Source organism: Diadema antillarum, unplaced genomic scaffold (assembly GCF_040938485.1).
Source record: "Diadema antillarum isolate AM-2024a unplaced genomic scaffold, OU_Dant_1.0 seq00000946_RagTag, whole genome shotgun sequence".
Lineage (NCBI taxonomy): Eukaryota > Metazoa > Echinodermata > Echinoidea > Diadematoida > Diadematidae > Diadema > Diadema antillarum.
The window spans coordinates 521730-593818 of NW_027271795.1; the positions used below are offsets into that span (position 1 = coordinate 521730).

Consider the following 72089-nt stretch of genomic DNA (forward strand, 5'->3'; position numbering starts at 1 on the left):
ATAAAACGGAAACTGTAGACAATTTAGTCAGGAAGCATTTTTATTATAGGCCTAACTATTGATCACATGTGTATTTAACAATACTTAACATCGATTTTACCGTTTCCGATTTTTACATTGTTGTTTCTATCCCTAACTCACTTTTTAGAACTATTTTAAAGTACTAAAAATGGGTTTTTGTTTCATCTGCAAATGGTAAATTATGCCTTTAACGACATAAAAACCAAATAAATGCTACGTGCATTTTGAAGCAGAGTAGTGGCAGATCGAAGGCTAATTGCATTTTATTATTGATAGACGTACGTGCCATTTCAAGCACGAATATTTACACGAGGACGAAATGATAATTCATGCGTAGCTCACACATCAGATCACCAACTTACCATGGCTTGACTCATATTTCGCTGCTCTCTTGAAGTCGATGGTTCTTGAGTGTTGTTTTACTGCCATCCTCAAGTTGGTGATTCTCGTATTTGTTGATAGGTAAACGCCCAGGAGCATGGTCGTCAGCGAGCACGCACAGAGAGCGAGGTACCAAAGACGGTTAGCCATCTTTGCGCAGATCGTGTCTTGCACTCTCCACGTTCCTGCAAAATGGCGCGATGAATACGGCCTGTCCTTTTTCAAAGGTGCCTTTGTCCCTGACAGTTATGATGATAATGTACCATAAATCAACCGATTCACCTCACCTCACTCACCTTATTCTCTGTACATGCGTACTGCGTGTCTTTGTTGAAAAACATTAAAGAGATTCGACTGGTGCGTGAACAAATTCTCCCTGATGTGTTCGCACTATCAAAAGTGAAACACACGTAAATGAAAACAGTGATGATACTAATGGTTATGATCTCATTCGCAAAGACAGAGACAGAAATGGAGGAGTTGCTGCATAATAAGTCGAGCGTTGATTATCAATTATGTTAAGATTTAACAGATGAAAGGTTGGAGATATCACCGATTGAAATGAAGTTTACATACGTGAAAAATATCCTTGTGTTGGTGTGGTACCGACCGCCAAACTGTGGTGTAGATATATTTCAGAATTTTTAGGCACTTTTTCAAGAATTGACGATATCAACATGGACGTGGTTATTATTGGTGATACTAGGTGTTTCAAAAAACATTTCCCACTTTTGATTCTTAATAATTTATAAACTATATATCAGATAACACTGTCATTGATATGAGTAATAGCTGAATAGTGTACAATTTGGTTGAAGGTGGTTTGAATATGAAAACATAAATCAGTTTCATGAAATCCATGATTAATTTCACAGTTAAGTTCCAGATTTTGCTCTATTTTCAACCCTCTGTACAAAATTTCACTTTGCACAGGGGTCAATGGGTGTATATGGGAGTGTGTGGTTAACACCCTGACAATGGTCCTAAACAATGGTTAGGGTTTGAATGCTTCATTATTTATTCATGAGAAATTCCACTATCACAACTAGTCTTTATTCAGCCTCTGGCAGTATCCGTGTAAAGTCAAACGCCTGCCGATACTGTCGTTGGGTCTCGACAGTGCTCTCCCTACTTTTGAAAAATGAAATTACAATGAATACCTTCTGTTCTATCGTAAACATGGTGACAGGAAGCAAAGAAAATCAATTAGAGTATACACTTGTGTAAATGCAGCCTTAAATAAATCTAGTGTGAAACTTATCGCCCCAATGATAAATGCAGCTGAACTCTTAACCAAAAATGATTTCTTTTTCGTCAGACTATTTAATTAGTAGACAGTTGTATTAAAATGAGGAACTTTAGATCATTTATGCTTATTTACATCCAAAATTTAGTGATATGTGAAGCAAAAATTGAAAATGATTGCCAGCTGGAATGGAATGTGGTGTTTGCAAGCACATGGAAACGTGTGCTTCCTCTTTCCATGTGCATGCAGTTTACCCTTTACCGTGCATGAATCCAGACTAGCAGTGCCCAGGGCAATCCACATGAATTATTGATTAAGCTTTCATGTGCCTGGGAGCACGAGACTGACGCCTAGTCAACAGGTTGTTCAGGCATTTCTATTGTTCAGGGCCATTGTCAGCACACACTCACATACACATCATTGCTTCCTATGCAAAGTTCATTTTTGTACAGAGGGTTAAAAATTGACCAAAATCTGAAACCTTACTTCAAAATCAATTTTAGATTTAATGAAACTGATTTATGCTTTCACATTCAAATTACCTCCAACCAAATTGTACACTATTCAGCTATCATTTATATCAATGACAGTTTTATCGGATGAATAGTTTTTGAGCTATCAATGATCAAAAGTGGAAAATGTTTTTTGAAACACCTAGTATGAACTGTTATGGCAGTCGAAAGTTTTTTTTTTTATTAGACATTTGATAACTTTGATTTGAAGCAAGTCGTTACTGAACCAACTATAGGGTAATGTGACTTCAACATTTCTGGATCTCATTATTACAAATAATCCTGATAAAATAAGACAGAGTGGAGTTATTCATGTAGGTCTCAATGATCATTATTAAGTCCATTCTACGTGGGGATCGGAACCCCCTTAACCAGCGCAAGTATATCAGGGTACATAACGTAAAGCGTATAGGTATGGAAGCATATTACGTTCGAGAAATTTCTGACATGGATTGGCACGAATTGGTAACCAAATATGATGTAAATGATGTATATGGTTATTTTGAAAATACGTTAGCGGTTATTGTTGACAAATATGCTCCCATTAAAAAACATAGAGTGAGAAAAAAATCCCCGTGGATGGCAAGACTAATATTAGAGTTGATTCATGTAAGAAATACACAAAAGAAAAAAAAAGCAAATAGAACGAAGAAATATAGATATTGGAGTGAGTATAGAATATTAACAAAGAAGGTTACTACAGAAATAACAAAATGCTAAATCTGAGTATATCACTAAAACTGTTGAAACAAATGACAGAAATTCTCATGAGGTATGGAAATCACTGACGCATGTTATGCCATCGAAAAAGAAATGTCAAGATCCAGTATATTTGCAAGGTGAAGATGGTGCGTTGATGAGTTCAGAAGAGGGTTCAGATCGATTTAATGTTTATTTCAGTGAAGTTGGTCAAATCATACAGAGGAGCGTCACGCACGATAGTAATTTTGGCTACAGGAAGTATGTACCAGTCAATCAACGAAAACAAAATATGAAAACAGTAATTACTCCTAGATCAAAATGTTTCAAAATATATATGATCTCTACTATATTTTTACCATATTTTCTATTCCTATTCAGTTCCATACTTTCATTCTCTCCATCTCTTTTCATTCATTACTTTTCCACTCAATATTCCTAAAATATAATAATATGATATATTACTACGTCTACATAACAACGCCAACTTTTAGCTTTCATCTAATTTGTCTTAAGTGGTTGTCCCTGTCTTTCCTGTCCTTCGTGTTGCTAGCCGAGTCCTGTTCTGCGTGGGCGACCTGAGAATGTCATGCAGATTGAAGCTGCAGTTACATGTTCCTTCTTTCAAGGGGAGAAGTTGGTATGGTTTCCTTGCCTCCATCCCTCCCCCTGCCTCTTCCAGATTACCCTTATTCCTCTTTCCCATCTGGCGTCTTGATTTTTTTCTATGCTTTTGTCATTTTTATTTTTACTATTTTCGTCCCCTAAATAGCTCGACAGCGGGGCCGGTTCCCGGGCGGTTGCCGCTCGGACACCAAGCGTACTTTTCGGCAGCGAGTGAAAACTGATCCGTCGCCGCTGAAATTTTAACTCCGCGGTAAAACTTCAGCGGCGACCGACCGATGCTCTAAAAGTCAGTGGCGCCCGGTCTGTCACTGGTCGGTCACCGGTCGCGACAGACCGAAATTCGACTGGTCCCCGAGAAGGCTGATTTTGAGGGTTGTGACCTGTGTTAGGTTCTTGTTACCGAGCGAGTTGGTCTGGCGCCTGCAGCTGAGCTCCGCGCTCTAATTCTGCTAATTCCGTACAAGCGCCCCCTCTTGTCAAAGCTAAAGGTGGTGTCACATTTTTCCGGGCAAGCTACGCGGGCTTGTGGCGAGGAGGTATTTTTCAGCACGCAGGAGATTTCCGCGAGCGAACAAGAATGTTTGCAAGTTTCGCTCTTGTTTCTTACCTACTAGACGCGTGCTACTTAGCTTCTACTTGCCTGCATTCCGTGTGCCCTGCGTGAGAGCTTTGAAACCGATCCGTTTTCTGTTACGAGCGACTTATGGGTTCTGAGAAGTACAGTACCTGCATTGCAGTTGCATGCGAGGTGCTGCCGGTAAGGGTCTCCTGCTGTTCTGCGTGTACCTCTGCGAGCGAACCCCCACGACTCACTCGGAACAAGTTTTGAGCATGCTCAAGGCCTTGTCATACTGTATCTGGGGAAGTTTGCGGCTTGACTTGAGGGGAAACAAATTTGCTACCCGGAGCTCTCCGAAGTTGGTCCGCAACTGACAGTACCTATAGCGCGTGTCTCTCCCACGCAGGTACTTCGCAGTCCCCGCATGCAGCCAAGATAATGATATTCCGTGGGACTTCTGCCATTCCTTCAGAGGAATTCCTTCACTGAGTTATCAGCCCTCCCCCCCCCCCCCCCGGGCAGGTACACAGGTCACACAGTATACCCGCAAGTAGAATTTAAGTAGAACGCGTTCAGCAAGTAAGACGCATGCACTGACTCGCGCCCAAATCTTTGTCCGCCCTCAGAAATTGTCCGGTATGCTGGAAAAATCCCTACAGCAACAAGCCCGCGGAGCTAGCCCGGAAAGGTGTGACAGGGCCTGAACATAGTTGCGGGAAAAAAGATTTGCGTGCACCTTACGGATGAGATACAGCACGTGCTGGGTACCGTCATGTACGGCTCATCTACGGGGACCTTCGGGTAGTGAAAAATGTTCTTTGCAAGTCGCACGCAAGGCTTGCCCGGAAATGTGTGACACGGCCTTTAAATGACCATGGTTATTGATTAATGTAGTGTTTCCAGTCAGCTAAAATTGCTTTGATATGTATATTTTGCTCTTTTTTTCCCGCAAATATTCATGAAGGCGGTGCAAAGATTACAGGTACCTGTCAATAGTCCAGTACTCATTATGGTTATGCAGAATGTTTTGGAAATTACCTAAATGATTATCTCCTTTTTATAAGTGGTCATGTTTACAGCTATATTTAACGATATAATCCAAATTCATGAAAATACGAGGCTAGTGTGAACATCTCCAATAAAAGGTAGCACAACACTAACCAAAACAGGATAATATTGTGGGATCCATCTTGGTTGCCATTTGATATGTATATATATATATATATATATATATATATATATATGTGTGTGTGTGTGTGTGTGTGTATGTGTGTGTGTGTGTGTGTGTATGTGTCATATATATCTATATCTAAGTATATATATAATAATGTATATAGGCGTACCTGTGTTTTGGTACCTTGTCTGCTACCGGCGGTTTCACGCTGTCGCGATCCTCGGGCAGACTGACAAAGTGGTGTGTTTCTGTGCTCATGTGGCGCGGTGGATCGGTTTGACGCAACAAACTACATATTCCCGACGGATATATACCAAACGGATAATAATGTATATATATATATATATATATATATATATATATATATATATATATATAGTCGAGACAATGTAATGATGACAAAAGATGTCGCATGAAGCCGGCTGGTGGGAAGCTTTCGACCTTGGTCTTCTACACCTTTATTATCTGTATATAACCTTCGCGTAATGACAGTAGTATAGTAGGAATAGTAAAAGTATTGTCACCGTAGAGGAATGCATTATATGACAGTTACCTTTGTTTTTATTCAACTATTACTATATATATATATATATATATATATATATATATATATATATATATATAATCTCGTGTTTGTGTCCGTAAGTGTCAGACTATCATATATATATATTTTTTGCGATACGCATGAGTCATGATAAGAGTAAGCTTAACATTTTCGCGGCCATTTGGATACCACTTTAGCTTATCTGCGTGTTTCAGTCTTGTGTATATTGATTTTGATTGGTGTGAATAGTGGGCAGCATATACTCCAAAAAATCAGCATTTTTTAACGAATTGTGCATTTGTATCCCAATCCGGCAGTCCTTTTTTGCTTTAAATCTGTTGGAAAATGATTCTTATTTTTCGGTTTGTTGATGGTGTCTCTTTTACAGTATCCCATGTACAGAAAAATGCATTGTTTTTACACAGGACTTCGATGTAAAACAGCTTTTAGCTGATCGTTTTTTATCCTTTTGTATAAATATGTTTCAATAAATAAACAAATAAATGATAGCTGATATAACGACTTTGCTCCACTGAAATGTAAAAAGAAATAAGAATTATTGATTTCACACTGGGCTCAATCAGCCATATCACTTAAGAGCACAATTTTCCGACCATTCATAAGGAATTGTATAGAAATGTTGGCGGTTGTTTTGGCGGTCATTTCGGATGTCTCAAAATCCTGTAGGATGCAAGAATTGCGTCGTCCATATTCGGATTCAGCTACCTCAAAACAGGGTAAAATGGTAAACAAATAAACGGACAAACAAACATTGGACGGACAGTAAAACAAGGTTCAGACACCAAGTCAATAGTGAAAATAAATGACAATTTAATGTACACCGTGTTTCATTGGACATCGGTCTCTATATAGTTTACATGATAACTCACATTTATTTATGTTTTCTATTAATTAACATATTCATAGCTGCTTTTCACAAATATTTATGGCTGTTATAGCAATCATGGGGGACACCTTTCAGTGGATAATTATTGTGCCATCAATGATTGAAAATGTTACCAGTCATGCGTTTGATTCAGATTATTTCTTGACAATTTTATTGAAACACTTGTGGTTGACGTTAGTATCTTATTCCATTCTATTTCCAATGGAAGCGCAAATTCCCATTACTAATTACCTTTTTTATTCGTGGTTCCATATTCCACGTATCGGTTATATAATTTTAAATTCCATTTCATTTGAATAGAGCAGTTTAATGCAAAAGTTTGAGATGGAAATAAAACGAATAAATAAGCAAATATGCATAACGTCTTAATGAGGAATCTACTAGATGCAGAAACTACTTAAATTGTTCACAATGCCTTCTGGAAGACCATTGTGAAGTCCTGGCCTGTTTCTAGAAAAACGAAAGAGTCTATTTGAATTTTGTTTGTTTCTTAGTTGTCTTTACAAAGTTGATTTCTGATTAGAATTGCGTAATTCATAGTCTTGATTGATATCGAAGAACAGTTGGAAATGACAAATGTCCAATAACAAACCATGGTCAGATGGTAGGAGTCTAACATTGGCCACGCACCTTTCTAAAGATATCATAACAATACAATTTATTTTCAATATCATGACTATACATTAGTTATATTTTTTCTTCATCTGAGAGGATTGCTAGATATCCCATATTCAACTGCACTATAACTGGTCTGTCACCGGGTCATGTTGGATGTGAGATGGGACCACTTCACTGGGTTATGCACCCTGCTCTTTCATGTGCATGAGTTGTGACTCTTTCACACACGGGACCTCCATTTAATGTCCTAACCGAGGGACAGAGTGTTTTTCCTCGTACCAGAGGAGACAGTATGATTACACACATCATTGCTCAGTTAAACTCGGGTATCGAACCCGGGTCCTTTGGATCGATAGGCAGATGCGCTACCGACTGAGCCAAATCACCGCACTAAATAAATGAAAGCTCCTTTACCATGCCTGAAATTGCAGCTAAACCTTCAAGTCGTTTGATGTTGTATCTTTTAACAAGTGTTTCTTTGCAGAAAAAGAAATGTTCTGCCTCATGTGAGCCCTAGCTCTGCTGTACATACAACTATATTATTGCTTGTTTAGGTAGTAAACTTTTCAAAAGCTTCTATAATGAATATCTTAATAATGGTTGTGTTTAGAATTTAGATTAGAATTATACTTAGATGATTACAGCTCCTGTAAACCTCGAAAATCTCCAAATGTTGCAATTGTGAAAGTGATTTCAGGCAGAATTTACATCGTTAGTGTATCTGACTAGTGTCATCTGATATTTTTCCAATGACAGATAGGCAGTGAAATGCAGAGAAGCCAAATGATGGTAAGATGAGAAATAAATGGCACAATGAATGGTGACCACGAATGCCAACCTTACATTTTATATTCAGTCCACTTATCTTCAGTCGATTGACTAAGTAAATTGTGATTCAACACGTATATATACATATATATATATATATATATATATATATATTTCAGGAACAGACAAAAAGTACGAATATATACTAGAACACGTATATATAATGGGTAATAAATAATATTCATTATCTTGAAATAATGGACACACCTGGTAATCATTCGTGTGTATGCGTGTGCGTGTGTATGTGTGTGTGTGTGTATCACAATTTTATCGTCAACATGGACCTGATATCATGAAACAAAAAAGTGTGTATCTTTGTGAAGTCATGTGTCTAGCTGGCTATGGTAGTCATGCTTGTCCCACCTTCTCGCACAATCGTTGATGACCCGCAAGTACCCGTCTTTTTCGAGCGACTGCCACACATCGAACTCTTTGTTGAATGAGTGGGGAGTCTTCGAGTAGTTCTTGGGCGTGTCGTCGTAATAGTGATAGCGAAGGGTTCGATTTGTGGGGTCGACGTAGCGAGGATAGAATCCGAACAACGTGATTCGTCGACAAAATTTGTGAGCTGCGAGATATATTACCGCACCAGTCGTTGCAACTCGTACTCTCAGCCATCTAAGAATGAAGAGGGGAGATAGAAGAACAATAACTTTGTCGGTAATATATTTATTAGTAGTACTACTATTGAGAATGCCCTTACCAAGTTATATGATATATTTTGTTCTGTCGTTATTAAACAAAAAAAAGTTAAGTGGGGCGTTCATTATGTTTCACTGGAAGCAAAGTAAAAGAGTTTGTTTTACCAGTTATTTAGGTATATCTCCTCATTTCGCTGTATATTTGCATAGAACTTCTTAAGCTTAAGATATCTCCGTGTCGATCAATATTCCAAAAACAATCAAACAAACAACAAAATCGCTACTGTATGAAGGGGAACTTACCTTAATCTTGGAAAATGCAACTTTCATTGTCATGAGGGTCATTGTTTATGAAGTAGGCTCCCTAATGCACTTTGCTAAAATTTTTGCGTCTCCTCCCAAAATCATCAAGTAAATTGCCGTGTAGAGTTTACTCAGAGCCATTAGTTTTAGAATGGGGCGAGAAAGAAATATCCAAATACAAAGTCAACGGTATAATGAACAAAGGAAACAAACCTTTGTGTTGGTCGTAATACACCTGCAGGACTGTAAGCAAATAAAACTTGCAGGTTGTAATACTCCTTGTAAAAATCTAGTCCCTTCTTGATGAGGTCTACCACCCCATGGGCCTTGAAATACCAAATGACAGTGTTATTAAGACGAAGCATGAGTTTCATCAAACTTTGGCATTTGTCCGGTATGTCTTCAAGTGACTTGTTGGTGTACTCTGCCTTGGCGCACGACGACATAGTTTTGCTCAGCTCAAAGTTGATCGTAGTTAGCTTCGTCTTCGATCCAACGTCACGTGAATATTCCCCGCCAGCAGGCGCGAGGTTCATCCGTACGACTAGATCGCCTTGGTCGATGACGTCGCCACAGTTGCTTTCAAGCAGAACGCCACTATTTCCGACAATGGAGCAGGAGTTCACCAGTGGGACAGACCGAGTTTGTTTGCTCTTGGCCACGTCCTTTGCAGACGAGAGTATCTTCCATTTCTCTGGCGGTATTCCAGGTAGAAATATCTGGATGGTCTCTTCACGAGTGATGCCCGATGCAACTTTATCCCTTAAAAAAGAACCGGAACGAATGACGAATTAAAGACACAATTTTACCATTTGCAGATGAAACAAAAACCCAGCATTAGTGCTTTAGAATAGTTTTAAAATGTGAGTTAGGGATAGATACAACCACTGTAAAAAAAAAAAAAATTGAATCCGTATAATCTATGCTGAGTAGGCCTATTGTTAAATGCACAAAATGTGAACAATAGTTAGGATTAAATGTTTCCACACTAAACCGTCTGCAGTTATGGTTTATTGAGAAAAATACCGATATCTCCTTATATTTCAGGATTTATTGCGAAAATTTTATATGATAGGCTGTTTTGTGATACAACAGACGTACACATATGAATCAAGTATTAATGTGATATCTTGAAAAAATTTTAAATCACTGCTCCCAAAGGTAATGGGGACCTTTACGGCACAAGTTATTTGCTAACATTATATCATCAACTGTCACTTATACGTAGCAGTTAAAATTCCCCTCATATTCAACAGTTATTACCTTAAAGCTAAATATTTTTTACACGTGTTCCCAGTGGTATGTTATCGTGGGTTTGGAATCCTGATACGGAATTATGTCTCAGGTACCTGCAGAATATTCGTTCGAATTAGCAAATTCCTACCCACAACACGTATTTGTGTGTGTGTGTGTGTGTGTGTGTGTGTGTGTGCGTGTGTGTGTGTGTATGTGTGTCTGTGTCTGTGTGGGTGTGGTTGTGTGTATGCATATAGTTAATATGTTTAAAATCCTTTTTATTGAGTGTGTCTGTTATCAAAAGTTTGTCTGTTATCTCTGACATAGTCACATTCATGGGCAGAATGTTCATAGTGAGTGCACAAAGTGCAAGGTTAATCTGACAACAGTGTGTACTGGGTGGGTTTAATTTCCTTTTTATTCCACACAATAAAGGGTGACAAAGTGCACTTCTACAGACCACTCTGTAGAGGAAACTAAAAACATTTTTTATCAGTCCAATTCCTTATTGCTACAGACCTTCTGTAAAGGGAACTAAAAACAGTTTTTGTCAGTCCAATTCCTTACTGCTGCATTCAATTTAGCAGAATTTAGCGTAGATGGCATGTTCGGCATTTCAATTTTATGATCTCTTCATACAAATTCATTTTGGAGCATTCAAACTACCTTTAACCTCATTCTAATTAACACTTATTCAATTGAACTTCGTAAACCAAGCACCATTTCGTTAATCGTTCATTCAATTTAGAATGATATAGTCACGCGATCCGTACATGCTGCGCTCGTTCATTCGAATTCATTTTTGGGCATCGAATTTAACATCTTTTGCAGTCAATTAAGCACACAATGTTTATGCTTTAGTTCTTTCTTCACTTTTTTTTTGCAACATAGTTATTGTTTTTATAAGCATCATTACATTCATATTTTCTCATTAATTTTAGAGATTTTGGCAACATTTTTTTCTATGTGTTTTTTGAGTCTCCCAGTCCGAAGATAGTGCATGTGGCCACAACTTATCTGGCCGTTGAGCGCTTTATTCCGAGTGTGTTGTTCCTATAATTCTTTCTCTGTCTTCTTGAGCCTTAATGGCTGTAAGAAGATGAAGTTAATATGAAGTATGAGTACTTGTACGCTACATTGTATGAAAGAAAAGGGGCGTCACAGAACAACAAGCATCGAGTTATATGGGGCCAAAATATACTTTCACTGCTTTACAGTGTGTTGATAAAACAAAGAACACATAGAAATGCACATGTCTAAATGTTCTCACCTTTTCAAAAAAGAAAGAACATGAGTTATTTTGAATGAAAATGTTTGGAATTTGACTGCCCATTCGCGAAATTGAATGACTCAAATACCCTTTCCGGCGAGTGGTGGCGAATTTGAATAAACGTAGAGTACCAGCCAATTTGAATGCCCATTCTACGGATTCGAAAGCCACATGTGCAAATTTCATTGTTCGAAATGCTAACTTTAACGCACAAATTTCAATTCTGAAAGACAGATAAACGAATAAATATGGGCATTCCAGCCGTTTTCGAACTGTATTTTTTTATATGTTTTAACTGAAATGAATACCTATACCTGCCCTCACAACTTGCCATATAGCTTGTACATAATATTTTGAAATTTCCAGTTTTTCATTCAAACGTAGTTATGCCCGAGGCTCAAATCCTGGTACATCTAACTGATCACTATTCTAAAGTTTTTCAAGCAGGAATAACACCATGTATCAGACTTCAATGACAATAACATTGAATTTTCATCATTTCTTTATTTTTTTTGACACAATCATTGAAAAATTGTGAGGTTATGACTTGGTTTGCTCATTCATTTTCATGTTCATATCCACTGTACAAGAACTGTTTTGTTGAAATTAGCAAAATTTCAAAATGTCATAAGTTCCTTATTTTTTCATCCAATCTCAATCAAAACTTAACCTTTGAACTCGTATGATTTATATCTTGACTCGATTTTCCAATTAAACTCAATCCACACTTATATTTGGACTTTGGTTTCCTGACTGTTAAATACTGTTTTCTCTGACGTAATATTCTTGCGTGATTATGTTTTTATCACTAACAATTGAGTTGGTTAGAGACGTTAAGACTTGATTTGATTGTCAGACTCCAAAGATAAGAATATTCTTTTTCTTCTTTCTCTCTCTCTCTCTCTCTCTGTCGCTCTCATTTATTTATTTATTTATTTATCTATTTTATTTATTTATTATTTATTTTTTTTTGGCGGGGGGGGGGGGGTTATTGTGATGCATGGTACTGTTAATATCAATAAACTCCATGGAAGAATTTACCTTGCTGCAATGAACTTATTCCGTTTGGTTGATTTTTTTGGCCTCGGTACTTTAGCTGACGCAATGAACTTTTTCACCTTGGTTGAGTTTTTTGGCCTCGGTACTTGCGCTGAAGCATTATGACTGACATCCGACGCATTGTGACGAACATCTGGACCAATAAATGACAGAAAACGCTTTTTAACAAAGACTAATCGATGTAGTTTATACACTGACTGTATGTTTTCGAGGTGGATAGAATACCACTGGAGAAGTTTTGGTGTATGTTCTCACCCTATCAAAGAATTATGAGATTTCCAGCTGTTGTAGTAAAACGGATACATAGGCCTCTTGTAAAAAAATATGCAGGTAATCATGCAGACAATATTACCTTCTTGGATGGTATTATTATCATTAAGAACAAATGATCGCACCTAAATTCGTTATGTTGAACGATGCCATACAACTATAGACAGCCATTGAATATCATACATCATGTCTCTTATAACAAGTAAAAGTTGTGTTTCAGAGAAATAATGTTGAGAGAAAAGAAAACACAATTGTTATTCCGGGAGAAAGACGTGGAATACGGCACATCCAAGTGTCAGCTGAGGGCCCACATGAAATCAATTATATGAGGGTTAATTTGTGTGCGTGTGTTTGTGTATTTGTGTGTATAATAATTTGTGCATATGTGTCTTACTAGTGGTTGGTATACTGGATTATTTTAGTGTTATTCTATCACCAGCTATTTAGCAAACTGAGTTTGGATATCATTGTTTACTGCCAAAGTACTCAGAAACAGGAAATGGAAAAATAAAATGGCAATGAAAAGGTTACTTTTTGTAACTATGGTAATGTGTTTGGTTTGAAGTGGAAATTTAGTAAATCTCGTTTAAAGAACAAAAAAGTGATTTGCTGGTGGTTTTTTAGATTCTTTTTACAATTATCTTAAATATGTTCCGTTAAGAGTTATATGCCAAAATATTGGGCTTTGGATATTACTATTTCCAGCATTACTGTAAGGTCTTATATAGGAAGAGAAACATGTGTCATTGAAAAGCTTCTTTTTTTCTCCGTTGTAGATAGGAAGATAGGACACCTATTGCTGATAAAGAAGCACGTATAATCTATGAATTTAATTTTAACAATTGTGTAACATTAAACATGTTGTAAAGTTTTTATTTTGTTCGTGGAAGCAGAAAGATTTGACAGCTTCATATGCCTATAAAAGTTAAGTATGTTTCCTTACCTAAAGTTGTTCCAATGTGGGTATGTTTCTGCATATTGTACTTTTCGTTAAGTTAAACCATTCAAATCGATTGTGTAAATGTAATTCTTTAACATGAAATCAGAAATAAACATAACTGGAAGAAAATGTGCACTTCAGCACACACCGAATGTCATTTCTGTTTGCTTGGGTTATTTGTTAAAACTATATCATAAGGTGATTAAAATTTTGATGACAGTTTTGAGGATACTTCTGAAAGCTTATCTTTGGATTAAAAAAAAATTAAAAAGTTTTTTTTTTATAAGCAGTAATACCCCTTTCCTGGCTTTTGAGGTTTGAAAGCAACTGGATTGTGAAGTGGTGCTACAATTTTATCTGCAAACTTGAATACTGAAGTTAACTTATATCGTAAAAACTTTATTTGTCGTCTGTGTATAATAACCTAGAGATATGAACACATAATATGTTACAGTTTCATTAAGCATTGTTAAGAGTGGAGTATATGCCGATTACGAATTTGCACGTCCCTCTCTTTACCATGTAGCATGGCATCCGTAATTACTGATTTGTAATGGAAATTAAAGTAATATGATTTCTCAAAAAATAAGAAATCTCAGGAAGGACAGAATTTTCATTCTCGTGCAATTTTCATTCTCAAAAATATTGGAATGATCTCCCAACAGAAGTTAAAAGCTATTTGTCATTATCATCCTTTAAGCGTAAACTCAGACAGCATGTATTGAATAGCTACAACACACAAGTGCACTAACATTCCTTTTTATCATGCTCATAGCTGTTCTGTTATACTACTCGGTTGTTGACATGTGAACAGACTTATGCATATCACATTTCGTTGCATGCTCTCTCAAATTCCTGCCCATCGGTGTTTTTCCTTCCACTCCCAGTAAGACCTTCGGTCGTGTCGCATAGCGTCATAGTTTCACCCCTCTTTCTTTCTTTCCTTCTTTTCATGCGGCATTGCTGCTGGCTGGTATATCACATATAGGAATTGCAATTGATTCATGTTTTCCATTTTTCGAATCTTTCCCCGTGTCTATGGTAGCCGGAATGTTTTAACCCTAAAATTATGTCGTATTCACATTGTCACTATCATGTCAAAATTGCTATTAGAACAACTGCAATAGTGTGCAGCATGTGGTAACTTGTTCTCATTTTATCACACACATAAATATATGTGAGAAGAATCTTCTGTACTCCCGAGTATATAATAGTCATTTTCTGTTGTTTATCCTTATTTTTGGTCTTTAATTGTACCAGTGCTCCTCATCCTGTTCTCCACACTAGGCTTTTGTTGGGACCTACACTCAACAAGCTTTGCTTTTTATTAGGTTCCATCGTATTTCTCTTTGCATCCTTTACTTGGATTGAAATTGACACATCGACCGCTGTAGGCCCTATTATGTTTGTATTCCTATTTCTTTATGTATACATATCCCAGCTGGACATTCTGTTTTATTGTATTTTGTTTTATATCATGTATTTTCCATCGAGAAATACGAAAATAAAATTGAAATTGAAAAATTGAAAATTAACATGAATTTTTTTTTAACAACCCTGACTACAGCGCCATCATTCGCTGCTTTAAAAAATCACCCGGTATTTGCATGCCCATTTACAAAATTGACATTGAAGATCCTTGAAGCTAAAGACAAATTAGAATCATTTTGTTGGCACTATTTGATTTGTTAAAACATGTAATCCAATACTTCTTCGGTTGCACACGGTAGCAATAACTCCTCCACTACATTTACCATTACGTGTATTGGTCTCTATAGCTGTCGGGACATTTTCGAATAGCAAATCTCCTGATTAATCTCTTCTTTTACCCCCCCCCCCCCCCCCTCCCCGAAAAAAAAAATTATGTAGTCATGTTGTGCTCATCAGTTACCTGTGAAACATAACTCCAAAGTTGGTACATGCCTCGTTCACATTCATGGAATTTGGCACCAGTACAAAGTCTGTATCCACGTCAATTATTAACTTACGTAGTAACAATATAACTTCATTCCAACATTTCCGCACGTAATCCCAAGCATGTGGGTTTTTTTTTTTGAAAATTCAAATTAACAAATCAGTAGATTGGTTATTTATTCAAGTAGAGTTCATGTAAAGGCCGTGTCACACCATTCCGGGCAAGCTACGTGGGCTTGTGGCGAGGAGGTAGTTTCCAGCACGTAGAAAATTTTCAGCGGGCGAACAAGAATGTTTGCAATTTTCATTCGTGCCTTGTCATACCGTACGGGGGAACTTCTGCGGCTTGACTTGCGGGGAAACAAATTTACTCCCCGGAGCTCTCCGCAGTTGGTCCGCACCCGACAGTATCTAGCGCGTAGTTGCCCGGCAGTGCTCATACACGCAAGTCCGATTTAACCGCAGCCAAGTTTTGAGCATGACCAAAACTTTTTTCGGGTGAGTCGCGGGAATGCCCGTAGAGGTCCACGCAGAACGCTAGTAGGAGACCCTTAGCGGCAGTACTTCCCAGGCAATTCCCACGCAGGTACTTCGCAGTCCCGTATGCAGCCAAGATAATGAAATTCTGTGAGATTTCAGCCATTCCATTAGAGGAATTCCTTCACTGAGTTGTCAGCCCCCACGCGACTGATACAAAGGTCACACAGTATACTCGCAAGTATAACGCGTCCAGCAAGTAAGACACATGCGCTGACTCGCACAAATCCTTTTCCGCCCTCAGGAATGTCCGGTATGCTAGAAAATCCCTACACGTAACAAGCCCGAGTAGCTTGCCCGGAAAGGTGTGACAGGGCCTAAACACGGTTGCGGGTAAAAAAAAAAAAAAAAAAAATATTCGTGCGCACCTCCGGGCGACTACTTTTGAGATACATGCTAGGTACTGTCATGTGCGGATCATCTACGGGGACCTCCGGGTACTCAAAATTGTTCTTTGCAAGTCGCACGCAAGGCTGGTGTGACACGGCCTTTATGGTTTTATGCGATCATCTCCGGATCTTCTCTTCTCATACATCTTTAGTACTGTTTATATTCAATAAGATTGACGGAGTGTGATGAATGAACCTTTTAGTAGATATACATTTACGATATACTGAATGCAAGGTTGTTTAAATGTGTACATGTATACAGGTTGATCAGATTAGTGGAGAACTTTCTATTTGGCATAGCTATAGTGCATGCCTGTGAAAGGAAATGCATTATAGCTCACCCAATCTATGTAATATGAAATGAAATGAAATGAAATGACATGAAATGAAATGAAATGAGATTTTTATTTACCAAACAAACAAACAAACAAACAAACAAACAAACAAACATTGTCAACAAAGTCACAACAATTAATAGTTAAGATATAGTTTGGCAAAAAAAGAACTGGCAATAGCGTGCAGGCTAGTCGAGGCCAGTCCTTTCAATGATATAGATTATAATATAATGTATTTACAATATTCACAGAAGAATTGTTATAATGTACATAATTATTTACATGTTTTCATAGGGGATCATTGTTATAATGTACATAATTATTTACATGTTTTCATAGGGGATCATTATTATATTGATAACAGATACTTTCGCAATGATATCCGAAAAACATTACGGGTGTTTATCTTTTTGACATAATGAGGAAATTATCTCCAAATTATACTACCTGCATATGACAAGGCGTGTTTACCTGTTTCAGATCTGATTCTTATTAATTTATAATTCATATCATTTTTAAACTTGTATCATAATCATGGTCAATTTCAAAACAATAATCAGAGATATCGTGCGGTAAAGTATGATGGATTAGGTCAAACATTACAGTTCCAATTACAAATTGGTATAGTATGTAAACATCTAGCATTTGTAAACGATGAAATAAAGGGCCAGTATGTTCCCTAGGTCCTTTGAAACAGATTGCACGCACTGATTTCTTTTGTAACAAAAATATAGATTGAAGATATGAGTGGTATGTACATCCCTAAACTTCTAGTCCATAAGATATACGCGGAAGGATAAGGGTGTTATATAATATTTGTAAGATTTGTCTAGGCACAAGTTGTCTAATTCTAAATATGATTCCAATTGTTTTCCTCATTGAGGAAGAGACACACTCAATATGTTTTCGCCATGATAAGTTTTCGTCTATATTAACTCCTAGAAACAAAGTCGAATGTACCTGCTCTATAATGTCTGTGCGTACCATAATATTTCCATTTACCTCCATATGTCTACGTTTACTTTAAAAAACTATATACTTTGTTTTGGATTGTTGATTTATTAGCATTACACCATTTCATAACGTCTAAGAAATTATGTTCAACTTCCTTTAAGTCAATATTCTTAGTTCCAGATGGAAAAGAATGAAATAAACTCAAATCATCCGCAAATAATCGAAAATTGAAATAATCTGTGGATTGTGGTAAATCGTTGATATAAATCAAGAACAGAGTGGGTCCCAAAACAGATCCTTGTGGTATCATGTAATCGGTAGTTGTGCAGACTTTTCATTTCCATAACATACAAATTGAAATCGATTTAATAAATAGCAGCGCATCCACTCTAACGGTAACCCACGTATACCATAGTGTTGTAATTTATATATCAAAATGTCATGATTTATTGTATCGAAAGCTTTTGCAAAGTCTAGAAATAATCCAACAGTAACCTTGCCCTCGTCTATTTGTTTGGTTAATTCATCACTTAGATTGATCAGCGATAGTTTTGTACTGCGCCCTTGTCTAAAACCATACTGGTGTTTGTATAATTTGTTTGTTTGTTTGTTTGATTGATTTATTTTTCTTCCAACACAATTTCATACATAAATCAAGATTATTTTCAGTAATATCACATGGAATATCAGTAAGCAGATTACAAGTACATGATTCAAAGAAGGAAAATCGATGTGTAAATTAATTTCATTAACAAAATATAAATCGTATTACCAAATTTCCAAATAATTATCTGAGAAATTATGCGGAAGAAGGACTGCCACTATAAGCAAAAGCTTGAGCACGTGGCAGCCCAGGGACCTATCTACATAATACACAAAAAATATATTGTTTGCGGAATGGAGAAATACTACACAATATAAAACACTGTAAATACATTATGTTTTTATATTCCTAGTGCATAGATACGAATAAGATTAACGCGAAATATGATGATGATGATGTATGATGATGTTGACAGGGTAATGATGAGGAAAAATGTGATAATGAAGGTGAAAGTGATGGTGGTGATGCTGAAGATAATGGGAATGAAATGAAATGATAGACACAGAAACATTACGTATATTTATTGTAGTTTTAAATCCAATTTACAGGAAAAGAAATGTGATCAAACAAAACAAATATATTCAAATGCTATATTCATAGATTTTAATCTGACAGTCATGTAGTTTTCAATCTAGCCTTGAAAGAATATAAAGTTTTACATGATTTATCATAATCTGGGAGTGTATTCCAAAGATTTGGTCCATTATGACTTATCGATTTTTGTGCAATTAATAATCTGGGATTTACTAAATGAAAATTTTGCGAATTACGAGTGGGATATGAATGAACGGTATAATTCAGTTTAAAGAAATCGTGAAAATGTTTGGAAGTAAGTTGTTCAAATACTCAAACATAAAAAGCAAAGAATCAAATGCATTTATATCAAATATATTCAGTGTTTTTAACCGATAAAAAAAGTGAACTGGTGTGGGCTAAGTATTGTGATCCAGTACAGATGCGAATGGCTTTCTTTTGTAGTAAATAAATAGGGTTGAGTTAAGTTTTTGAACTTGTAGCCCACACTAGATTACAATACATAATATATGGTAGGATTAAAGAATTGTAAAGCATAAAAAGAGTATGTTCAGGAAGATAACTTTTCATCTTTGAAAGAACACCTATATTTCTAGAAAATACAGGTTGTAACATAACGTATATGATCATTCCAGGTTACGTTTTCATCAATAGAAATGCTAAAAACTTAATAGAACTTTTACGTTCAAGAAATTACATTAGCAATCCTAATATTATTTATAAGATCATCTGTGTGAGTTTTCATATGCTTAAAATAAATACAGTGATAATTTATTATTCTTAAACCAGTTTGATACATTTGGTAACTCTGCATTAAGTGTAGATACCAACGTTTCTATATTATCGTGGGAATAAAAAAAATATTCGTGTCGTCGGCATATAATATAAATGATAATATAGACGACGAATTAACAATATCATCGATATATAAAAAAAAAAAGAGAAGGGGACCTAATATTGAGCCCTGGGGCACACCACATTTTATCGGTAAAAAAAATTTGACGACATGTCATTATGTATAACATATTGCTGTCTACATGATAAATAATCCCTAAACCACAAGAGTGCAACACCGCGAACACCATAAAACTGTAACTTTTTAAGTGAAATATCATGTTGTAAACGTATCAAACGCCTTAGATAAATCCATAAAAAACTCCTATAACATGTTTTCTATTTGCCATTGCGTTTGTAATTTGATCATACAACTGGACCAAAGCCAAATCTGTAGAATAATTCTTTCGGAAACCATATTGATGTAAATTCAAAACTGCATGATTCCGCAAAAAGATTATAAAACCTATCATATATCATTTTTTCAAGAATTTTGGAAATACTAGGAAGAATAGAAATTGGTCTATAATTACTACTTTGACAAGGATCGTCTTTCTTAAACACTGGGTTTACCTTAGCAATTTTTAAAGAATTGGGACATTTTCCAGACAATATGGAAAGGTTGAATATGTGAGTAAGTGGATCAGCAATTTGATATATATGATTTGTTTGAGTACTAATGTGCGTATTCTATCACATCCACTTGTCATGCTAGAATTCAACTTTTTCGTAATATTAATAATTTCTGTGGGATTTGTAGGGTTTAAAAAAAATAACGATGAGGAAATAGGTTCTGGCAAAAATTTCAAAAAATCTTCATTTGCATCATCAAGTGTATTTGCCAGATTAGGACCAACATTAAAAAAAAGAATTAAATGCATCTGATACATTTCCTGATCAATAATACAATCGTTTAATTTAAAAGTCAGTTTTTGGTAATTGTTGTTCTTTCTTCCCAACCAAATCATTTATAGTTTTCCATGTGGCCTTCATATCTGATATAACTTGGTTCAACTTAGCAGAATAATATACTTTTCGTGAATTTCTTGTCACAGTCGTTAATCTATTTCGATATATCTTATATTTTCTCAAACTAAAATCAGTAGGATCATTTATATAAATCTTATAAAGCCTATTTCTTGTATATATTGAACGTAATATCGATTCTGTTATTCAAGGCTCTTCCCATATTTATCATTCATTTTAAACTTTATCAATGGACACATTTTATCATAATAATATTGTATTTTTATATCAAAATTATCATAGGTGTTCACATCAAACTCACTGTAAACATCAAACCACTGTTCAGATGCCAAATCTGCTTTAAATGATTCAATATTTTGAGGCGTTTCCTTTCTATACATTACAAGTTTGGATGAATTTTCAACAAAAGACTCATCATAACATATAACAAATATGGGAAGATGATCAGATATATCAAAATATAATAAACCGCTAACAGTTTCTTTATCAGAAATATTAGAAAAAATATTATCTATCAAAGTGGATGAAATATTATTAATTCTTGTTGGCTTGTTTTTATATGTGGATAACATCCATTTGAATACATCAATTGAAGGAACTTTTCAGAGTTTCTGTCATTGTCATAATCACATATCAAATTAACATTAAGATCACCCATTAAATATATCTGCTTATTTTCACAACGCTGCAAAGCATTTTTTTTTCAAATCTTCCAAAAATAATTCATTATGAGTATTCGGGGGTCTATAAATCAAAGCGACGATCGTATTTTTATTTCTGGAACGTTCTATTTCTACAAATAATACTTCACATTCTTCAAAACAAATGTCAGCTCTTACTTTATATCGCAGGTTTTCAGGAATGTAAAATGCTACGCCTCCACCTCTTCTTCCTTCACGGTCTGCTCTAACCATATGATAATTTGTTAAAATAAATAGATTTGCTGAAGTAGAATGCAGCCAATTTTCTGTGAAACCAATAACTGAAAAATTAAAATCATCTACAGTATGAAGAAAGGCTTCAAAAGAATCAAAGTTCTTATTCAAACTCCTAGAGTTAACATGTAACAAACTAAAATTCTTCGAATTTCTGAAATTTTCAACGAATTCCGTAGTTGTATAATAAATTACTGTCAGAAGTTGAAGTGTTGAACTCAAAGCATGATTGCTGTCTTAAATCCATTTACACAGTACGTAGCTGTATTTTGAAATCTTTTCAATTTGAATTCAATTCAATATGACGTTACACAAGAGGTTTCTGTGCGTGAAGGATGAATGAAAAGAGAAGTGAGTGACCATGATGAAGATGATAATGATGATGGGGATGAGAAAAGAAAAACACGTATGGGATGATGAAAATGAGAAAAGAGAGAGAAATAACAAATTCGTCACTATACACGTCCACGAGCATATTAAACTTCTCGACCACTTAATGACAAAATAAGGAACCAGTTATTGTTGTATTTTTTTTTGGTAGTCGGATCGCCTATCCAAAATAACTAATTCTTATACCATTGGGATTTATAATCAGTACGAACAATTATATCAAAGTAATGCAAAAACACATACACACAAAAAAATGCAATTCAATTGTTATTGTTAAAATTTTCATCAAACTGTTATGCAAATACAAACAAAATTGCCCAAAATACGAGTACACAATAATAGGCGTTTTCACATCAACACGATAAAAATCCAAGCTCGAGTTATTTTCCAATTTCCCAAGTCAGAAAATAGCGCGCTATTTCGAAACATCGGGCTGATGTGAAAACGCATAATGTGTAAATATATACAATAATAAATAGCCCAATCTGTCTCACGGAGTGAGTACCCTAGATAGAAGAGCGAGGGAGGGAGAGAGAGAGAGAGAGAGAGAGAGAGAGAAAGAAAGAAAGAAAGAAAGAAGTGAGTGAGAGGGGGAATGAAAAGAGAATCTAGACAACAAACCTTGACGAACTGAACAGAACGGCTATTAACTTATAACATTCGTGGGTATACATGTGTCCTACAGGTGTGTGTGTGCAAAAGAAGGCAAAAAGCAAAGCCGAGAATAGAGGAAAAAATAAAGGCGAGTTGTCACCTGGGAAAAATATTTGTACAATTATTACCTCATTACACTCTTGCATACAAATAACGTTCTGACAACAGAACGCCTTCCAATCTCCAGTTATTTTAAATATGTTATCGCTTTGAATTTTAAATAACTAATACATTAAGACAACCAACGGCAGTCAAGGGGCCAACATCACCTGATGTGATACAATAAATTGCCATAACTATCCATGAGTATAAACAGCACCTATAAACAGGCCCAAGTAGTACAGCAACGAAGGTGATCCGTGCCCCCCCCCCCCCCAGCTACCGCAAAGTTCATAATAACAACATTCCAGAAATATAGCAAATTTTATCAAACATTCATTAGTGTTAAACGGATGCCTATTTTCCGGCGGTGTACAAGTAACAAACACAACATAAGATAAACTGAGGCAGCTTCGTGCAGCAGAGCTATAAATCAATCTTATCATATTACATTATAAACAAACATTTTATCTTTGTTAAGTACAATTATATACAAAAATGATTACATGAGTTAACTTTCCCCAGAACTGTTACCAAAAACAAAACATAAAATGATAATTCTGATTACCGAGAAACTATTACAAATACAAGCATGTATTTAAACCTGGTTGGTACCGGAAAAAGGGGGCTCATACAACAAATACCATTATATATCTTAATTTATTATCAACTTTATCATACATTACACAAACAAATAACTGGGGTTTATGTGGATCATTTTTCTATTTTCTTTCTTCCTTGTCATCTGATTATTTTTTTTTTCAATACTAGGTTTGAACTGAAGGTCATACCTAATAATCAGCATTCCACACGAAAAATAAAGAACTTTGATGTCAACAATATTTTATTTTCCTCAAAAAATTTCATCAGACGACTGTTTACCAGTTTTTCAATTATCTTACTAATCATCTTACTGATTATCTTACTAGTTATCTTACTAATTATCTTACTAATATTCTAGAATATTGCTCACATATATGGCTGAGTTATGCAATATACACTCTGTACCTGTAACACAATGTGATTGGTAGTCATAGACAGAAAGTCAGAGTTCTGGAAAGCTCTTGAAGTCACAAGTATGTACAAGTAGGTAGGAGTATGTAGCCCTTGGTTGGAGCAAATTACAGAATATTCAAGAAAGGGTGAATGGACCTTTATAAGCCACAGAAATACTGTGAAGTAGGCAGAGTACCCAACACCCCTGCTCTGAGAGTTACGTCACTTCTGGCTGTGAAGCGACTTGTTACCCATAGTCAGTCCTGTGTTACCTGCTGACCTGCTATATTTGTGGAGATAAGGCTGTAGAGAATTGATTCGCCTACATTGGAGACACACTCCTTTTTTTTTTCTTTTTTTTGTTAATGGACATTGCTACATCAAATCTGTGACGGGTTGGATTCCTATATAATATTATCTGGATTATCATTCACGCATTGACTGGACGCGGTCGTTATAACGTCTGGATTCTAGACGTGTCGCTGTGGATTTATATTGTGGATTTTACCTTGGATTACCGTAACCTGCGCCTTTTGATTTACGTCGAAGGAATCATTCATCGTTGCATCAAGGATCACTCATCTGCGCATTGAACTTCATCTTCATTTCCAGGGACTTATACGGACCTTGTGATCTCGCATTTGATTGCTACACACAAGACCGACGGAGCGTTTTCAAAAGTAGGGGGCACTTCCGGGTTTCTTCAGCTGACAAGCAAAATATATACATATATATAGAAATAAAAGACCGTGTCATACCTTTCCGGGCAAGCTTTGCGTGCGACTTGTGAAGAATAATTTTACTACCCGGAGGTCCCCGCAGATGACCCGCACATGACAGTACCTAGCACGTATCTCACTCGTAGTCGCCCGGAGGCGCGCACGCAAATCTCTTTTTACCCGCAACCATGTTTAGGCCCTGTCACACCTTTCCGGGCATGCTACGCGGGCTTGTTGTGTGTGGGGATTTTCGAGCATACCGGACAATTTCTGAGGGCGGACAAGGATTTGGGCGAGTCAGAGTATGTGTCTTACTTGCTGGACGCGTTCTACTTAAATTCTACTGGCGGGTATACTGTGTGACATGTGTACCAGTCGCGTGGGTGCTGACAACTCAGTGAAGGAGTTCCTCTGAAGGAATGGCAGAAGTCCAACAGAATGACATTATCTTGGCTGCATACGTTGACTGCGAAGTACCTGAGTGTGAGTTGCCTGCGAGGTACTGCCGCTAAGGGCCTCCTACTGGCGTTCTGCGTGGACCTCTCCGGCCATCCCCGCGACTCACTCGGAAAAAGTTTTGGTTATGCTCAAAACTTGGCTGCGGGTAAATCGGACTTGCATGCGCACCTCCGGGCAACTACAGGCGAGATACGCGCTAGGTACTGTCAGGTGCGGACCAACTGCGGAGAGCTCCGGGTAGCAAATTTGTTTCCCCGCAAGTCAAGCCGCAAAACTTTTCCAGATACGGTATGACAAGGCCTTGAGCATGCTCAAAACTTGTTCGTGAGTCGTGGGGGTTCGCTCACAGAGGTACACGCAGAACACCAGTAGGAGACCCTTACCGGCAGCACCTATCAGGCAACTCCAACGCAGGTACTTCTCAGTACCTGTAAGTCGCTCGTAACAGAAAACGGATCGGTTTCAAAGCTCTCAGGCAGGTCACACGAAATACACGCAAGTAGAAGATAAGTAGCACGCGTCTAGTAGGCAAGAAACAAGTGCGAAACTCGCAAACATTCTTGTCCGCCCGAGCAAATTCTCCTGCGTGCTGGAAAATCCCTCCTCGCGACAAGCCCGAGTAGCTTGCCCGGAAAGGTGTGACACGGCCTTAAAAAAGGGCTTCAGTGCAAAAAAAAAAAAATAACCTTACCGCGCTCACACTTCAAGGTCTGTATCTATTTCTTTCTAGTGCCACTTACGCAAAAAAAAAGAAAAAAAAGTGATTGTGTGTGTGTGTGGGGGGGGGGGGGGGGGCAAAGTGGTGACAAATCATATTACGCGTCTGTACCGGCAATATTACAGTTTATTAAACTGCCTGAAGATCAAATTTAATGTCCTTTGTATTGTATAGGCCTATTTTCATTGTCTTTGAAAATACGTGATATTGTCTTTGTTGTTGTTTTAACTGTTTCCACACTTTGTGTGTGTGTAGAGTTCAGATGGCGCCCTCAATGATAACATCACAATTTAAAACATCAATGAAATATCCTTTGAAAATCAGTTGAATAATGCCACTGCTTGGAGTTTGATATAAGGAATAAGATAGTTGTGTTTGTGAACATGCTCGCGACAAGCCTACAACGCGGGAACTGTTTTCAAAAATGCAGGAGTGGTTTATAAAACACTCCTTGCAACACCAGTTCGTCCAAATTTCTGTAATTTTATCAACTTGATCATCACCACCAGCAATCAGATTTGAATATCTGAGCGAAATCGGCTTGCCGTGTTCAGTCGATAGCACGTATTTGCTTATTGTTTCATGCACAATGCACCTTATTACACTTTAAATATTCCTAATTCATGTTCCTGCATTTCTATCATTGGCAAGCTATCAGTTTCCAGGTAATTACAAACCGTAATATCCGTGTGCAATCAAAACTTCCGAATGTGCTCATCTGTGTTATGATAAGTGCCCGTTATATCCAGTTATTTGTAAAAAGAAAATAATACTTGCTTGACATCAATTGAAACTGAATTTCCCGACCATGTTATTTCCCTTCATCAAAATCAGTTCGAAGAGGTTAAAATTGTTAAAGATCCAAATACTTCGTACCATGATGGGCTGTAATAGGCCTACTGGTGATTCCTTGTAGAGTTATAATTCTCTGTGTTGACATTATTCACCGGTATAATTTTGTTTTCCTGTAATCATGATTTCCCTGTGAAGCTCGAATGCCATTATTTTCCGCCTGCACTGTTTGATATACGATTCACGTACCAGTTATGATTTGACTGAGCAACAGAACTCCGTCTCTATAAGACCCGCCACTATATACTGATCAAGGAGGGAAAAAGGTTTGAAGCAATTGAAGTTTCTTTGCTGAAAGGCACAGAAGTTAACGACACAAAAACCAAACTGATGCATACGTGCATTTTGAAGCATTGATAGTGTCAGAAGGTTCAATTGCAATTTCCCTTTGAATAGACGTACGTGATATTTCAAACACCACAATTTACTAGGGGACGAATGAATAATTTCATGTGTAGCTCACACATCAGATCACCGACTTACCATGGCTGAAGTCATATTTTGCTGCTCTTTTGAAGTCGATGGTTCGTGAGTGATGTTTTACTGTCATCCTCAAGTTGGTGATTCTCGTATTTGTTGATAGGTAAACGCTCAGGAGCATGGTGGTCAGCGAGCACGCACAGAGAGCGAGGTACCAAAGACGGTTAGCCATCTTTGCGCAGATCGTTTCTTGCACTCTCCACGTTCCTGCAAAGTGGCGTCGATGGATAGGGCCTATCCTTGTTCAAAGGTCCCTATCCGTCCGTCCCTGACAGTGTGGTTATGATAATGATATGTACTATAGATAAGCTGCTTCACCTGACCTCACTCACCTCTTTCTCTGTTCATATAGTGTCTATACAATTTTTGTTGTCGCAATGTGATGCCAAAATGACTCTGTTTTTTCCTTTTCTTTTGTTTTTGATATAAGTATACATGATGGACATGCTCACCCCTCTCTTTTAAGGCTGTCGTATCTTCAAGCTATATGCTTATTGATTTTGACGACAGTCTTCTGCATTCACACTCCCAATACATGCGCCACAGTTCAGTCAGATCATTTGATTCACTATATCCCGAGTGGTTCCCGCAGTCGACGTGTTCTCTTATTCTTTTCTTTAATCTGTACATGTATATCTCAGTTATGTTCGGATGTACCCACTGTATGTTTTATTGTCTTGAAAACAAAAGAAATGACTGTATTTGATTTGTAATATATTTTCACTGCAGAAAATTTCCAATAAACTAATTTGAATTTGAATTTGAATTTGACTTTGCTTCGAACATAGCGCTCTGCTGATTCCCTGTTATCATCGCCACCTGAGGCTGGGAGCAAAATTCGTTTAACTCAAGGGCTCGCTTCTCTTGCAGTTACAACAGTGAAAATAATAGGCCTACCCCTTAGTTGGGGATTCATTGGGAATACTGGAATATGGCAATTAGAAAATCAGTGGAAAGGTCAAAACTCATGGAACATAATGAAATATTGTTCCAGCACTTCCCAGTGCGTGCCATTCAGGAAAGCCGCCGGTTTCAAGCATGGGTGGTTCAACATCTTCAATGTGACGTGACAAACGGGTTTGTGAAATCTTCTCGGTAAATTAGTGCATATTTCACTGTTCTTTATATGTCAATTTGTTAGCTGCATATTTAGGAACCTGATAAACACAACATCAAAAAAAATATATTTTTACAAGCGCACCACAATGTATGCGCAGTCCTAATGAACGCGGATGGATCGCTGTCGGCTGTGCTGCAATGGCAAGTTTCAGGGGCGGATCCAGGAATTCCGTGATGATCAGTGATGCGATCCGTGAAAGTGTAGAAATTGACTTTTAGAGGGGCTTTAGAAGACCGTCTTTACCGTTATTGACTGCAGTTAACCGTTAACGTGACGGTCGTATTTGATATTAGTACGACAAACAGTCCATGACGGTCTCGTATGGCCAATACATGTGTATGACGGTGACTACACCGTCCATGACGGTTAGATTTGGGCCGTGACGGGTTTTTTCGTATGAATGATACTACTTTCAGCGGTCATGATACGGTTTGTTGTGGTCCGTGACGGTCCAGCTTCGATCTGGCAACTGTCTATTTTATTTAAGACCCAATATCTTTGAAAGTGTACAACATCTCTTCTAAAATGACAATATCCATCTGCACGCACAAGGCGCCGCGCCGGCTTGAAACCCTATCAGACCAACGTATACCATTATTGACGGTAGTAACGGCCGTTACAAACCGTTAGTGACCGTATTAGATAACAGTGAGTGTGACAGACCGTTGCTGTACCGTTGTATGACATTTACCATTGTTTACAAAGGCCCAACCGTCAATGTCCTGGGCAGTCATGATGGGGTCTTTAAAGGATAAGTCCACCTTCATATACATGTGGTTTGAGTGAATGCAACAATATTAGTAGAACACATCAATGACAGTTTGGGGAAAATCGGACAATCCCTTCAAAAGTTATGAATCTTTAAAGTATCTGCACAGTCACTGCTGGATGAGAAGACTGCAATAGCGTATGATGTCACATGCGTACAACGATATAAGGAAAATATAAAGAGAATTTAACAAAATGTTATCTTTTGAAAAAAGTGCACATTTCCTCGACTTGTCACTGACGTATGTTAAGGATATTATTATTCTCCCTGCCTTCTGAAACAGGCAAGTCCAGCGTTCTCTCATAACGAGAGAAAAGTGAAAATATGTTGAATTTTCTTTATGTCTTCATTATACAGTTGTACACATGTGACATCACAATCTTTAGAAGTCTTCTCATCCAGCAGTGACTGAGCAAAAACTTCAAAAATTCATAACTTTTGAACGGATTGTCCGATTTTCCTCAAACTCTCACTGATGTGTTCTATCAAAGCACTGCCCCGAAGAAAATTCGCTAAGAATGGATATCATGGACAAATTATATATGTCTGAAAGGTTGAATTATGACGAAAAAGATTAAATTACTTAGAAGTCAAAAAATGTCATGAGGAGATAGAAATCGCAATTTTCTCACTCCATTCAGACCCTAATGTGAGACTAGCGGATCGCCAGTCGACTTGGGAGAAAAAGGAGCAGAATAGAGTGACGTCACATCGGAGACAATTTTCAGCACAGCCGGCCAGCCGGCCATCACGTAGGCAAACTCGCATTCATTTTCCCCCGCACATGTTGCACATTCACCTCGTTTGTATCTCATAGTTTTATCGACAGATGCACCATTTGATTTTTCATTCAGGGTTTGACACATCTTGGAGACTGGAAACGTTTTCCCAATATTTCTTTTTGAAAACTTTTTATGAAGAAATTATCGGCCTGCAAACATGCCATTTTCTTCAGCTCCAGCTGCACTGACAGACTGATCAGCGATGTGTGGTCAGCATAGTCGATGTCTTCAGAGTACTAGTTAGTAGTAGGCTGTTAGTTGTAGGCCTACCGTACCTCCAGCCAAAACTAACTAGTTGCAGTATCACGAAATATTGTTGTCAAAGGTACGTTTTCAAATTCCAAATTTTCTGATATTACTATAAAAGGCAAACCCGGAGATTAGGGGTCCGTATCCAGAATACACGTACCCAGTCCACCCGACGCTAGTCTACAGACTATGCTTTAGCGAAACGGTAGTCCGTGGGCCCCAGCCTGTGTCTACTCCGCTACTCCCCCCCCCCCCCCCCCCGGACTAGCGATACGGTAGCTGTGCGTGTGATTGTGAGACTGCACTGAAGACTTGAAGTGGAACAGCAAACAAGATAAATCAATTCAATGAATTCTCAAATCTTGTTTGCTGTTCCAGTTCAAGTCTTCAGTGCAGTCTCACAATCATACGCACAGCTACCGTATCGCTAGCTATACAGAGCCCTGTCGCTGTACGCAAGTATACACTTGTGTACAGCGACAGGGCTGTGTATAGTTACCGTATTGCTAGACTATAGATAGACTAGATCTAGAGGGTCTAGATTTCTAGTGCTTGCTACCCCGGAGCCGCGTAGCGTAGGCGTCGGGTGGGCTGGGTACGTGTATTCACTATTCTTGATACGGACCCCTAATCTCCGGGTTTGCCCTATAAAATATTGTTTGAAAGGATTAGAATGTCAGCCGACCATAGGCGTACCCAGGATTTTTTAGAGGGGGGTGTTCAGTGGCGTACCGTGGGTCAAGACATTGGGGGGGGGGGGGGCGCACCTCATGGAAGCAACATCAGAATTGCATAACTGTACAATTAAATGCGAGCGAGCGGAGCGAGCGAGCTTGAAAATTTTGACATTTTACAGTCCCCAAACTGCCGTTTGTAGCTATATATAATAATAATAATAATAATAATAATATATATATATATATATATATTATATATATATATATATATATATAATATATATATATATATATATATATATATATATATTTGCTTTGGAAATTAAGGGGGTTGCACCGGGTGCAACTGCTGGCAGTTGCTGGCAGCAACATCAGGAGAATGGCATAACGATTAAATGCGAGCGAGCTTGAAAATTTTGACATTTTAAGTCCCCAAACTGCCGTTTGTAGCTATATTTTTTCGCTTTAGAAATCAAGGGGAGGGGGCGCACCGGGCGCAACTGCTGGTAATTACTGACAGCAACATCAGGAGAATTGCATAACGATTAAATGTGAGCGAGCGAAGCGAGCGAGCTTGAAAATTTTGACATTTTACAGTCCCCAAACTGCCGTTTGTAGCTATATTTTTTCTCTTTAGAAATTAAGGGGAGGGGGCGCACCGGGCGCAACTACTGGCAATTACTGACAGCAACATCAGGAGAATTGCATAACGATTAAATGCGAGCGAGCGAAGCGAGCGAGCTTGAAAATTTTGACATTTTACAGTCCCCAAACTGCTGTTTGTAGCTATATTTTTTCGCTTTAGAAATCAAGGGGAGGGGGCGCACCGGGCGCAACTGCTGGCAATAATTACTGACAGCAACATCAGGAGAATTGTATAACGATTAAATGCGAGCGAGCGAAGCGACCGAGCTTGAAAATTTTGACATTTTACAGTCCCAAAACTGCCGTTTGTAGCTATATTTTTTCGCTTTGGAAATCAAGGGGAAGGGGCGCACCGGGCGCAACTGCTGGCAATTACTGACAGCAACATCAGGAGAATTGCATGACGATTAAATGCGAGCGAGCGAAGCGAGCGAGCTTGAAAATTTTGACATTTTACAGTCCCCAAACTGCCGTTTGTAGCAATATTTTTTCGCTTTGGAAATTCGGGGGGGGGGGGGGGCGCACCGGGTGCAACTGCTGGCAATTACTGGCAGTAACATCAGGAGAGTGGCATATTATAACGGTTAAATGCGAGCGAGCGAAGCGAGCGAGCTTGAAAATTTTGGCATTTTACCGTCCAAAAACTGTCGTTTGTAGCTACATGTATATTTTTTTCGCATTGGAGGGAGGGGGCGCCCGGTGCGCCCCCTGGATCCACCACTGGTAGTCAAGGGTGTCGGTTTATGTTCATGATTGGGGGAGGTATGACCAGCGAGGGGGCGTCGAAGTGACCAAGCGGGAGAAGGATGTCCAAAATCTGCACTTTATATAGAGCATCCCCTAATTTGTTTGTGTTTGTGAGTGTGTGTGTTTCATATAGATGGAAAAGTTAGGAAATAGCCAAGGTCAAGTCTTATTATTGGCAATGCAAGGCATTTTAATATAGACTAGTATGTAAAGCAATACTGCAAAATCAATGATCAAGCTTTGATAGCAAATGTGTACAACCTATCAAACATTGCGAAACATTGCAGCGACTCTTTTTGCCATTCCGATATTCTGAGTACACTGCGCGCATCCTGCTTGTATTCAAAATGCCAACCAGGAATCACGCTGAATCACAATCTTTTGTCGTCTCCGGGCTTTTTGAACAATGTTATACCTCTTTGATTATATGGTTGAAAGAAATCTTAGAAAAATATCTTTTTTTCTTGATCATCCTTTCATGTCGATTTCAAAAGCAGTTTACTAACCCTTGAATTACCATTTTCGTAGTTTTTTGTTTGTTTGTTTGTTTGTTTTTTACCAGCGGATGGGGGGGGGGGGGGCACGTGCCCCCATGCCCCCGTAGTTACGCCACTGTTCCTAGACCTAGATATATAGTGAATTTTAGGCGCAATAAAGTCATCCAACCACAATTTGTAGACTCACACTCAGTTATCTTTCAGTTTTAACTTTCAGTCATTGAAAAAATTCATATCTACTATTACTAAAGATTACCAAGTCCGTGTGCTATTACTAATTACATTGAGTTGCAAGTAACTTGCTACTCCCAGAGCTTCCAGAGCTTGCTGCTTCCAGTAGGCTACTATACTGACTGTACTTGGTAGTCAGTGGCGTATCTAGGGAAAACGGCGCCCGTGGCAAGCGCGAAAATTGCGCCCCTAATTTCGGAAAAAGTGTTCAACCCCAACCTCATCCCGGTAGGGACTTAAAAAAAGTCCACTTGATATGCTTTTTCGAGCACTTAAAAGGGTTTTTTTGAGGGTGATATAAAATCTGATAAATTTTGATAAATTTTGGCGAGCGAGCGCAGCGAGCGAGCCGACAATTGTTGTATTTCACCTTACAAAACATGGAATTCTTGTCATTTTTTGGTTATCAAATCTTACAATTCTAATCAAGATATAGTGACGGCTTCATAGATAACGATTTATGCCAACAAACTAAGGACTTGGAAAAATACTCTAAATTACTACGACTGAGTGAGACGAAATTTTTATATTTCCACGTCATCATTACGTTTTGTTCTTCTTCTTATTTTTTTTTTTGGATAAATTTTGGCGAGCGGGCGCAGCGAGCGAGCCGAAAATTTTTATATTTCAGCGTTACAAAACATGGAATTCATGTTTTGTTTCTATCTTGTTTGATTTGGTTTTCTGCCCCCCCCCCTTTCTCCTTCCCCCCGTCCGGGCGAGGGTTTTTTTTTTTATTCTTCTTCTTCTTTTTTCTCGTTTTTTTTTTCACGTGCCCCCCTTGCCCCCCCCCCCCCCTCCCAGATACGCCACTGTTGGTAGTTGATACTACTAACTTAGCATGCAATGTGCCTATAATAGGCTGCAGCGCAGCATGCATTGTACACACATAATATTATGCATCATACACAATTTACGGTACCGCGTACGGTATAATACCGGTAAACGGTGAACATTATGCGCAATGTATCTTCGCGATTCGGTCAGAAAGCAAAGCAGGGATCGGGAATGTCTACTGTTTGCGCGTCAGCTTCGCGCGCGGTGCAGTAACGTAGTATTAACACGTACTGTACACGAGTTCTTAAGTGCGTATGATATTATGTAACTCCATGATGTATCATCATCCACACAAACATTAAAACAAGGAAGAGAGAGAGAGAAAGAAAATGAACGCAAAAGAAAGGAAAGGCGGAATTCAAAACGGAAATAAAAGCGGTAAAGACAGCTTTTGTTTCATTTGTCAACATCTAAACATTGCTGAAGAGGGGTGTTGAATAGCTCAAACACCTCCCTTTTGCCCAAGGGAGGTGTTTGAACACCTCAAACACCCCCCTTTTGGCAAAGGGGGTGTTTGAACACCCAAAACACCCCCCCCCCCCTCGGTACGCCCTTGCAGCCGACTGTAAGTATGAGCAAAAAGCCATGCTTAGGCATATTAGACCGGGGGCCCAGAAGATTTATTCAGCTGAAAAGGGTCACACTTTTTAATGGTCTCATCGTATAAGGGTGTGTTCAAGGGTCAATAAAATGAATTGCTGGCAAGTCACATCCTGTACCGTAAGCCTAGGGACCACAAAAAGGGACCCCGAAAAATCGATTTATTCAGCCGAAGGGGGTCACGGACAAAAGTTGGTGGATATTGTTCCTTTAGGTGTACTTATCATGAAAACAGCAATGCCAGCTATTTTATCCTGTACGGGGCCCCAGACAGTAGCCCCAAAGGGCCCCACAAATATGGTGTTATTCAGCTGAAAAGGGTCACGGCTAATTTCTTTTGCAATGGAAGTAGTTCCCATCAGAGATATCCAAAACACCAATGCCAGCTATTTTATCCTGTACGGGGCCCCAGACAGTAGCCCCAAAGGGCCCCACCCTCCATAGGCCTACGTACAAACACACACAAACATTGATTTTATTCAGTTGAAAAGAGTCACGGCTAATTTCTTTTGCAATATTGAAGTAGTTCCCATCAGAGATATCCAAAACACCAATACCAGCTATTTTATCCTGTACGGGGCCCCAGACAGTAGCCCCAAAGTGCCCCACCCCCATAGGCCATACGTACAAACACACACAAACATTGATTTTATTCGTGCAGTTGAGAAGAGTCACGGCTAATTTCATTTACAATGGAAGGAGTACCCATCAGAGATATCAAAAACACCAAAGCCAGCTATCTTATCCAGTACGGGGCCCTGGACAGTAGCCCCAAAGGAGCTTCCCCCCCCCCCTCCCCGGCACACACACACACACAAACACACACACATTAGTTTCATTCAGCTAAAAAGGGTCACGGCTAATTTCTTTTGCAATGGAAGTAGTACCCATTAGAGATATCCAACATACCAAAGCCAGCTATTCTATCCTGCACGGGGCCCCAGTCAGTAGCCCCAAATTGCTCCCTCCCCCCCCCCCCCCCCCACGCACACACATTGATTTTATTCAGCTGAATGTGCTGTGCTGTGTACCATCTGGTTTCTGTTCGTGTAGAGAATCAACTAGACAAATTTGTGGCTCTGGTAAGCTTATTTTGTTACAGTGCCGTCACTGAATTATTTGAGGGTTGCCTCACTCTGTATGCATAGCTTGTACAGCCATGTTGGGTGCATTGCACATGTAGCTACAGGCAGTGGCGTATCTAGGGGGGGGCAAGGGGGGCACGTGCCCCGGGCGCCACTCCTTGGGGGCGCAAAAAAACGAAAAAACGAAAAAAAAAAGAAAAAAAAAGGAAGAAGAAGAAGGAGGAGGAGGAGGGGAAAAAAAAAAACAAAACAAAACTCGCCCGGACGGGGGAGGAGGGGGGGGGACGGAGAAGGGGGCAGAAAACCAAATCAAACAAGATAAAAACAAAACATAATGATGACGCGGACAAATAACAATGTTTATTGTGTTATTGTGTTCACACAAGAATTCCGAATTCCATGTTTTGTAAGCTGAAATACAAAACTTTTCGGCTCGCTCGCTGCGCTCGCTCGCCAAAAATTAACCAAAAAAAAGAACAAAACGTGATGATGACGCAGAAATATACAAATGTCGACTCATTACTCGCGCATACAAATTTAGAGTATTTTTCAAGTCCTCAGTTTGTTGGTATGAATCGTTATCTATAAGGCCGTCACTATATCTTGATTAGAATTGTAAGATTTGATAAGCAAAAAAGACAAGAATTCCATGTTTTGTAAGCTGAAATACAAAAAATTTCGGCTCGCTCGCTGCGCTCGCTCGCCAAAATTTATCAAAAAAAAAGAAGATAAAAACAAAACGTGATGATGACGCGGAAATAAACAAATTTCGACTTACTCGCGCATACAAATTTAGAGTATTTTTTCAAGTCCTTAGTTTGTTGTATACAGTAAATCGTTATCTCTAAAGCCGTCACTATATCTTGATTAGAATTGTAAGATTTAATAAGCAAAAAACAACAAGAATTCCATGTTTTGTAAGCTGAAATACACAAGTTTTCGGCTCGCTCGCCAAGATTTATCAAAAAAAAAGATAAGAACAAAACGTAATGATGACGCAGAAATATACAAATTTCGGCTGACTCGCGCATATATACTAATTTAGAGTATTTTTTCAAGTCCTTAGTTGGTTGGTATAAATCGTTATCTATAAGTCCGTCACTATATCTAGATTAGAATTGTAAGATTTAATAAGAAAAAATGACATGTATTCCATGTTTTGTAAGCTGAAATACAAAAATTTTCGGCTCGCTCGCTGTGCTCGCTCGCCTAAATTTATCAAAAAAAGAAGAAGATAAGAACAAAACGTAATGATGACACAGAAGTATACAAATTTCGGCTGACTCGCGCATATATACTAATTTAGAGTATTTTTTCAAGTCCTTAGTTGGTTGGTATAAATCGTTATCTATAAGTCCGTCACTATATCTAGATTAGAATTGTAAGATTTAATAAGAAAAAATGACATGTATTCTATGTTTTGTAAGCTGAAATACAAAAATTTTCGGCTCGCTCGCTGTGCTCGCTCGCCTAAATTTATCAAAAAAAGAAGAAGATAAGAACAAAACGTAATGATGACACAGAAGTATACAAATTTCGGCTGACTCGCGCATATATACTAATTTAGAGTATTTTTTCAAGTCCTTAGTTTGTTGGTATCAGTCTTTATCTATAAGGCCGTCACTATATCTAGATTAGAATTATAAGATTTAATAAGAAAAAATGACATGAATTCCATGTTTTGTAAGCTGAAATACAATAATTTTCGGCTCGCTCGCTGCGCTCGCTCGCCAAAATTTATTAAAATTTATTTCATTTAAATCACCCTCAAAAGACCCCTCTCAGGTGCTTGAAAAAGCATATCATGCGGACCTTTTTTTAAAGTCCCTACCGGGATCGGGTCGGTGTTGAACACTTTTTCAGAAATCATCAGTTAGGGGCGCAATTTTCGCGCTTGCCCCGGGCGCCGTTTTCCCTAGATACGCCACTGGCTACAGGTGCCTTGCTGTTCAGTCAAGCTCGAAGTATTTTCACTGATCCTGTCACTGCTCAGTGCTATTGTTAATCTACTGAGTACCAGCTGTATGTCATTCACAATGAAGCCAGTCACCTCTATAGCCTTTGTACTTACTGTGATCCTGTTGTGTTATTGCTGTCAAGGGTACTGCCTAGATGCATGTACGCCTAGTATCTGCCTTCATAATGTTAGTGCACATTATGCACAAGCCTATCCATCAATGGTGAAATACGTTGGTACCCCTGTACGCTATTATGCCAACTCAGAGGCCACTTTTCAGAGTTTGTTATTGATATCTGGAGATATAAATCCCAATCCTGGCCCTGAGAGTGGTGGACTGCATTTGTCGACAATCGAAAACTCATCGAATTCTAGACATTCATTATCATATGATACACAAACCCTTCGCTCGTTTAATTCAAGCCATTTTTCAACTAGATGGCGCAATGATAACCCCACTGCCTGGAATCGGATTGTCTCTCTCGGTATTAACAGAAGGCGGAGGACACATAGGGGAAAACGAGGTGGTCATTTTTGCTTTGATAACAATTTGAAGTTAGGTGTTTTAAATGCCCGTTCCCTACGTAATAAATCTTTGGTATTCCAAGATTTTGTTACCGATCACCGTTTAGATTTCACATGTATCTGCGAAACCTGGTTGTCCTCGTCTGATGATGCAGCTATTGCCGATCTTCGTCCGAGCGGCTATACCTTCCATCACTGTCCAAGGGTCTCCAAGCGCGGAGGCGGAGTTGGGTTTCTCTACAAGGACAATCTTCAAGTTGTCATAAACCCATCACGGAAATACACTACCTTCGAGTCAATGCATGGAACTGTTTCGTATGCACACTCCTGTGTGGACATCGTCGTTGTGTATAGACCTCCTGGAAATCACTCTTTCTCAACATTTCTCGACGAGTTCTCACAGTTTCTTGATGAGACTATGTACAGACCATCACCTTTGGTGATCACGGGGGATCTGAACATCCACTTTGACAATACTTCATCCCCAATTACGCTGAGGTTCAATGATCTCATCAGTGGCCATGGCATTTCCCAGCTCGTCTCATCTCCTACCCATGATAAGGGTCATATTCTGGATGTCATCATGGTGCGAAACTCTGACAATGTTCTCTACTCCAGCCCCAAGGTCTTTTCCGGTATCTCAGACCATTCTGCAGTTTCCTGCTTGCTCAAGTTTGTAAAGCCTTCTCGTGTTATGTCTGAATTCACCTGCCGCAATATCAAGAAAATCAACAGGACAGCATTCGCCGAGGATATTGTCAGCTGCAAACTGATGTCTTCCCCAACTGACAGTGTGGACTGCGTTGTGGAAAATTACAACTCAGCGCTCAGCAGACTCCTCAATATACATGCTCCTGTAAAGACTCGAAAGATCAGGAAACGCACTGACTGTCCTTGGTACAACTCTGACATTGCGGCGGCGAAGCGGAAACGTAGGAGACTCGAGCGCAAATGGCTTTCCAACGGTAAAAGTGAAATTGAAAGGAAATTATTGTGTGCTCAGAAGAATGTGGTAAACTCCCTGCTGAAGAAGGCCAAACGATCTTATTACGTGGGCCTCATCGAAGACTGTGGCGAAGATTCCAAACGGCTCTTCTCCGTTGCCAACCGCCTTCTCAATCGAAAGCAATCTTCACCATTACCGTCCCACACGGACAGTTCTGCAGTGGCCGAGACTTTCATCGATTACTTTCGGAAAAAGGTAGAGACTATCAGTAACAGTCTCTGTCCAGACGAATCGGCGCAGGAGCCCCTCACGACAGCTTCCCTTGAAACCCTGAAACCCACTGATCCCGACGAGGTCCAAGCTCTTCTTCGCAGATTACCTCCCAAGTCATGTTCTTTAGATCCAGTCCCCACTGTATTGATAAAAGATTGTTCATCCATTTTCGCTCCTATTATTTCAATGATTGTGAACCTAAGTATTGATCAGTGTTACGTCCCCTCATGTTTGAAATCTGCATACATAACACCTCTTTTGAAAAAACCTTCTTTAGACCCAGATTCACTCCAAAATTACCGCCCCGTGTGTAACCTTCCATTTTTGTTTAAAATTTTGGAAAGGATTGTTTTCTCCAGACTTACAGATTATCTCTTGGTTAATATTTTATTTGATCCTTTTCAATCCGCATATCGTCCTTACCATAGCGTAGAAACCCTTCTCCTCAATGTGTCGAACTTCATCCTACAGGAAATGGATCGTGGAAATGTCACTGCTTTGATTTTACTTGATTTGTCCTCCGCCTTCGATACTGTTAATCATGCAATTTTGTTAAACACCCTCCAATCTCTTGGTGTAAAAGGTCAGGCATACGAATGGTTTAAATCTTACCTTTCATGCCATTCACAGGCAGTGTATGTCAACAGCTGTAAATCAAATGCTATGCCTCTCAAATGCGGTGTTCCACAGGGCTCTGTGGGCGGGCCCACCTTGTTTTCCATCTATCTTATTAGCCTGGGACACATATTGCGCCAGCACAAAATTAATTATCACATATACGCTGACGACATTCAATTGTATTTGTCTTTCAAACCTAACCAGGCCGATGCCTTACATGCTTTGAGTCAGCTTGAGAATGCAATGAACGATGTTTATTCATGGCTGAACTCACATTCTTTGAAATTGAATACGGATAAATCTGAGTTTTTAATGTTTGGTTCGAAGACACAATTAGGTAAACTTGACATTAATTTCATCTCTTTTTCCGGCATGTCAATTAGTGTGTCCCAAACCTGTCGCAACCTGGGTGTAATGCTAGATTGTAATATGACTATGTCTCATCAAGTTTCTAGCATTTGTAGATCTGTAAGATACCAACTTCGTAATATCGGCTTCATTAGAAAATATTTGAACCGCTCTTCTACCGAAAAATTAGTCCATGCCTTGATATCCTCTAGGCTCGATTTTGGAAACTCTGTCTTATTTAACTTACCACAAACTCAGCTCTCCATGCTACAGAGGCTTCAAAATGCGGCAGCACGCATCATCACACTATCAAAGAAGCACACTCACATCACCCCTATTTTGAGATCACTTCATTGGTTACCAGTCAAAGATCGCATTATTTTTAAGATTTTACTTTTGACTTTTCATTGCATTCAGGGCGCTGCTCCTCAGTATAACATTGACTTACTCCATAATTACATCCCTGCTAGATCTTTACGCTCATCCAACTCCGGTTCTCTGATAATTCCAAGATTCACTACAATATGGGGCACACGTGCCTTTGGCCATGCTGCTCCCACCTTATGGAATAACTTACCTTCAGCCGTTAAAAATTGTTCTTCATCAGACTCCTTTAAAAGCAGTCTAAAAACTCACTTGTTTAAAGCCTCAATTTGATTACTCATTACATGTACTTGATATTTGTATGTCTTTTACTTCGTCACTTTCTCTTCCTTCCGCGCCTAGAGCACTCTGCAGAGTGGATTTGGCGCTATATAAATCATATCAATTATTAAAAGGGTCATGGCTACTTTCTTTTGCAATTGGAAGTAGTAGGCATACTCATCAGAGATATCCAAAACACTAAAGCCAGTTATTTTATCCTGTACGGGGTCCCAGACAGTAGTCCCAAAGTGCACCCCCCCCCCCCCCCACACACACACATTAGTTTCATTCAGCCAAAAAGGGTCACGGCTAATTTCTAGTGCAATGGAAGTATATACCCATCAGAGATATCCAAAGCACCAAAGCCAGTTATTTTATCCTGTACGGGGCCCTAGACAGTAGCCCCAAAGTGCCCCCCCCCTCTCCACATACACACACATACACACACACACACACACACACACACGCACGCACACACACAACACACACACACACACACACACACACACACACACACACACACACACACACTAGTTTCATTCAGCTGAAAAGGGTCACGGCTAGTTTCTTAAACGAATACGAAAACATGAAATGCTATGATGCTTACAAAACAATAACTACGATGAAAGAAAATAAGGAAAGAGGCCAAGTATGAACATATCTGTTTAATTGACTGCAGAACATGTTAAATTAGATGGCCAGAAATAAATTTGAATGAACGAGCGCAGCATGTAATCACGTGGCTATATCATTATGAATTTATGAATGAACGGATAGTGGAATGGTGCTTGTCTTATATATGGATTTCAGTTGAAAAGTGTTATTTAGAATAAGGTTAGAGGTAATGTGAATGTTTCAAAATAAATTTGAATGAAGAGATTATGACATTGAACTACCATGTCATCTAGGCGAAATTGTTGCTAAATTTAGTTCAACATTAAAGAATTCGATTAAAAGAGGTGCGAAATTGGCCCAGATGCAGGGCCCTTGACAAATATAGCCCCAAGGTATTCCCACCCCATATGAATTAAGTGTTTTTAGGTGAAAAGAGTCATGTATGCCTATTTTCCTTGGCAGTGTGGAATTAACAGCTGAGATACGTAAAACACAAGCCCATCCAGTTAAAGGGCCCCCAGCCAGTAGCTGGAAAGTGCTCCCGTATTATTTTATTCTAAGTGAAAAGAATCACTGCTATAATTTCTTTTGCAATGGAAGTAGTACTCAACGAGGTATCAAAAACACCGAAACCAGTTATATAGCTGTACGGAGCCCCAAGTGTCCCCACGTGTAATTCCACTATCAAGATCTGCATCCCGATCTATTAAATCTGTCAGATCGGGAGAGAGCGGCAAAAGTGTACGGGAACCGAGAGCATCGTAGCAGCAGCGTTTGGGTGATGGGGTTGGATCTGGCAATTTTACAGATCGGGAAGAAATTTTGAACTGGTTCAAAATTTCTTCCCCATCTCCCCATCAAGATTGACCTATTTTGAACCGTAGCTCAAACGGGGAGAGAGCAGTGACAGTGTAAATACCGCTTGATGAGCGTAACAATTCCAGGTTTTTCTGACCGTAGTAACAGCGGCACAAGAACGGGAAGTATAGTCTAAACTAGACACCGACGACATGGTCCCGCTGCTGCGCCGCTTTCTTGATCAAAGCACGACCTTCCCGCTTTAACGACGCTCTCACTATAAGTTCTCTATTCCCGTATAAAATCAAGGCCTGTTCCTACGACGCTTCATTCCTGCTTCGATAACGCTGTTGGCCGCTTTGGCTACGCTGTTCCTACGCTTTCCCAGACTCAATTATGCATGTCTTCAGCTCTCGCCGCTCTAAAATCGAACGTATACATAGCCGATACGCTGGAAAATGTTTGCCAGAACAGCAAAACTGATGATGATGAGGAGGACGTTGTCGTTGTCGCGAAAATGAAGACGACGGAGCGCATATTTAAGAAGAAGAAGAGATGCAAACAATAAAGAAAATAAAGCAGAACACTTTGGAGCTACTGTGTGGGGCCCCGTGCAGGATAAAATATCTGATTTTGGTGTTTTGATATCCGATGGATACTACTTCCATTGCAAAAGAAATTAGCCGTGACCCTTTTCGGCTGAATGAAACCAATATATGTGTGTGTATGTATGTGTGTGTGTGTGTGTGTGTGTGTGTGTGTGTGTGTGTGTGTGTGTGTGTGTGTGTAGGGGGGACTTTGGGGCTACTGTCTGGGGCCCCGTACAGGATAAAATAACTGGTTTTAGTGCTTTGGATATCTCTGATGAGTACTTCCGATTGCAAAAGAAAGTAGCCGTGACCCTTTTCAGCTGAATAAAATCAATGTGTGTGTGTGTGGGGGGGGGGGGGAGGGGGTAAGGGGGCAATTTGGGGCTACTGTCTGGGGCCTCATGCAGGATAAAATAACTGGCTTTGGTATTTTGGATATCTCTGATGAGTACTACTTCCGATTGCAAAAGAAAGTAGCCGTGACCCTTTTCAGCTGAATAAAATCAATGTGTGTGTGTGTGTGGGGGGGGGGGGGGGAGGGGGTAAGGGGGCAATTTGGGGCTACTGTCTGGGGCCCCATGCAGGATAAAATAACTGGCTTTGGTATTTTGGATTTCTCTGATAGGTACTAATTCCATTGCAAAAGAAATTAGCCGGGACCCTTTTCAGCTGAATGAAACTATTGTGTGAGTATGTGTGTGTGTGTGGGGGGGGGGGGGATGGGGCCCTTTGGGGCTACTGTCCAGAGCCCCGTACTGGATAAGATAGCTGGATTTGGTGTTTTGGATATCTCAGATGAGTACTACTAAAATTGCAAAAGAAATTAGCCGTGACCCTTTTCATCTGAATGAAATCAATGTGTGTGTGTGTGGGGGGGGGGGGGGAGGGGGAGGGGGCATTTTGGGCTACTGTCTAGGGCCCCGTGCAGGATAAAATAACTGGCTTTGGTGCTTTGGATATCTCTGATGGGAACTACTTCAATTGCAAAAGAAATTAGCCGTGACTCTTTTCAACTGAATAAAATCAATGTTTGTGTGTGTTTGTACGTAGGCCTATGGAGGGTGGGGCCCTTTGGGGCTACTGTCTGGGGCCCCATACAGGATAAAATAGCTGGCATTGGTGTTTTGGATATCTCTGATGGGAACTACTTCCATTGCAAAAGAAATTAGCCGTGACCCTTTTCAGCTGAATAACACCATATTTGTGGGGCCCTTTGGGGCTACTGTCTGGGGCCCCGTACAGGATAAAATAGCTGGCATTGCTGTTTTCATGATAAGTACACCCAAAGGAACAATATCCACCAACTTTTGTCCGTGACCCCCTTCGGCTGAATAAATCGATTTTTCGGGGTCCCTTTTTGTGGCCCCTAGGCTTACGGTACAGGATGTGACATGCCAGCAATTCATTTTATTGACCCTTGGCCACATCCTTATATGATGAGACCATCAAAAAGTGTGACCCTTTTCAGCTGAATAAATGCTCTGGGCCCCCGGTCTATATCCATATCGGTGCCGGTGGCGGTGCTGATCCATATTTCTCTACGACAGTACTAGTCCGTGGGCCCCAGACTGCAGACTGTGTCTCCTCTGGTTCGTTTAATACTCTCCCTCCCCTAGCTGGGGGGAGGGAGAGTAACGAACCGGAGGAGACACAGTCTGGCCGGCCTACGACAGTACGTCTACGTTATGTTGGAGCTTGCTCGGATATTTCTCATGCTTTTTAACATTATCATTCTTTTAAAACAATTTTGCTGTCATCTTTTCCTGCATATAGGCCTTTGGTTACCATTTTTTCCAAGAATGTTGATAAGTGACTGCGTAGGCTGAGTGATGGCATATAGAGGCAATGAAATTTACGGCAGCTGGTTCTTGTCAGGCATAATTCAGATTTTGGTGAGGGTTTTAGATCATTTTTCATCTTTCATCTGACATTGACTTTGTGCTCTCACATGGCACATTTGTGAAATTTTCATGAGATATTTTTTTTTTTCAACATTCGTCTTTCACAAACGGGTTCTGTTTTTCTAATTTAGCAGATCTATGAGTATAAACTACTGTATTCGGAAAAACTTCCGTATGGCCCAGCCACCAATTGATAGTTGTTAGCGAAGTATCTTGATCGAATAGAAAATGACACGGGAAGTACAATTTAGTAAGCAAGTAATCATCGACTACGAGGGTGATGGGACGAACTATCGTTCGCCAAGGCGGCTTGGGCCCACTATCTTGCCTGAGCCGCTGGGCTCCTTGTTGGCCGGCCGCCGCCGGCTGCTGTGGCTCTGGCTCGTGCTGGTAGGGTCGCGGTATTCCACCCACATCTCCCTGATCGTCGTCAACTTCTAGCTCATTTTCTTCTTCTCCAATCTCTCCGACCTCTCCATCATAATCATCATCATCATCATCATTGCTGTCGTAAGAATCACTGTCACTCTCTTCACTAAATTCAATGTCCAAGTTCAGTAACTCGACTTCCTTGTCTACTCCGTCCGACATTTTGATAACAAAACCAGACCTGATACAGGGATTGTGTGCACATGTGTGATACAGCTGAAAGCCGGCAAGAGAATGGTCTCCGATGTGACGTTACAGATATTACGCTCAGCTGTGATCAATTTCCCCACTGCTGATCAGCGGGCTAATAATTACCTGGACAAAAATCAATATTACCGAGGGGCGTGAGCATATTTTGAAGAAAAAAGGTGCTCAAATTAATCTACGGACCTTCCCCTCAACAGTGATATGATTTTTAAGTCAATTAAACCCATTTTTTACTCTTCGTGATGCTTCTTTAATATTGCTGCATTCACTCAACCCACATGTCTATGACGATGGACGTGTCCTTTAAGCCTGCAAGAAACTAAACTACCCAAAGTGGCAAACATCGCCGTTCTCCATCACCACAAGCTAGTCTTGAATACACTTGTTACGTGATGTGGAATCCATGCCGGAGACGAACCTCAATAAAAGGTTCCAATTTATGAGGATCCCAGTCCCTCCCTAGCTGACATACGGTAGAGTCGTCCGGTCTTATAACGGGATCGCCCAGGCTCACCTTTCAATTCTTATTGACATGCTCAAAGAATAGTTTTAGTGTAAATGTTAACAATTTCAAAATAAGGTCTTCCATCGAAATAAGATTTATTCATCAAGTACAGAGTGGGAGTTTATGAATGGGAGGAAACGCACGAGGATTGAGGCTGGGAATGAGCAAGAACTCTGGAACAATACCATTATCTATCAATCAATGCATTGACGGGTCACGCGGTAAATACCTCACAACAGTACTCTCGCACTAATCTGGTAGGTCTGCTAGGGCCCGTGTTAAGTTAGCAAGGATTAGTGTCTTGTATGGAACAGTTTGAATGGGAATTCAACCCCAAAACATCTTTGCTTAATCAATGAAATAGATTATCCTGCATGATGAAAATTAGCGGTGGTTATATATGGATGACATTTTCCATGGAGGGAATTTAAAAGAAGTAGATTCATGTGTCTGCTAATGATAATGAAAGGTGTTACTATGACGTTGCTATGGATTATGCAAGTGAAGTGTTGCTTTTGCATGGATTACAAGATATTCATGTAATTGTGAACTCTGTTATTTTCTGTCCGGGATTGTTAGTATTTGATATCATTATTCTGCATTCCTTCATGTAAGGGAAAAAAAATAACGTGGTACTAAAAAAAGGATAAAGATAAATATTTTGGACAGAGATATAGAAGTAGAGAATATACACAGAGAGAGAGAGAGAGAGAGAAATCAAGAGAGATCTAATCACTGTGCTTGTACCTCCATTGTGTGTATATCGGGTTTGTGTGTGAAGTGTTAAGTGTGTGATGTCGTTAAAACTTTGGGCAGATATCGTCCAAGTCCAATCACTTCTATCTACAGGCCCAAAATAATTCAATTTAAAACTTTATTTCTCTTTTTTTTTTTCAACAGAACATACAATGTAGTGATTGACACTGATTGACATTAGACATGCACTTGAATGGAAACAAAATTAACGGCATGTTCATGTCTAAGATCAATTAAAAAGAAAAGTGTGCGGATAAAAATTAGGAAGGTGGGAACACAGTAGAAAGTGAATCAAAGTGCAAAAAATAAGAAGAAACAATAGAGAAAGGAGAAAATAGGTGAGCATTTCATGTTCTAAAAAAGCATAGATCAAAGCCAAAATCAATGGTCAAATTCCACAGAAGCGGTTGGTCAGAACAGGAGAGTACAGCGTACAGCAACTACCAAAGTGGCGCAGGGAATTGCTGGCAGCAGAAATGACTATAATATAATACTGACATACACTCCTTGAAGCACCTATAGTGTAAGCAATAAAATGAAAATGAGATGTGATTCCATATGCCTTATCTGGACGCAGTCAGTAATGTATGACCCCGTCACCGCGGGATGGGAAATAAGTCTGCAACAGGTCGCGATGTCACGAAAACACAACGACATAAACAAAATCTAAGAACTCCTTACATCTCCGTTTTGCTATACATCTAGTTTTTATGAAAAGCCTTGACTTAGCGCCTTAACAAGGTATGCAGAGAATATGATATTGCCCTCAAAATATATATGTAACAACAAGTCAACGGATGTGTACTGTTTACATAAAAAAATGCGGAATTCTTTTTCTAATATTTTTAAACATCACAGTTACGTCGTCACGCCATGTGTTGACATATAGCTTCCCGCCTACTCAATTCATCAACAGCGACGACAGCATATTGATCTAAACACAGCTAAAAGCAGTCTGATTCCCTCAACATCTAAGATTTCTCACCTCAAGCAAAACTTTGAAGTTGAAGAAGAAAAAAAAAATCTCTCAAAATGTCCAAACTCATGCGATTATTTACATGTGATTATAGAAACACAGGTGCCCATGTGATCTGAATGTGACAGTAGATAGGAATGAAAGGTTAGCTAAACCAAAGCTATTAAAGCAATATACACAAGCTATTGTGAGGGAAATTTGCAGGTAAGTTGCAGAAAATCCATGCTGCAGTCTTCTTTTCTCATCAAGTCTGTCTCTAATAAACACTTTCACTAACCTTGCAACATAAACATTGATGAAATGAACGGATTCTCTTCGATAGAGATTTGACAATGTTGTTCTCGATGTAACCATCGTTAGTGATGCTAATGCCAACATTAAACAATTGCACTTTCTCCAACTTATACCATACACCTTTTTTATGTTATTGACAAACTACGCAAATAGGGGTTCTTAAATAGTGCTTTTGACAAGTCACTCTCTTCGGAATTGTGTTATCGATCTACATAGACTCGAGAGGGAAACGGCGTTTTAATCAATCTCCCGCTGAATTGGTCTCCTTTTGAAGATTTCTTATTAAACACAAGTGGCTGGCAAAAAGTGAAACATTAGAACACGTGTAATCCAGTCACAGTTCGACGGCTCCCAGTCCGCTTTCTAGGGTCAAATGTCTCTTTGAACGCTTCCCGGAATTTCTTATTGTGGATCATGTAGACTATTGGATTCAAACAAGAGTTCACCTCGCCAGAGAGCGAGCTCAGCTCGAATGCTGGGCTGTAAAATGGGGTGGCATAATCAAAAAAATTACTTGTGGCGTAGATAAAAGAGTAGACGGTGAAAGGTGTCCAGCAGACGACAAAACATATTATAACCACCAGCATCATCTTAATGACGCGGGTTCTTGCAATGAGATGAAAAGATTTCGATGTCGCCTGGCTCTGACTCTCAAAGCAATGAGACTGGAGTCTCAGTGAGCGAGCGATTGCGACTTGGGTCGCGATCATGACTGACGCCGGCAGAAGGAACCAGATGAAGGTCTGGAATAGAAAGATCGCGAGGATCATGTTCCCCCTGGGATCAAGCACTCGGCAGGTATTGGTATCGGTTTCGACATGGGCCAAAAAACGGAGAGGCGAACTACCTGCAGCACCTATCAACCACATGCAGACGATCACGACGTTGACTGTGCGTTTGGTAAAAAATCGATAGAAGTAGATAGGATATCTCACTGCGATGTAGCGTTCGACGGAAATCGCAGCCAGAAGATAGATGGAGGCATGAGTGCTGACCCAGCGGTGGTAGGAGGTGAAGATGAACTTGCAGTATAACTGCCCGAAGACGTTGCTAGGCACCCTAGCTGCTATGGGAACAGGGATAAAGGATAAGGAAGCCAACAAGTCGGCAATGGCCAGGGAGTTGATGAGGATATCCGTGGATCGCAAACCGGTCTTTCGCCGGGAGAAAACAATGTTGACGGCCATGTTGCCAAATGTTCCAAGGATTGCGGCTGATAAGTGAAGACTAGTCCACAAGGACAGGCGAGGTAGTTGCCACACCCACGGCATTATTTCGCCCTCTCCATTAGCTTGAATGCTTGTTGAGACTTCTGTAAACATAATTTCAAGAAAATTGTGGATGCCCATTACTTCTGAAGAATCAAATCGACGATGAAATGGGGAATTCATTGGGAGCTTCTAATAGTCATCAGAAAATATAGGGCATCAGGTACATTGTTGAAGTGTGAAGAGTCTATCTTGTCTTAATGACATTCAGTTTATACTATGACAAAGAATAGGAGAAGAAGATTGATAAAATTATATTCCCTCTGGATTTGTGAAAACAAAGTCGTTATGCTCTGCCCATATACATGTATGTAGGCTACTCGTGCCCTTTTGATCAAGATTGATATAGTTTTGTTCCTCTCGAGTGCAAGATTTTTCGAAAGTAGGAACGTGAGAAATGCATCAAATAGACGTATCTCGGGTTCAAGAATAACGATGATGATGATAACGATGATTATAATAATGATGATAACAACAATGAAACAATAATATCCATAACATGGTTCCTTCCACCTGAAATGACATCTAAAACTATTTTCATTACTGTATTCATTAGTGTAAAGCAAATGGAGGACATGTCATTCCTTGAGATTTATATAGAGGTGATGGTCGATGTCATCAATTTTATAGTTTTGGTAAACTGAAAACTTCTACAACTTTCTTCCTATTTCTAGATCCTTTTGACTTTTGTGCGGGTCTACTCCCGTACCCGCACGTCCAGCGAAACGCCTACCCGTCGAGGCCCGTCTCGGGTAGCAAAAGTCACTACACCGGCATGAACCAGACACATGATTGTCCAGTTCAGTTCAGGTCAGTCCATTTTATTCCCACATTCCAGTTCAGTTCAGTTCAGTTTAGTTCAATTCAATTGAATTTATTTCCGTTATCAACAAAAATAATACATCAAAGTATACATGTAAACATGGATCCCATTTATCTTATATGTAGTATATTCATGTATTCTGTTTGTTTCATTACAATGTAAGAAAACTTATCTTAACGCCAATTGTGCCATACCTTTAAAGCTAAAAAGACACACAACTAATCCCACATTTGAAAAAGACAGAAAACAAAATATAAAACACAATAATCCAATAAAGATATACGTGCGCACACGTGAGAAGGTGCTAAACGTGGGAAAGAGTTGTCACCCTGTGTAATACTAATCTCCTCGTATTCCAACACAGTGATAAGCGTCGATGTTGCCAGTGGAGGATCCTCCAAGCCGTACATGCTCGTGTTTACGGGAAAATGCACCGATGCATTGCGGACTTGAGTTTGGGAGCCAAGGACTAGTGGCGCTTCTTCCTCTAGAACGCTGGCGTTGCTGGCGGGGGAGCACGAATGCAGCAGCAGGATGAGTGGCACCACGCGCAAACCGGACAAACGAGGAACGATCGACAGTCCTTGACAACATTCGGGAATCATTTTCATCTCAGGAACAAACTGCAGGGACAGGAAATTGCATTTTATTCAATAGTGCCTCTTTAAGCTGTCCTATACAAGGGGTAAAACATACAACTGTAAAAATGGAAAACCTGATCCGGCAGTTTTTAATGATGACTTGGGAAAAACTGACAATCCGTTAAAAAATTATGATTTTTTCAAGTTTCGATACCGTTATCGGTGGGTGAGAAAATTTCTTCAGTTATTGATGTCATTGTAGTGGAACGATGCAGATATAGGACATAAATATATATATATATATATATATATATATATATATTTATATATATATGATATACATAAAGCATATACTTGCATGATTGCAATAAAATTACATATCTTAAGGGTGGCATTATTTTCCTTCCTTCATGTCCTTCCGGAAGAAGTATAAGGACAACAACTCTTTCATTATGCTAGAAAATGGAAATACGTTGAATTTGTTCTGTGTCTCTCTTTCTGTCGTGACATTTTTATTACTTAGTTGATATCTTCTTATAATCATATCAATGACGGCTCAGAGATTTAATAAATCTTTAAATTTGGTAACTTTTGAGCTCTGATTTTCCCCAAACTTCGCTGATATGAGCTGCTGATACTTCTATACTCACTAAATCCAAATATAGATTTCCCATTGGTCAATAAAGCTTTCTTAATTCTTGTCATTTCATGCGCATTATATTTATATTATTCATTTATCATATGCAAATGATAGAAAATAATTTCATAGTGATGATAATCATCAGCACAAGCAGATGAAAGGCACATTGATATAACACAGAGAAGTAAATATACACATATATAGGCCCTACATGAAATAGACGACAAGTAAATCAATGCACGCATATAATCATATATATGGACACATACAAATCTTGCACATGCAAACAATATTATACAAATATCTTTTACGGTCTTGGATCAAAGAAGAAAGTGCCACTGAAATGTAAATAATGATAGAAGCGAATTTGCATCACACACAAACACATACCCCATCCCACCCCACACACTTACAAAAGAGCAAAGCTCCTTTAGCGAAAAAAAACCAAACAAACAAAAACTCTGGCTTTGATTTTTGGAGTAATTATGTAGGCAAATCCAGGCCAATGGAAAAAGAAAAGAATCTAGGTATATTTCATCTTGCCGTGATAAATGATATCTTCTATTTCAAAAACAAACCAAGTAACGAAAAAACCCACATACATAGAGCCAAACATACAACCGAAATCGAAGAAATTAACGGATTTTTCTGTTTCCATGCAGATGGACTTGGAATCACAATCATGGTAACACAAATAAATAAGATTAAATAAAATATTCATAAACGGCTTTTATCATTCAGATGTCAAAAATCACAAAAAGTAAGGATTTTGTCACAGAGAAGGACAAACTTAAATAACGAGGTTTCCCCTTTCAATTGCCTTTCACATGACCATCCCCCCCCCCACTTTATGGGGAATATGTATTATCAATAATAATTTTTTATTATCAAGTTTCTGTTTGCTTTGTTTTGTTTTGAACTTTAATAGCCATCCAATAAGATTTATATAAAACTGGAAAGGTAAAGATGGGAGTGCAGTCGCATACCTGAAAACAGCAGAAATGGCAGTTGGATTCTCCACAGAGCGTATAGGTCAGGATGTAAAGAATATCTCTTGCTGGTAAAGTATCACATTATATGCGTAGTCATACAGGACAGGTGGGATACCGTCACTGGGGAAGGATTATGGTAAGAGCTAACAATCTTTTCCCAGCACTAGCAATCTTCCTATCATAGGTGGTGGACACATTGCTGGAATACAACTTGTACATGACAATGAGCAATTGCATCAAATGCATGTTGTGAGAAGTATGGTGAGTGTATGCCGCTTAATATACACAAGCCCACACCCACACCCCACACCCACACACACACGCACACACAAAGAAAAATGTTATGTACTATATACAAATATATAATTTAGACGTTCTTGTGGTTTTCATGTCCACTTTTATGAGTAAATCGTCTCTGATTGTGCTCCAGGGAATTTGCTGAAGAAGGCATTATCAACAGCAATTAATGACTATGGACTACCCATCCACAATGCGTTAATGAAGGTAGAAGAGATAAACAACTACAAACAACACAAGCTTCTTTTGTGGGGGACATGAATTCATAGGTTTAATCATAAATATCTGTCTTAAGTGAGTGCAAGTTAAAAGAAAAGATTGTTTGAGAACAAGGACGGCGAGTGATTATTCGCTGTGAAAAGAGACCATGCAGCAAAACCACGAAGAGATTTGATTATGCTTTTGTCTTTTCTTTTCTTTCCGTCGCGTTGAGGTCATAAACGTATTAGTTTTATTGGAAAAATTAATAACGCAGCGCAGAAAAACATCAGCACAAATATATTTTCACCGCAACTGAAATTACCGCAAAGTGCAAAACTGCGAAGAATATTGCTTCTCTGATCTTTTAAAGTACAAAGCCCGTTAATTCAAAAACGCGGGGTTTCGTTCTTTGGTAGTTCTTTAATAGTATTGTGTGTGTGTGTGTATGTTCTATAGATTTAAGGACATGGACAAGCCCAAAATGCCTGAATGAACACTTATTTTGCATTTCCCTGTAACATTTCCTGACAATGAGGGAAAGTATGATATAAAAAAAGAAGGTTGCGTACGCACACTTTAGTAATGTAAAAAACTTTGAAAAACGTAGAAAGAAGTCATAGAAATCCGCCATCAAAGCTGCATGGAAGAACAGTGGCGCATTCGTATTGCGCGGGTACATTGATGCCAAGGTGATTGCTCATGCACGGCACGTTCAATGAGAGAATTCAGGGTAAGAGTTGTATATCTTGGCATCTATTGTATTCTCTTTCAGTGGATAATATGTAGGCAAAATTCTTGAATAACGATGCCAACATGAATATCTCAAAATAAAAGTGCCTCCAGAGTGAGCTATTGAGGCCATTTGAAAAATGTAGCTATACATCACTCGAGTCATTTCGTAACTGCTTGACAGAGTTGTCAAGTCAAGATGACACATTTGTATTTGTTGTAGGGTGAGGAGACGTTTACATTATACGGTGTACTTCTTCTTGCTGTGATTTGTGTTTGGATTTATTTTAGGTGACCCCCCCCCCCAAAAAAAAAAAACCAACAACAACAACAACAAACAAACAAAAAACAACAACAACAACAAACAAACAAACAAAAAAACATTGATATGCTGATGAACAAGCTACCAGCACGGCGCTGACGGCTTTATGTTTCTTCCGATGGAGGGAATGAGGATATGTGCCCTGCCCAAGGGCATGATCATTGCTACCACGGACTAGAACTTTAAATAGAGACGTGATGTCTTAACCACTGAGCCAAAATGTATAGTTGGCGTTATCACTATCATGATTAGATCTTGTCATTGTGACCATGTTTTTCAGTATAATATGTAATATTTATATCATGACATGTGATATCATAATATGCGATTATGATAACATTACGTAATGTAATTATTTTGTATCACTTGGATAAGGAAAAATAAAAAATAAAATGGACTGAAATTGAAAAAAAAAATCGCAATCATGTTACTGTTATTATGAGGCAGCAACATAATTAAGTTAGGATTTGAAACAACTATACGAAATGTCTCGAATAAAAGGAAAGGTTGGTTACGACTCCATTGAGGACTTATATCCATACTCTAGATTATAATTCAACATCTCAGATTTGTTTAGTTTGTTAGTGTTGTTGTTAGTTTGTTAGCCAGTGGTGACGTTATTGACCTTGGCTCTTTTCCCCGGCTGGCATGACGTAATGTTGACCTCGTGGCGACTCAATGCCAACCGAAGTCGCAACATGTTTATGTGATTCGGCATTCTTCCGAATAACGGCCGGACTTATTCGAATGCCAATGCGCTTGAATTCTTTCAATATCGACTTATCGAGATATAATCCAGGAGCAATTAAGACTCCTTCGAGGTGCACTCCGGCTCTTTCAACCATGAACGAGCATGCTGTTCCGGTTCTCCTCCATTAATTAAGAACGCAGTCAAAGTTCAATTAGAATACTCTTTCAATCCCGATCGATATTCTTCCACTTCGAATGCTCCTCGAAACATTCGGGGTTGCCAAAAGAAAGGTTCCGAATGTTTGAATTTCATTCAGAATGTAGTCAGAATTTTTAGAATGCACTTCGAATATCCAAGAATGCAAGAAGAATTTTCATCATTCCGCCTACAGTGTGACTGGGGTATCAGCTCAGCTCTTGACTGAATAACTTCTTGCAAAATTGAAGAAATCTCTATTCTTATGGCCCTCTTGTGTCAATTTCGGGACAATGTGACGCCAACATTACTGTAAACATGAGAGTGTATCCATGTCACAAACATAACGACGAACGACTGCGTGTAATGCGCGCATGTTAGCGCAGCTCTGAGTGCATGGTGACGATCGTTCGAAGATGACTGTCCTCCAGTACGTGAAAGTGTGCTTTGTTCTGTGCATATGCATTGCCATCTCTTACCTCAGCGCCCTGACAACGAAGACAGTTCGAAGGGACTTCGAAGTAGTTGCAAAATATAGGTCCAAACCTGGTAAGTCGATCATGATAAGTTTCCCTTTTTAATTATAAGATCTATTGTGTCTAATACGAAGGCTTTTGTGATGTCACATGAGGTGTAGTACTGTCCCAAATCATTACATTTATATGACGCATCTAGCTTTGATTCAGAGAAAACTCTTTAAGATTCCGGAATCTTTTTAAAAGGACTCCTCCTTTGTTTAAAAGTGTGCTTCAAAGTCCAATTCAATTCAAATCAAACTTTATTTCCAATATTAAAAAGTCTTTCGAGTACAACAACTACAACCGATCCATGTTATAGAAACTGTCTGAATATAATACATTTAAAAGTGGAAAAAAAATTGAGCAAGTGCATAAGCTAGATCAATATTTTTTCAAGGTCATTGCGTTATCAGAAAAGGGAAGCCCAACTTAAAGGCAAGCCTGTGTAGCGATGTGGGCCAATTTAATGAATTGGAAGTAAAAAAGAAAGGAAAAGGGTAAAGAAACGGGAGTGCAGCAGAAGCAAACCCTCACACAATCGCAAAAGCAACCGAGGAAACAAAGACGATAGTGAGACAAGACAAAGCAACAAAAGACATCGGGGAGGGGCAACTGGAGAAGGAGGGACTAATGGACAGGCAGCAGGAGTCATCATTACGTACAAAACAAACGCCAGACACTATCCACCAGCATGGGCACAGTACGCCCTATACATCCACAACCAGAGGAAAGTAGACAAATAACCTGAATTAGAAAGCAAAAAATAATTCATATGATATTCAAAAATCGGGTAAAGCTTTCTTTAGTTTTGTTTGAATTCAGCAGTTAAAAAGTGGTGCATTTTGTTTCACATTATCACTGTTGATTCTCAAAACTTGTTCCAGTATAAACAAAAAAGTGTTATTCTATGCTAGAATAGTGCAGAGTGAAGGTCGCCTAGTAGGGTATCTACAAGCTATACGCCCTATCATCAAATGATTTTACCAGTTCACTATTCTTCCCATTCAAAATAAACTGTCGTAGTTGATAAAAAACAGACTCAAACCTTGAAGAAATACATCCTGATGATCACCCGATTGTTAGTGAAATGTGATTTTAATGTGATGATAACATGAATACAATTTTCAAACAATTATTGATGTGCGTTTCTCCAAGCAAAAATACCAATTACCGTAACTTAAGTACAAGCTTCAACTGACTAATGATCTAAGTGAATATCTAAAAATTATGAATTTATTCGTCTGCAAATTTAAATATAATTTGGCTCCTATCCACGGCTTAACATATTTAAAATCATTTATATGAGTAGTTTGTAAAAGAATATCAGGATTTCTATATTGATAGAAAAGATTAGAGTCGTAGGTAAATGAAGTGGAAAATGGTTTATGAAAAATCTATGAAAATCATTGATTCAGACAATAAACAAATGGTGGTCTATTTATCAGGTCACCTTGCTACCTTGGGGTACACTGCACAAATAACTGTCACGCATCGTGGATTAATTATCATCAACAGAAAAAAACCTGTTATCTATTGTTTAGGTTATTACTCCTCGACCACTCAAGACATTTCCACAAAAGCCTTAACGATGTGATTCAATAATGTAGTAAGACTTCGGAGAAGTCAAAGAATGTGCACGTCGTATGCGAAAAAAAAAAATTGGCTTGTTACCTTTCCCATAAAGGCAAATTAATTATAGAGTGGATTAAGCTTTAGTTAAAATCAAAACTGAAAGTCAATTATTTAAAGGAATCACAATTCAAAAAAAAATCTTCGAGAATACATTGCTTTTTCATTTTTTTTAATTTGAATTTAAATTAATTTACGATTATAAACATAATATCAATACCCAATTTCAATATTAGAACGGCTTTCGCAACCTAAATGACAGCGAAACCACCACACCAGACGTAAGAAACTCTAATGATAAACAAGAGGTTTCTAATGCAACCAATCACATTTTTCATAATTACTCCCGATAAAAGTTCATTATCAGAAACCGCCGTGGTGGCTTTGCTATTGACGTTTTATCAGAACTCATTGCTCATAGCCAAAAATAGGGGGTTATCCCAGCAAAGGAGTTCGATGGATACCACAAGCTTATGATGAAAGGATGAATAAGAGACAAATTAACAAGATAAAGATGAATAAGATAAAAGGCTATAAAACACGATGGAGAAATAAGATTTAACTATCTTAAATTTCATCCACTTAGATGACACAACATCGTGTTATATCATGCACACACCACTTATTGATAATTTCATAATGACACGGAGAATGAACACGTGGACGCAATGAAAGTCACTAAAATAGAATGCTGTTCAAATGTGTTTTAAATGCCTTTAAAAAGGAGCAGATTTTCCCCTCAATTAAGGCTGGAGAAATACAACTCATATTGGATGCAGAATATAATAGTGATTAGATGTATAAATTTTTGTATACTTTAATTTCTTTAAACTTGCTTCAGGACCAATTGCAATTTTATTCTAGATTTTTTTTTTGTTGAAATAAAAACATGTCAAATTGACATGCATGTCATAAAAATAGGGGAGCACTGTTATAAGGGAACAAAAGTATATACAAAGCTATGATAATTTTGGCTATAAAAATGTATAGAATTCTCAAGGCAATCTCGCATAGCCACGAGAAGTGTTTTCAAACTACCCCCTTGCTCACTGACTTTGTAAGACGCCAGGGCGAAAAGTTAACACGTACGGGGCTAGAATAAAATTATGTGTATTCATGTAGATTATGACATATAGCAAATATTGACTTTTCTGTCCTTATGATAAAACACCTGGTAGTCTCTTGGTAGTTAAATTTTCCCCGCCAGACAGTATTTCCCTCGTTGTTATATTGCAACTCTAAAAAGGCAATCCATAACATGACGCCTTTGTATAATGCTGCCTTGTAATTGTGTTTGTATGTACTAGTATACATTTGATGATAACCAAATGTTTGTGCTAAGAATGCGAGGTTATGGATCCCTCACTGATTTGTATAGCAGTAAAAAGGGAAAACCCATTGATTTGATAACGATATGAGAAAATGTCTATTCACAGAAGATAGGGCAGATTTGTCTTCTCTTCGTTATAATTCATTGTTCTAGGACGGGCATGTGCGTATGACTGAGGCATAGAACTATCCCTTAGTTCTTTGTTTAAGACATATGCACATTTAAAGGGGAAGGCTAGTACCTGATCAGTGGGAATCAGTGCGAATGCTGGGGGATGATTGTTCCAATCCTTGTGGAATTCATACAAGAGTACATTACATATCTACGGTTGTGTGAAAATCATTTGCTTCACAACGGTCTCATATTCAAGTAATGTGCAGATTAATGCCCCGTCACTGACCAGGGACGCTTACCTGGAAACATTAAACTGCACATTACTTGAATATGAGACCATTCTGAAGCAAATAGTTTTCACACAACAATAGATATGATAATGTACTCTTAGATAAGGATTGGAACAGTCATCTCCCAGCATTGACACTGATTCCCACTGATCAGTTACTAGCCTTCCCCTTTAAGATAATAGTGAAAGCATAAAAATAAACTTGACACAGCTATGGCTAAAGCCGTCATAACAAAGTAGTAAAAAAATCAGTTGAAGATAAAGCAAAAAGACAAGAAAGGAGAAGTGCAATAAACTGAAAGAAGCAGGCGCCCCGTATCAAAAGCCGCAAGGGCTTGCAGTGATGGAACCCCCTGATAGGAAGAACTTGATTTACACAGGAATGGAATACATTACATTGTGAAGTTATGTTGATTTCAAGTCCGAAAGAATTCTAAATTGAAATATCAACATATTCAAAACATAAAAACAATATTCCTGTTTCCTGGATTTAAAAGGTACGACCTTCAAAGTTTAAGTTGCGGTACATCGTTTGAAATTTAATCTAAAGAATACCTGACAGAAGAAATTGGAAGATTTAAAAGTTGTGCCTGACATGAGAGCTTAACATGAAAATATTGTCATGATTAAAGTGTCCGTTAACTTCATTGTTTTATCGTAATTAATTTTGTTTGTTTCATTTCATAAAACACTATTTTTATGCAGTGCAATTATATCTCGGTAAGGCTGGTCTCATGTACTTTGGCGTTGATCCTTGAACTCTTCCTCCTTTGCCCCTTTTCTTGTCCTCTTCTTCCTGTTCCTGTTTCCTGTTCTCTTTGACCTCTCCTGTGGCGCGGATCCAGGCGGGGCGCACCGGGCGCGCCCCCCTTTAATTTTTGTTAGAACAAAAGAAATAAAAAGAAAAAAATTTTGCCGTGCACCCCCTCTTTAATTTTGTAAAGGCGCCCTCCCTTTACGGAATTCCTAGATCCGCCCCTGCTCCTGTTTATTCTTTCAGTGCGTATGTAAGAGAGCTGTTTTCTCTCTGATTGTGTGTGCGCTTGTGTGTGTATGATTTGTTTTATGTTCCCCCCCCCCCCCCCCCCTCCGTTTCTCAGGCAGGCAATTTGTCTTATCATTTGACCATTAGGCATTTTAGCAGTTCCCTCCGTTAACGACATCTTTTCCTTGATAAGATTCGGTTACAGTTCGCCTATGCATTTCCTTAAACCATGTTTCTTCTTCTTCTTCGTATGTACTGTCCAACACCCCTTAGTAGGGGCCAACCGGACAGGGGGTGCGCTGGTGTTAAAGTTGCGCGGAGAGAGAAGTATGGGGTTTAGTTGCTTTGCTCCTGGATGTATAGGGTTGCTGCTTTAAAAGAGTCCTTGCTTGTGATGTTAGAAACTGTTGATGGGAGTGAGTTCCAGTCTATGATTGTTCTTGGAATAAACGAGTATTTATAACAGTTTTTGTTCGTGGCGATTGGGATGAAGCTTGTAGTGGATGATTTCCGGAGAACCCTTCGGACCGGACGCAGGGCTTTTCGAACTGGGATGGATAGGCGACCCGCAAGCGCTTCGCGGAATGTGGTGATGCGGCCTACTCTGCGTCGATGTTTCAGCAGCTCCCAGCCCAGCTCACGTTTCATTTTTGTAACACTACTGTGTCTAGAGTAATCACCTCTAACAAAACGCACTGCTCTGTTCTGCACTGCTTCCAGTCTGTCTACCAGAGTCTGAGTGTGGGGGTCCCAGACTGCAGAACAATAATCTAGTAATGGTCTAACAAGAGTCTTATATGTCGTATCTTTAATTCTATTGTTACAATCATGAAGGTTTCGCCTTGAAAATCCTACAACTCTGTTGGCTTTAGCCCATGTTCTGTCGACGTGCGCATTCCATGACAAATCTGATGATATATCACCCCCAGGTATCTGTGACACTTTGTCTCTATCAATGTGCTGTTGTTTAGTGAGTACTGGTATTTGACCGGGTTTTTTGCATGTGTGATGTGTAAAGACATGACTTTTTTGGGCATTGAAGTACATCTGCCACTTATCCTGCCACTCAGTTAGAGTATCTAGGTCTCTCTGTAGGTTTTGTGCATCTTCTACGCTCGAGACCTGTTTGTAGATGATGCAGTCATCAGCGAATAATCGACAGGTGGAGTTTAAGTCATTAGGCAAATCATTGATATATAACAGAAAGTAGAGTGGACCTGGGACCGTACCTTGCGGGATTCCTGAGTCTACGGTGACCCATTCTGATCTTTCTCCTTCCACCACCACCCTTTGTTTATTGTGGGTTAGAAATTCCTTAATCCATCTGTGGGTCTTTCCTGTTATGCCATACGATTGCAGTTTTGTTAGCAGTCTGTGATGTGGGACCTTGTCGAATGCCTTCTGAAAATCTAACACAATCAAATCAACTTGTTTTCTGTTTTCTTCAGCTATGTCCTGTATAGCAGAAATTAGTTGAGTTTCACATGAGTGTTTTTTTTCCTGAACCCGTGTTGATTTCGTCCAGTAACTGATGTGTATCCAGATGATGCATGGTGTTAGTGTGTATGATGTGTTCCATTATTTTGCTGCAAACAGAAGTGAGACAAACTGAACGGTAAATGGGTGGGTCGGCTTTGTCCCCTTTCTTGAAGATGGGTGTTACGTTTGCTTGCCGCCAGTCCTCCGGGATCTCCCCTGTTTCAAGAGATAATTGAAAAATCGTGGTTAATGCTGTAGTTATCTCTTCTGCTGTTTCACGTAGAACCCATTTTGAGATTTCGTCTGGACCTGCTGCTTTGTGGGGATCTAAATTTTTTAGCAAATTAGTCACACCAGTAGCATTTATTTCAATTTCAGGCATAGGGGGTACATGGTTTTCCTGGGTCGTAGGCATGTCATCCAGTCTCTCCTGAGTGAATTGTTCTTGATATTGTCTACTCAGCAATTCAGCTTTTTGTTTACTTTCCATAACCAGTTCACCTGTAAGTTTGTCTTTCAGTGTTGGTATTCCCATTAAATCTTTCCTGGGGGATTTAACAAATGACTAAAATTGTTTAACTGATGCTAGTCGTTTACTTTGTACGTATTTCCTTCGTGCTTTCTTTGTTGCATTTTTCGTCTTCTTTCGTATCTGCCTGTAATTCATCCAGTCCTCTGTTTTACCTGACGTTCTAAAAAGAAAAGTGTGCGAATAAAGATTAGGAAGGTGGGAACACAGTAGAAAGTGAATCAAAGTGCAAAAAAAAAATGAGAAGAAACAATAGAGAAAGGAGAAAATAGGTGAGCATTTTATGTCCTAAAAAAGCATAGATCAAAGCCAAAATCAGTGGTCGAATTCCGCAGAAGCGATTGGTCAGAACAGGACAGTACAGCGTAAAGCAACTACCAAAGTGGCGCAGGGAATTGCTAGCAGCGGAAATGACTATAATATAATACTGATATACACTCCTTGAAGCACCTATAGTGTAAGCAATAAAATGAAAATGAGATATGATTCCATATACCTTATCTGGACGCAGTCAGTAAGTGTATGACCCGTCACCGCTGAATGGGAAATAAGTCTGCAACAGGTCGCGATGTCACGAACACACAACGACATAAACAAAATCTAAGAACTCCTTACATCTCCGTTTTGCTATACATCTAGTTTTTATGAAAAGCCTTGACTTAACGTCTTAAGAAGGTATGCAGAGAATACGATATTGCCCTCAAAATATATCTGTAACAACAAGTCAACGGATGTGTACTGTTTACATAAAAAATGCGGAATTCTTTTTCTAATATTTTTAAACATCACAGTTATTGTCGTCACGCCATGTGTTGACGTATAGCTTCCCGCCTACTCAATTCATCAACAGTGACGACAGCATATTGATCAAACCACAGCTAAAAGCAGACTGATTCCCTCAACATCTAAGATTTCTCACCTCAAGCAAAACTTTGAAGTTGAAGAAGAAAAAAAAATAATCCTTCAAAATGTCCAAACTCATGCAATTATTTACATGTGATTATAGAAACACAGGTGCCCATGTGATCTGAATGTGACAGTAAATAGGAATGAAAGGTAAGCTAAACGAAAGCTATCAAAGCAATATACACAAGCTATTGTGAGGGAAATTTGCAGGTAAGTTGCAGAAAATCAATGCTGCAGTCTTCTTTTCTCATCAAGTCTGTCTCTAATAAACACTTTCACTAACCTTGCAACATAAACATTGATGAAATGAACTGATTCTCTTCGATAGAGATTTGACAATGTTCTCGATGTAACCATCGTTAGTGATGCTAATGCCAACATTAAACAATTGCACTTTCTCCAACTTATACCATACACCTTTTTTATGTTATTGACAAACTACGCAAATAGGGGTTCTTAAATAGTGCTTTTGACAAGTCACTCTCTTCGGAATTGTGTTATCGATCTACATAGACTCGAGAGGGAACCGGCGTTTTAATCAATCTCCCGCTGAATTGGTCTCCTTTTGAAGATTTCTTATTAAACACAAGTGGCTGGTAGAAAGTGAAAAATTAGAACACGTGTAATCCAGTCACAGTTCGACGGCTCCCAGTCCGCTTTCTAGGGTCAAATGTCTCTTTGAACGCTTCCCGGAATTTCTTATTGTGGATCATGTAGACTATTGGATTCAAACAAGAGTTCACCTCACCAGAGAGCGAGCTCAGCTCGAATGCTGGGCTGTAAAATAGGATGGCTGAATCAAAAACATTACTTGTGGCGTAGATAAAAGAGTAGACGGTGAAAGGTGTCCAGCAGACGACAAAACATATTATAACCACCAGCATCATCTTAATGACGCGGGTTCTTGCAATGAGATGAAAAGATTTGGATGTCGCCCGGCTCTGACTCTCAAAGCAACGAGACTGGAGTCTCAGTGAGCGAGCGATGGCGACTTGGGTCGCGATCATGACTGACACCGGCAGAAGGAACCAGACGAAGTTCTGGAATAGGATGACCGCGAGGATCATGTTCCCCCTGGGGTCAAGCACTCGGCAGGCATTGGTATCGGTTTCGACATGGGCCAAAAAACGGAGAGGCGAACTACCTGCAGCACTTATCAACCACATGCAGACGATCACGACGTTGACTGTGCGTTTGGTAAAAAATCGATTGAAGTAGATAGGATATCTCACTGCGATGTAGCGTTCGACGGAAATCGCAGCCAGAAGATAGATGGAGGCATGAGTGCTGACCCAGCGGTGGTAGGAGGAGAAGATGAACTTACAGTATAATTGCCCGAAGACGTTGCTAGGCACCCTAGTTGCTATGGGAACAGGGATAAAGGATAACGAAGCCAACAAGTCGGCAATGGCCAGGGAGTTGATGAGGATATCCGTGGATCGAAAACCGGTCTTTCGCCGGAAGAAAACAATGTTGACGGCCAAGTTGCCAAATGTTCCAAGAATTGCGGCTGATAAGTGAAGACTAGTCCACAAGGACAGGTGAGGTAGTTGCCACACCCACGGCATTATTTCGCCCTCTCCATTAGCTTGAATGCTTGTTGAGACTTCTGTAAACATAATTTTAAGAAAATTGTGGATGTCCATTACTTCTGAAGAATCAAATCGACGATGAAAAGGGGGATTCATTGGGAGCTTCTAATAGTCATCAGAAAATATAGGGCATCAGGTACGTTGTTGAAGTGTGAAGAGTCTATCTCGTCTTAATGACATTCAGTTTATACTATGACAAAAAATAGGAGGAGAAGATTGACAAAATTATATTCCCTCTGGGTTTGTGAAAACAGAGCCGTTATGCTCTGCCCATATACATGTATGTAGGCTACTCGTGCCCTTTTGATCAAGATTGATATAGTTCTGTTCCTCTCGAGTGCAAGATTTTTCGAAAGTAGGAACGTGAGAAATGCATCAAATAGACGTATCTCGGGTTAAAGAATAATGATGATGATAACGATGATGATAATAATGATAATAACAACAATGAAACAATAATATCAATAAAATGGTTCCTTCCACCTGAAATGAAATCTAAAACTATTTTCATTACTGTATTCATTAGTGTAAAGCAAATGGAGGACATGTCATTCCTTGAGATTTATATAAAGGTGATGGTCGATGTCATCAATTTTATAGTTTTGTTAAACTGAAAATTTCTATAACTTTCTTCCTATTTCTAGATCCTTTTGACTTTTGTGCGGGTCTATATACTACCGTACCCGCACGTCCAGCGAAACGCCTACCCGTCGAGGCCCGTCTCAGCTAGCAAAAGTCACTACACCGGTGTGAACCAGACACATGATTGTCCAGTTCAGTTCATTTCAGTCCATTTTATTCCCACATTCCAGTTCAGTTCAGTTCAGTTTAGTTCAATTCAATTGAATTTATTTCCGTTATCAACAAAAATAATACATAAAAGTATACATGTAAACATGGATCCCATTTATCTTATACGTAGTATTTTCATGTATTCTGTTTGTTTCATTACTCTCTAAAAAAAATCGAGTGAAAATGTTCACTCTTGAAGGAGTTAATAAAAAAAAGAGTGAATTTAGAGTGAAATTGGAGTGAATTTCGAGTGAAAATGTTCATTTTCACTCGTTTTAGAGTGACGTCAGGGATCACTCCAAAATCTTCGAGTGATCCCTGAGGTCACTCCAAAATGAGTGAAAATGAACGTTTTCACTCGAAATTCACTCTAATTTCACTCGAAATTCACTCTTTTTTGTATTCACTCCTTCAAGAGTGAATATTTTCACTCGATTTTTTTTTTTAGAGAGTACAATGTAAGAAAACTTATCTTAATGACAATTGTGCCATACCTTTAAAGCTAAAGAGACACACAACTAATCTCACATTTGAAAAAGACAGAAAACAAAATATAAAAACACAATAATCCAATAAAGATATACGTGCGCACAAGTGAGGAGGTGCTAAACGTGAGAAAGAGTTGTCACCCTGTGTAATACTAATCTCCTCGTATTCCAACACAGTGATAAGCGTCGATGTTGCTAGTGGAGGATCCTCCAAGCCGTACATGCTCGTGTTTACGGGAAAATGCACCGATGCATTGCGGACTTGAGTTTGGGAGCCAAGGACTAGTGGCGCTTCTTCCTCTAGAACGCTGGAGTTGCTGGCGGAGGAGCACGAATGCAACAGCAGGATGAGAGGCACCACGCGCAAACCGGACAACCGAGAAACGATCGACAGTCCTTGACAACATTCGGGAATCATTTTCATCTCAGGAACAAACTGCAGGGACAGGAAATTGCATTTTATTCAATAGTGCCTCTTTAAGCTGTCCTATACAAGGTGTAAAACATAGAAATGGAAAACCTGATCCTGCACTTTTTAATGATGACTTGGGAAAAACTGACAATCCGTTAAAAAATTATGATTTTTTCAAGTTTCGATACCGTTATCGGCGGGTGAGAAAATTTCTTCAGTTATTGATGTCATTGTAGTGGAACGATGAAGTTATAGGACATTAAATATATATATATATATATATATATATATATATATATATATATATATAAACATATATTTGATATACATAAAGCATATATTTGCATGATTGCAATAAAGGTACACATTACCTGGCTTTATACTTACAATTACATATTTTAAGGGTGGCATTATTTTCCTTCCTTCATGTCCTTCCGGAAGAAGTACAAGGACAACAACTCTTTCATTATGCTAGAAAATGGAAATACGTTGAATTTGTATGGTATGGAATGGTTTACTGATCAAACTTCGCAGCCGAACGGCTGAATTGTGTCTGATTTACATCGATAAAAATACAGTGAGACAAAATAACTTACATACATTTGTATACAACACACGAACAAAATACAACCATTACGACAACAACAAAACAAATCATCGGTACATCAGTAGTGAAAGTACATTCAGTATATAAATTACATGTATATTGGAACAAAAACAGAGTTGAGTGAAAAAAAAACAGACAAACCCGTTTTACATTTAATTTGTTCTGTGTCTTTCTTTCCGTCGTGACATTTTAATTATTTAGTTGATATCTTATATATCAATGACGGCTCATAGATTCAATAAATCTTTAAATTTGGTAACTTTTGAGCTCTGATTTTCCCCAAACTTCGCTGATATGAGCTGCTGATATTTCTACACTCACTAAATCCAAATATAGATTTTCCATTAGTCAATAAAGCTTTCTTAATTCTTGTCATTTCATGCGCATTATATTTATTTTATCTATTCATTATATGCAAATGACAGAAAATAATTTCATAGTGATGACAATCATCAGCACAAGCAGATGAAAGGCACATTGATATAACACAGAGGACTAGATATACACATATATAGGCCCTACATGAAATAGACGACAAGTAAATTAATGCACGCATATAATCATATATATGGACACATACAAATCTTGCACATGCAAACACATATACAAATATCTTTTACGGTCTTGGATCAAAGAACAAAGTGCCACTGAAATGTAAATAATGATAGAAGCGAATTTGCATCATACACAAACACATACCCCACCCACCCCACACACATGCAAAAGAGCAAAGCTCCTTTAGCGAAAAAACAAACAAACAAAAACTCTGGCTTTGATTTTTGGAGTAATTCTGTAGGCAAATCCAGGCCAATGGAAAAAGAAAAGAATCTAGGTATATTTCATCTTGCCGTGATACATGATATCTTCTTTTTCAAAAACAAACCAAGTAACGAAAAAACCCACATACATAGAGCCAAACATACAACCGAAATCGAATAAATTAACAGGTTTTTCTGTTTCCATGCAGATGGACTTGGAATCACAATCATGGTAACACAAATAAATAAGATTAAAGAAAATATTCATAAACGGCTTTTATCATTCAGATGTCAAAAATTACAAAAAGTAAGGATTTTGTCACAGAGAAGGACAAACGTAGATAACGAGGTTTCCCCTTTCAATTGCCTTTCACATGACCATATGGTAAGCCAAATTACTTTTTAAAAAGATTTTTTGATATCACGAATTCCCTTTCGTGATATAAAAAATTCGAATTTCTGATATCACAAATTCAATTTTTGATATCACAAATACCCATTCGTTTATCACGTCAAACCAATTTTTGATATCACGAAATCGAATTATATCACTAATTAAATTCGTGATATCACGAATTCAATTCGAGGTATCACGAATTCACATTCTTGATATCAAGAAATACATTTTGTGATATCACTAATTCCAATTTGTGATATCATTAATTTACATGGAATTTCAGCACATATTTTTCGCGAAGAAATAATGTGATTTCGAGCATTAGTTTTGCGCTGAAATTCAACCGTAAAATCTACCGTTAGTTTAGGGCAGAAATACACGTGGAATTCGAGCATTAGTTTTGCGCTGAAATTCAGCTGTGAATTCGAGCGTTAGTTGAGCGCAGAAATACACAGGGAATTCGAGCATTTATAGTTTTGCGCTGCAATTCAACTGTGAATTCGAGCGTTAGTTGAGCGCAGAAATACACAGGGAATTCGAGCATTAGTTTTGCGCTGAAATCCAGCTGTGAATTCGATTCAATTTCAATTCAATTCATTTTATTTCCATACTTCTCATTTGTGGACATTATAACAGAAATCAAACAAGTTCTTTCACCTTGTAAACAATGTGCAAAACACAACAATATACATGGTGATAACACAGTAATTATTATGTAATAACTGGTCAAATTTGAAATCGAGATGGGGTTGATCAAAGAAAAGTATGGCGGGACCTACATGAAAGCAAGCTTGTTTGGCTGTAAGCCCCAAGTAATCAGTGTTTGTGAAGAAGAAACGGAGAACGGATAGTAGCTAAGACCAGATGATGTAAGGGTGCCAAATAAGGGTGCCGAATTCGAGCGTTAGTTGAGCGCAGAAATACACAGGGAATTCGAGCATAAGTTTTGCGCTGAAATTCAACTGTGAATTCGAGCGTTAGTTGAGCGCAGAAATACACAGGGAATTCGAGCATTAGTTTAGCGCAGATATTCCTATGGAAATTCAGGTGTTATCTTTATATAGTATATAACAATAGTTACAAAAAAAAACCTAAATGAAGAGTTTTGGCAACTCGTCTTCCTTTAAAGTGATTAGGAATTGGTTTTAAAAGAATCGATAAAAATAAATCGTTTAGCAACATATCTAAAATGCCATTATTATGTTGTCAATTACTTCAAAGTCACATATTATTATATTCTTATTTTTCTCCATTTCTCGCCACTGATTTGGCAGAGACTGGCTGACTTACAACTTTTGTTTGCGTTTCTCTTTACTCTGTCACGTGAAAGATACTCTCTCCCGGCCTCCCCCTGTTACTCCTCCGAGTTAATAAGAGAAATTTCTCATTGCGCAGATTAACAAAATTGAAGTCCTTCGTACCACTGCTTTTTTCTTACAACAAATTCAAACTGTTTGTTTGCCATGCATATTGCTGCATAAACTCCTCATAAGATCTGAATATCTTCACTCTTCTTGCTCTGGTCTGAAGACTTTTGGGCTTGTGCATTCCAATTTTGTTCTCCCCGGTTTTGGTTCTTGAATAAACTTGCCCATAATAGATTACAACTTAAATTATTTTACAAAATCATAAACATATTGGGGCAGGCAAACTGTACACCCAACACTATTGGTCTTAATGGATACACCCCTTTGTTCTGGAGGACTGATTTTGAGGAGTGAGAAAATGTCTTTTGGAGAAACACGTTGCTTTATGTGACCACCAGCCGACATCAGTGGTGGACATTTGGCAAGTTTACGACTCCCTCTCGCACCCTGCATGACTCACAGTCTCTCTATCTTATTCTCCGCTGCTGACATACACAGACCAGAGGGGTGATTGCCCTCGGTCGGTCCTCCGCAATACAAACACATGGTATGCTTTTATAACACACATACACATACAACCACACATAATTATCATCGATTTGGTGGAAGAGTCTTACTGTAAAGGGGATTACCACATGAAAAATGTATCAAAATTAACAATAATGTAGTAATAGATGACAATTTGAGGACCAAAACGATGAATTAAATGTAGGCCCTAAGTGAACATAGTATCATTGAATTCATGATAATATGTTGCAAAACAATTGATTTGTTTATTCATCGAATATACCTTGATGATCATTTAGGGAATGATGGATGTGTAAATCTCTTATATATAGCTATTTGTATTTTGAACATTGTTCTAAAAAAAGTTAGCAGTAGTATACATTCTATCTGAATATCAGCTCAAAAGTAATGTTCCAATTCCCTGTGTATTTCTGCGCTAAAGAAAAAAAAAAACGCTCGAATTCACAGTTGAATTCCAGCGCAAAACTAACGCTCGAATTCCCTTTGTATTTCTGCGCTAAACTAATGCTCGAATTCACAGCGATTTTCTGCACTGAACTGACGCTCGAACTCCCTGTGTATTTCAGCGCTCAACTAACGCTCGAATTCACAGGTGAATTTCAGCGCAAAACTAACGCTCGAATTCACTTTGTATTTCTGCGCTAAACTAATGCTCGAATTCACAGCGATTTTCTGCACTGAACTAACGCTCGAAATCCCTGTGTATTTCTGCGCTCAACTAACGCTCGAATTCACAGTTGAATTTCAGCGCAAAACTAACGCTCGAATTCACTTTGCATTTCTGCGCTCAACTAACGCTGGAATTCACAGGGATTTACTGCACTGAACTAACGCTCGAATTCCCTGTGTATTTCTGCGCTCTACTAACGCTCGAATTCACAGTTGAATTTCAGCGCAAAACTAACGCTCGAATTCACTTTGTATATCTGCGCTCAACTAAAGCTCGAATTCACAGGGATTTACTGCACTGAACTAACACTCGAATTCCCCGTGTATTTCTGCGCTCAAGGTGACTAACGCTCGAATTCACAGTTGACTTTCAGCGCAAAACTAACGCTCGAATTCCCTGTGAATTACTGATATCACATATTCGAATTTGTGATATCAATAATTCAATTCGTGATATCACAAAATGGAATTTGTGATATCAGAAATTCGCATTTGTGATATCACAAATAAGAATTCTTGATATCACAAATTCAAATTAGTGATATCACAAATTCGAATTTGTGATATCAAAAAATCATTTTGTGATATCACGAATTACCATTGGTTTTTCACGTGAAACCTATTTTTGATATCAAGAATTCGAATTTCTGATATCACAAATTCATTTAGTGATATCTCAAATGGAATTTTAGATATCACAAATTCGAATTTCTGATATCACAAATTGAATTTGTGATATCAAGAATGGATTTTGTGATATCACAAATTCGATTTCTTGATATCACAAATTAAGTTCATGTGCTACATTTACGGGAATTTGTGATATCACAAATTTAATTCTTGATATCACAAATTGAATTCTTGATATCAAAAATTTGATTTTTTGATATCACAAAATGGAATTTGTGATATCAGAAATTAACTTTAAATGTAAAAAAGGCTTGCCATATGACCACCCCACTTTATGGGGAGTATGTATTATCAATAATAATTTTTCATTATCATGTTCCTGTTTGCTTTGTTTTGTTTTGACCTTTAATAGCCATCCAATAAGATTTATACAAAACTGGAAAGGTAAAGAAGGGAGTGCAGTCGCATACCTGAAAACAGCAGAAATGGCAGTTGGATTCTCCACAGAGCGTATAGGTCAGGATGTAAAGAATATCTCTTGCTGGTAAAGTATCACATTATATGCGTAGTCATACAGGACAGGTGGGATACCGTCACTGGGGAAGGATTATGGTAAGAGCTAACAATCTTTTCCCAGCACTAGCAATCTTCCTATCATTGGTGGTGGACACATTGCTGGAATACAACTTGTACATGACAATGAGCAATTGCATCAAATGCATGTTGTGAGAAGTACCGTGAGTGTATGCCGCTTCATATACACACGCCCACACCCACACCCACCCACACACACACACACACACACACACTCACAGAGAAAAATTTTATGTACCATATACAAATATAAAATTTAGACGTTATTGTGGTTGTTTTCATGACCACTTTTATGAGTAAATCGCCTCTGATTGTGCTCCAGGGAATTTGCTGAAGAACGCATTATCAACAGCAATGACTATGGACTACCCATCCACAATGTGTTAATGAAGGTAGAAGAGATAAACAACTACAAACAACACAAGCTTCTTTTGTGGGGGACATGAATTCATAGGTTTAATCATAAATATCTGTCTTAAGTGAGTGCAAGTTGAAAGAAAAGATTGTTTGAGAACAAGGACGGCGAGTGATTATTCGCTGTGAAAAGAGACCATGCAGCAAAACCACGAAGAGATTTGATTATGCTTTTGTCTTTTCTTTTCTTTCCGTCGCGCTGAGGTCATAAACGTATTAGTTTTATTGGAAAAATTAATAACGCAGCGCAGAAAAACGTCAGCACAAATACATTTTCATCGCAACTGAAATTACCGCAAAATGCAAAACTGCGAAGAATATTGCTTCTCTGATCTTTTAAAGTACAAAGCCCGTTAATTAAAAAATGCGGGGTTTCGTTCTTTGGTAGTTTTTTAATAGTATTGTGTGTGTGTGTGTGTGTGTGTGTGTGTGTTCTGTTCTATAGATTTAAGGACATAGACAAGCCCAAAATGCCT

General features: G+C 38.7%; 2 protein-coding genes across 2 annotated transcripts; one reads left to right on the top strand and one right to left on the bottom strand.

The window, feature by feature from the left end:
• Positions 1–8439: 8439 nt before the first annotated feature.
• On the bottom strand, positions 8440–37582 carry LOC139741687 (alpha-2,8-sialyltransferase 8B-like). The gene is made up of 3 exons (XM_071652268.1): positions 37536–37582; positions 9274–9822; positions 8440–8734 (listed from the first exon to the last, which is right to left on the bottom strand). Exons 1-3 carry the CDS (start codon positions 37580–37582, stop codon positions 8440–8442), a joined length of 891 nt encoding a protein of 296 aa, XP_071508369.1.
• Positions 37583–37641: 59 nt separating this feature from the next.
• LOC139741689 (uncharacterized) lies at positions 37642–39479 on the top strand. Its single transcript, XM_071652269.1, has 3 exons — positions 37642–37657; positions 38102–39278; positions 39443–39479. Exons 1-3 carry the CDS (start codon positions 37642–37644, stop codon positions 39477–39479), a joined length of 1230 nt encoding a protein of 409 aa, XP_071508370.1.
• Positions 39480–72089: the final 32610 nt, after the last annotated feature.

Bases quoted from the DNA above. Each gene is read 5' to 3' on its own strand.
- LOC139741687 (XM_071652268.1), bottom strand. From the start codon at position 37,582: ATGCATCTAGGCAGTACCCTTGACAGCAATAACACAACAGGATCACA. The intron at 9,823-37,535 runs GTAAGTACAAAG...TTCTTTTTTAAG, and splicing joins AATAACACAACAGGATCACA to GGATAAAGTTGCATCGGGCA. The intron at 8,735-9,273 runs GTTTGTTTCCTT...CTTCATTCTTAG, and splicing joins GTATTACGACCAACACAAAG to ATGGCTGAGAGTACGAGTTG.
- LOC139741689 (XM_071652269.1), top strand. The intron at 39,279-39,442 runs GTCATGTTCTTT...AACCTTCTTTAG, and splicing joins CTTCGCAGATTACCTCCCAA to ACCCAGATTCACTCCAAAAT.